General features: G+C 41.6%; 1 protein-coding gene across 1 annotated transcript; it reads right to left on the bottom strand.

The window, feature by feature from the left end:
• Window positions 1-1,962: 1,962 nt before the first annotated feature.
• Window positions 1,963-20,002, bottom strand: LOC132565767 (thrombospondin type-1 domain-containing protein 7B-like; the record flags this gene model as incomplete). Its single annotated transcript, XM_060230499.1, has 3 exons — window positions 19,173-20,002; window positions 14,691-14,945; window positions 1,963-2,129 (listed from the first exon to the last, which is right to left on the bottom strand). Coding segments are annotated over exons 1-3 (1,060 nt in total), but the record flags the coding sequence as incomplete, so codon positions are not given.
• Between the last annotated feature and the right edge of the window lie 41,738 nt (window positions 20,003-61,740).

Raw genomic sequence — 61,740 nt, 5'->3', positions numbered from 1 at the left:
TCCACTTAGCATACAGATGGTCCCAACTTCAGTTCTTAACATCCTTGGTTGACTATGTCAGACTGTGCTTCATTGAAGTTACTTTGCTTTATGATTGTATCTAATTCCTGCTTCCTAATACCATTACTGAATAAAATTCTATGCTACTAACACATGTGTCCTGCAAGGAAAAGAGGAGGGGTGGGAAGAGAAGTTGCCAAGACTCCAAAGGCCAGCAGGGCCTTTGAAGTGCAGAGCGCTCAGCTAGCCTCACTGGTGCCTCCCGAGCAAAGCAAGGACATCACCAGGGGGGGAATGTAACCATCACCGGTAAAAGATAAGCAGGCGTGTGAAAGTGTTACTTGCAGGAACAACTGTAGTTTTATTATGAGAAGTAGTTTAAAGCCCAAAGCCCTTGAAGTGTATTCATAAATGCCAATGGTTCAAGCTATCTGTTATCAGTTTCAATGAATCCATGTAGAGAGTAACATTGTTGTAATCAATAAATGAAACTTAGTTTTAACAAAGACAAGTCTGATCATTTTGAAACGTCAATGAACCCTTTGCTGACATTTCGAAAGCCTAAGGCCACCCCGAAGACCGGCTGCACAACAATCCCTAGATGAGCTCCACCACCTATTTTTCTACCAAATGACCCCTGCTTTTGTCCCAATATGCATCACTTTATGCTTACCAACTCTGAACTTCACTTGCCACATTATTGCCCACTCACCAAGTTTTTGGAGGTTTTTGCAGTCAGCCTTGGTTTTCACCATCTTGCATAGTTTTGTGTCACCTACAGACTTTGCCACTACACTGCTCACCCTTAGTTCCAGATCACTGATTAACTAGTATTGGCCCCAATAACAATCTTGGTGGGACTCCACTACTTGCTTCCCTCCATTGTGAGAAATGTCCTTTGCTTCCTTTCATTTAACCAGTTTTTAATCCAAAGAACCTGTTCTCTTACCCTATGATTGCTGAGTTTACTTAGCCTTTCAAGAGCCTTTTAAATATCCAGATATTCATGTCTAATAGGGCATAGTTATCATGCTTGCTCACACATCCAAAAGTTTGATGAGGCAGGACTTTTCTTTGCAAAAGCCATGCTGATTTTCTCTTAGCAGGCATTTTCCTCTGTGTTCCTTACAATTCTATCTTTGATTATAGTTTCTACTAATTTGCCCAGGGCAGATGTTAGGCTGCCTCTATTATCCTGTTTTTCCTCTGGATTCCTTTAAAAAAATCGGTGTAACATTTGCTGCTCTCCAGTCTTCTGGTAAAGTGGCTGAATTTAGTGATAGGTTGCCTTTGTAAACAAGAACATCTTTAGTTGTGATGTGTGTTCTTATTATCTTACATCTTGTACAAAGTCATATTTTGCAGGAGCAGAGGGTATAATGAATAAAATAGACAGATAAATTATTCATCAGGCATCTGTCTATCCACTTGCTTTTCTTCTGAATCCAGAAAATGATTCAATTCCTGGAGTTACCAGAAAACAAAACCCCTAGACTAAAAACCATGAATAATAATTTAAAAACCCTTTTCTCTGTTCTAGATTGAGTTGTAGCAGTTCAGTTTCCAACATTCTCCTTTAAAAAAACAAAAAACCCAGGGCATTCCTCATATGAGGAATGCCTGGGTTTTTTGTTTTTTTTAACTACAGGCACGAATCAGCTCTGGAAAATCCCTGCAACTGCTACAACCTCCAATTAGACAAGACAGAAAAAAGATTTTCAGAACAAGTAATCCTATCAGCATGAGAGGATAAATAATCAACTGGAATTCTTGAAGAAACTAAAGTGTAGCTCGTACCAACAAAATTTCAGATTAACATTAATCTATATACTGCAATGGCTGTGAAGCCCAGCACGGTGGTATCTCTTCCAGCATCCTACATATATTATTCCACTGCAAACAAACTTCCATTTAAATTTCACACCAATTATTTATCGGCAATCCATATTGTTTCTACCATACCTTCCTTTGATTTGTGGATTTCATCCAATGTGTCTTGAGCACAGTAGACTTCCCGAACTTGTACCCCACCTCCACAAAGGACTGCCTGCTTCTGCCGCTGAGGGCCGTGCTGCTCTAGCAGGAGATAAACATCACATTCTTTCCATTCTGATGTCTTCCATGCATATCTTGAGGGAAATAAGAAACAAAGGACAATTGTTCCAAAGCCTTCTGGATGGTCTCTCTTATTTCAGAAATGTGTTATAACCTTGTAGGTAAATCCAGGTGGGCAGCCACATTGGTCTGAAGCAACAGAACAACCTTGGAGCCCAGGAGCACCGTTAAGGCCAACAAAGCTTTATTCAGAATGTCAGCTTTCATGTGCATGCACACTTCAGCAGGGTACCCATTTCATCGTCTGAGGAAGTGTGCATGCACACAAAAACTTGCATTCTGAATAAAACTGTGTTGGTCTTAAAGGTGCCACTGGACTCCAACTTAGTTCTGTTATCACCTTGCTGACTCTTAGATCACGATGCAAACATCAAACTCCTAGTAGGGTAAAATCCACAATATCAACAGCTTATTTGTAGGACCAACACAAAAGTACACAACTTTTTAAATTTTTTACAACACAGCTTGAAAATCTGGGGAGAACACAAAAACAGACTATATTTGTGGCCAAGTAAATAACCATTACCAGTTCTGCCATGAGTTATAGACACAGAAAATGCTATTCTTCTCATGATGATACCCATAACATAATCAATTTCAAATAAGAGATTATTCTTGGCCATGGTCATGCAGCTGTGGTAACATACATTAGATCCTAATGAATGTTCCTTGACTTCACAGATGCTCCAGAATGCAGAGGAATCTACTACACTAATCACAACACAGAGATAGGACTCCCCTGCTTTTCAGAAATGTGCAAATCTTACAATTTTTGCTATGTCTCAGGAACACAGACCTAGCATATTATCTTCATCACTCTGAAATACCAACTGTGTTGTGAATATTGCCTGAACTCTGGGAAATATATGGGCATGTGCTTTTCACTTCCACCAGTCCTTTGAAATGTGGGTTAGGGTAGAATACAGAGACTGGGGGGGCGGGGGGGGGGACTAAACATCAGATGTTTGAGAGCCACAAGACATGAAAATCAGATATTTGAGAGCTGGGAGGGTGGGAGTGAAGACAGGCAGGCAAATTAGATGGGGGAAGGAGAGGTGAAAAGAATGCATTCTCCAAGCTGTCAGTTGACTTGGCTTGGAGGCTTGATTTCAAGAGACAAATGCCTTTTCCAAGCCAGCAGATGGGGTGGTGGAAGCTTCAAGAGCCACACAATGTGTGTTAAGGAGCCACATGTGGCTCCCAGGCCACAGTTTGGCCACCCCTGCTCTATCATGATTCTGTCTTCTACCGTATTTGCTACCCTCCCAATGCAGCATCATCTGCAAATTTAGTAAGCAATCTCTTCTTCAGTGCCACAAGTAATTGCCCTAGTGGTTAAGCAGTAAGAGTATGTGATAAATACTTCCAGTTTCCAATTTTATATGAACTTTTAAAGGTGCTTATTTTAAAAAAAAATGCTGGCAGGCTCACAATTATTTGCTAAAACTGAAATCTATCATTTTGGCTCCACTTAAATTACCAGCATAAAAATAATGCCTTAAGTCATATTTAATGTGGATACAAACTTTAATTCAAAATGATGATGAAACTATGGGCGTTTTCGCACTGACCTTAATCGGCAGCGACGTCCCTCTTCACCGTGCAGGATCTGCGCGGATTTCGCACCAATTGCTGCGGAGCACCCAGAAGAGCCGCAAAGTCCCGCAGCTTTTGCGGCGCAAATGGAAACTGGTTTTTGGCGGTTTCCATTTGCGCCACAAAAGCCGCGGGACTTTGCGGCTCTTCCGGGTGCTCCGCAGCAATTGGTGCGAAATCCGCGCAGATCCTGCGCGGTGAAGAGGGACATCGCTGCCGATTAAGGTCAGTGCGAAAATGCCCTATGTCTAGTTAAAAAAGTAAAATGTTGTAATACACAAGAAATATTTGTAGAAATATGTATTTAATTTTGATCTACAGGACCTTCAAATGAACTGTTACTTAAACCGCACAACATTTTGTGTATATTTGGAAATAACCGGCACAAGGGAAAAACATATAGGAACAGATTTCTCTAAACAATATCATAAATTTTAACATAATAAATACGAAACTGTCTTCCCACTACACACAAATTATAATAGATGGAACTTTCTTTCATAGATACAACTTTAAAAAAAACCCTCCCTCAATAACATGATGTATCACTGTTTCCCATAAAGAGAATCTCACTTCTGAAAGAGCTAGCTAAAGAGCAACAAGTTAAATGTACTGTGTTTCACTTCCAATCACATTAAGCTGTCAAATTCCCTGGGGCTAAATGGAAATCAGTTCACAATACCAAATACTTAAGGACAGGTAAGTACTCTTATTTGGTCATTAATGTTTCAAGCAAATGTGTGTTGACTTAAATCAGTGTTTAGGTGAATAAGTAAAGATCAAAAGTAACTAGATTTGAAAACTAGAAGCCTCTTGAAAATATTCAGACTTGCTGAACCACAGTCAGTCAAGTATGAGTACAAGATGTAGAGCACCTTTCAAACCTACCTGCAGTATTAAGAATTTTAGAATAAAGTTAAATCTATCTCTGTTGAAAGTTAGATAAAGCAAAGCAAAAGCTTCCTGTGACACATCACTCAAAGGAATCTATATTTGCTTCAACAGAATACTCACTTTACATCATGACAACCAGCTCTGGGGCATTTCACTGAGTAAAGTTCATAATATTAAAGAAACAGTGTACACACCAAGCACTCAGCTTGCCTTTGATCCTGAACAATCATTGCAGACAAGAGCTTTAAAGTAAAATGCTAGAAACTTCACAAAAGGCACCACTGTCCTTGCATGGGAATTTAGGAATTGAAAATCCTCAGTAACCATAATACACTGTGGAGTGTTCCTTAAAATCTAGCTATTGTCAACAGGATGCAGCATCATTTACCTATGGGAATGTAGGCTGTTGGGCAGAGCAATGCAACTGCATGGCTGGCATGTTAGGAGGAGCAAATGTACCTAACCATTCTTGAACTGGGAGGAAAAGGGGCCCCCCTTTTAGAAAACCTTGTGTTTGCTCCAAGTGACTGCTTATTGCTAAAAGAATTTAAGATGAAAGAAGTTCAATTTCATTCCTATGTAGGACCCTGCTTCTGGGTAGTTCCTGAGGTGATGTCTTCTGCTGCAGACCCTCCCTCCTAGCCTCTGTTTGCTGAAATCACCTGCTGGGGAGGAGGTTGTCTCCCACCATCTCTTTGGATTGAAGCTGATTTCTTCTGAAGCAAGCCCTCCTGCCCTCTGTTGGCTGAAATCATTTCCTAGTGAGAAGACTGGCCCTCAGAACATCTTTTTAGATTGGTGGCTGGTTCTGAGGAACTGTGGAGGTCATCCTGGCAATGCCAGATTCTTTACAAAAATAGCACTTCCAGGGCATTGGCTACAGGACCTCAGGAGTTACCATCTGCCAAACCAAACTTTGCTAGAGGACAGTCATTTCAAACCTCAGATAATTAGCTGAGAGCTGCACTCTTAATGAACCCTGAGTAAGGTTCAATTCGATAGGCCATCACTCAGACAATAGGAATGCAGTGCAAATATCACAATCCAGTATTTCAAATCTGTATCAATCATCATCTTTTTTCCATTCACCTGGAAGAAAAATATATTTTCTAAAAGATTACTAGCTGTAAGAAAACCACTTTCCCCTTGTAAATATTTTGGTGAAGACATCCCGAACAGGTAGTACATAAAACAAGTCATGTGTGACTATAGGTAGCTGCACCTCATCAGATACAGTAAACAAAACCTCAGCTTTAGACCACTGCTTAGGGCTCACAGATATAGTCCCTGTGATCCATTTTAAGAAAATAGCAGGAAGACGTTATGGATACAGGCGGTGTATTTCAATCACATGACCTTCAACTAAAACAACTCACTGAACGCAGAGAATAAAATCAGTCAGACAATCTGATCCTTTTGTCTGACTGATTGACATAAATTGGGATGGAAAAGCAAAAATCAGCATACAAGATTTTGTTCGTAAGATCTAATCAAGCAACACTTTTTAAAAGTGTCCTCTCTCCTACTGATAGTTAAATGCATAGAGATGATGGGCAGCTTGCTGATTTTGAATTAACATGATTGGATCATGCACACAGCACTTGTGACCTGCCCACTATTTCCCTCAGAAAGATTATGCAAGTATGCCATCCCCTCTTCTGGATTAGGCAATAACAGAAAGGAACATTCTGAAACATTTTAATAAACAGCACCAGCACATGTCACGGCTGGGGCCGGGTCAGGCAAAGTCCAGAGGCAGTCCGAGGTCTGTAGCCAGCAAGCAGGAGTGTCCGAGGTGCCAAATCCAAATCGCTGTGCAAGTATCGCAGGTCCGAGGTCCGAGGTCCAGAAGCCGAGGTCAGGGAGTCCAGAAGTCAAAAGCCAAAGTCAGGGATTCAGGAACCAAAGTCAAGCCGGAGTGGATGCTAGAACGTCAGGGAGATGACTAGTTGCTTCCACAAAGCCTCCTCCCAAAGCCCACAGCTATATAGCCCTCTGCTGGCTGTTGCCCATTTGGGCTAATTGCTGGCTCTGGGAGGGAGCCAGGATCCTGTTACAACTCAAGCATCCTTGCTCTTAGGAGGGCCAGAATCCTCTCAAAACTCAGGACTCAGGGAGCGTCTTGCTTGTGAGCGTGCCGCCCTCCTCTGATCCCTGAGGTCCTGACGGAGGCGGTCACGCACACGAGCCACCCGAGAGGGCGAGGCAGGGGGGCTGGGATCTTCTTCAGCAGGAGGCAGGGGTACTGGTGCAGGTGGCAGGGGTACAGTTTCCTTGGCAGACTCGTCTTCCTCTGCAGGGTCCCCAGCACCCATGACACTATCCCCCCCCCCCAGGGCCCCCCTCCGTCGAGGGACCTGGGAGGTCGGGGTGGTCGTTGTGGAACTGTTGCACCAAGTCCGGGGCATGAAGATTGTCCACGGGCTCCCAAGACCGGTCTCCTGGGCCATATCCCTCCCAGTCCACAAGGTACTGGAGGCCTCCGCGATGGTACCGGGAGTCCAGGATCTGGCGCACCTCGTATTCTTCCTCGTCATCCACCAACACCGGTGGTGGCGGCGGTGGGCAAGGAGGCCAAGCTGGGTCAGGGGGTGCAGCTGGAACAAGGAGGGAGCGATGGAACACAGGGTGAATGCGGAGGTGAGGTGGCAACTGGAGCCTGAAAGCGACGGGGTTTATTTGGTCCATGACGGGGTAGGGTCCGATGAACCGCGCATCCAGCTTGTGAGACCGACCAGGCCGGCGCAGGTAGCGAGTCGAGAGCCACACCTGATCCCCCGGCTGGACTGGGGGGCCTTCCTGCCTCTTCCGGTCCGCAGCCAGTTTATAGGCTTCCTTGGCCCGCTGTAGCTGCTCTCGGAGCAAGTCTTGGCTGGCGCGGAGTTCTTGCAGGTAGGCCTCGACGGCGGGGACATTCGTGGGTGGCAGGATCGCCGGGAAGAACCGAGGGTGGTAGTCGTAGGTTGCAGCAAACGGGGTCCTTTGGGTAGACGAGTGGACCGCGTTGTTGTATGCAAACTCCGCTAGAGGCAACAGAGTGGTCCAGTCGTCCTGCTGGTAGCAGGTGTAGCAGCGGAGATATTGCTCTAGCGTGGCATTGGTGCGCTCTGTCTGACCATCTGTCTGCGGGTGGTAGGCTGAGGACAGGTGCACTCGAGTACCCAGGCTGGAATGGAGGGCTTGCCAGAACCGAGAGGAGAACTGGGGCCCCCGGTCTGAGATCAGGTGGGCTGGGAGTCCGTGCAGACGAAAGATGTGTTGCAGGTAGAGCTGAGCTGTCTCCTGAGCTGTGGGAAGTTTCGGGCACGGAATGAAGTGGGACATCTTGGTAAATAGGTCGACGACCACCAAGATGCAAGTCTGACCTTTGGATCGTGGGAGTTCCGTGATGAAGTCCATCGAGATGGTATCCCAGGGTCCTGAGGGTGCGGGCAAGGGCTGTAACAACCCCGAGGGTTTGGCCGGGACATCTTTGGCCCGCCGACAGACGTCACAGGAGCTGACATAACGGGCAACATCAGAGCGAACTCGTGGCCACCAGAATTCTCGCGTCAGCAAGTGGGTGGTCTTATGCTGTCCGAAGTGCCCAGCGGGCAACGAGTCGTGGGTCAGGCGTAGCACTTCTGGGCCCGGGCGGCACATAGAGGCGTTCGCCCGGGCGGCACATAGAGGCGTTCGCGGTGTAGCAAGAGACCGCCTCGAGTCGTGAACTCGCCTGCCGAGTCATCTTGGAGGGCCTGGAGGTGTTGCTGGACCCAGGGATCGTTGGCCTGGCTAGCACGAATGTCCTCCACGAGTGTGGGTGTAGTGGAGGTGGCTGCAAACACTGAGGGCGGCAGGATGGGAGCAGCGGGCGCGGCCTCAGTTGAAGCAGGGGCATATTCCAGTTTCCGGGAGAGTGCATCTGCTTTCCGGTTCTGGGTATGGGGGATGTAGGAGATCTGGAAGTCAAAGCGAGAGAAGAATAGGGACCACCGGATCTGGCGCTGGTTGAGACGGCGGGTGGTCTGGAGGTGCTCTAAGTTCCGGTGGTCGGTGAGCACTTGAACAGGGTGGCGAGCCCCTTCGAGGTAATGCCTCCAAACCTCAAAAGCCGCCTTGATTGCGAGCAACTCTCTCTCCCAGATGGTGTAGTTCTTCTCCGCAGCGGTGAGCTGGCGCGAGTAATAGGCGCAGGGCTGGAGTGGCTGAGATGGCTTCTCGCGCTGGGACAGCACTGCTCCCAGGGCCACGTTGGATGCATCAGCTTCCACCGTAAAGGGAAGCTGGGGGTCAGGGTATCTCAGGAGTGGCCCGGTGGCAAAACGGGTCTTCAGAGTGGAGAAGGCGTTATCGGCCTCTGGGGACCAGTGGAAAGGTTCTTTGGGGCGGAGTAGTTGAGTCAGGGGCGTGGTCAGAGATGCATAGGCCGGGATGAATTGCCGATAATAGTTGGCGAAACCAAGGAACCGCTGCAGGTCTTTGCGATTCTGAGGGGCCTGCCAGGTCAGGACCGCTTCCACTTTTTTCGGGTCCATGAGGATTCCCTGTGGTGACACAATGTGACCAAGGAACTCGACGGAGCGCAGGTCAAAGTCGCACTTCTCCAGCTTGGCGTAGAGGCCATGGGCTCGTAGGCGCTGCAGGACCTGGCGGACGTGCTCGGCGTGCTGGGCAGGATTGCGGGAGTAGATTAGGATGTCATCCAGGTATATGATCGCGAAGCGGTCGAGCAGGTCCCGGAATACATCATTCATGAACCTCTGGAAGACAGCGGGGGCGTTGGTCAATCCGAAGGGCATCACCAGGTGCTCGTACTGCCCGTATCGGGTCCCAAACGCGGTCTTCCATTCGTCTCCGGGCCGTATGCGCACCAAATTGTATGCTCCGCGGAGGTCCAGCTTGGTGTAGATTTGGGCCCCCTTTAAACGATCCAAGAGTTCAGGGATCAGTGGCAGAGGGTACCGGTCGCGGATGGTGATCTTGTTCAGGGCCCGGTAGTCATTGCACAGCCGGAGCTCCCCACTTTTCTTCTTCACGAAGAGGACTGGAGCAGACAGGGGAGAAGTTGAGGGTCGGATGAATCCGCGTTTCAGGTTCTTGTCCAGGTAGTCTCGCAAAGCTGCCAACTCAGGCTCCGACATTGGGTACAGACGCCCCACCGGGAGTGGTGCCCCAGGTACCAAATCAATGGCACAGTCATAGGGTTGGTGAGGGGGAAGCTGATCTGCTCCTGTCTCCTCAAAGACATCGGCGAAATCCGCATACTTCTGAGGGAGCTGAGGACCACCACTCGGGATGCCGGCTGCTAGAGTGGTGGGAGGAGTCAGATGGGGGCATGGGTCTCGGAAGCGTAGTTCCTGCTGGGCCCAGTCCACAATGGGGTTGTGCAGCTTCAGCCAGGAAAGGCCTAGAATCAGCGGGAAGCGAGGCATGCAGGCGACATCAAACTGTAGCTGTTCTTGGTGCTGCTGGACGTGGAAGGTGATGGGACAGGTCTCCTGGGTGACGGGGCCAGAACGGAGGAGGCGCCCGTCAATAGCGTCCACCAGCGTTGGAGTCTCTTTTGGCTGCACTGGAATCTGGTGCTGCTTTACAAAGGCGGCATCTACGAAACAGTGGGCTGCTCCCGAGTCCAGCATGGCATACACAAACAGCCAGCGTCCATCGGGCAGACGGAGTTTGACTGGTAGCAGGAACGGGCCCGGGGTATCAGCCTGTTGTTCGGAGGACCCAGCTAGTCGCCCCAGGCTGGAGGGTCCACTTACGCCTGGGGCTGGCCTTTTGGCGGCGGTGGCAATGTAGGTCCGGGTATCCGATGTTTAGCAGGGCAGCCAGAGGCATAGTGGCCTGCCGTGCCGCAGTAGAGGCACAGGTTCTGCGTGCGACGTCTGGCCTTTTCTTCTGGAGTCAGGCGGGGTCAAGCAACTCCAAGCTGCATAGGCTCACCCTCGTCTCTGGTACTAGCTGGGGATGGGAGAGGAGCCAAGTGGCATGGCGCAGGGAGCTGGCGCCCTCGGGTCTTGGCTTGGCGGCGACTTTCCAGGCGGCCATCGATGCGGAGGCAGAGGGTGATAAGTTCCTGGAGCGTGGGGGGCCACTCCACCCTGGCCAGTTCGTCCAGGACTTCCTCTGCCAACCCCTCGGTAAACTGGTCCGTCTGAGCAGCCTCATTCCACGCCAAGTCTTGGGCCAGGAGCTTGAATTCGGTGGCATACTGAGCCACCGAGGACTGGCCTTGTTTCAGGGCCCTGATTTTCCGGTTGGCTGTGGCTGCTTGGACTGGGTTGGAGAAGGCAGCAGACAGGTGGGCCTCAAACCCCTGGTAATCAGTCAGTAGGGGAGAGGACCCAACCAGTAGGGGTGTGGCCCACTTGGCCACCTGCCCCTTTAACAGACTAATGATAAAACACACCTTCGTCTTGTCATTGGGGAAGTCCCGTGCTCTTAGTTCAAAGTACAGCTGACACTGTGCCAGGAAAGCAGGAAATTCTTCCACGGCACCCCCAAATCTGTCAGGTGGGGGAACTGGGCACTTGGCTGGAGCACTGGCCACAGGTTGTTGCTGCAAGTGCACTACTGCCTGTGTTAGCTGCTGTACCTGGGCTTGGAGCGCAGCCAGTAGTTCGGTGGTTTCACTTGCTTCAGCCTCCATCCTGTGGAGTGGGTGTTTGTCGGGTGGAAGCAATCTGTCACGGCTGGGGCCGGGTCAGGCAAAGTCCAGAGGCAGTCCGAGGTCTGTAGCCAGCAAGCAGGAGTGTCCGAGGTGCCAAATCCAAATCGCTGTGCAAGTATCGCAGGTCCGAGGTCCAGAAGCCGAGGTCAGGGAGTCCAGAAGTCAAAAGCCAAAGTCAGGGATTCAGGAACCAAAGTCAAGCCGGAGTGGATGCTAGAACATCAGGGAGATGACTAGTTGCTTCCACAAAGCCTCCTCCCAAAGCCCACAGCTATATAGCCCTCTGCTGGCTGTTGCCCATTTGGGCTAATTGCTGGCTCTGGGAGGGAGCCAGGATCCTGTTACAACTCAAGCATTCTTGCTCTTAGGAGGGCCAGAATCCTCTCAAAACTCAGGACTCAGGGAGCGTCTTGCTTGTGAGCGTGCCGCCCTCCTCCGATCCCTGAGGTCCTGACGGAGGCGGTCACGCACACGAGCCACCCGAGAGGGCGAGGCAGGGGGGCTGGGATCTTCTTCAGCAGGAGGCAGGGGTACTGGTGCAGGTGGCAGGGGTACAGTTTCCTTGGCAGACTCGTCTTCCTCTGCAGGGTCCCCAGCACCCATGACAGCACAGACATTCATGCAATCATTCAATCCATACTACTTTAAAACAACAACAACAACAACACCACTTGGTTACACCAACTACTGACAGTCACCAGGCTATAACATCAGCAACAGTGAGCTAATCAATTCTAAGGAGAGAGATCAGATAAAAGGACATAAACCTTTTCCATGACCATCAGCCACTGAACTGCTAACTAAGCATGTTCACAATAAAATTGTGGCTTGTGGTTTGATTAAAGCTCAGTTTGATTAAAGTTGTGACCTCTGAGTATAGACATTTGTTTGTTTAAAACTAGGATTTCAAACTGGAGTTTACATCCAATTTGTAATACTGAGGGGGCAGGAGAAAAGGAAACTAAAGAACCACCAAACCATGCATATCACCGAAATAAGTCCATTACTGAGTTGCCTTCATCAAGTCTACTGTGTGATTAGAATTATAGAGTTCAAAGAGACCTCCAGGATCATCTAAGCCAATCCTCTGCACAATGCAGAAAATTCACAAATACCTCCCCCCACACCCCCAGCAACCCCTGTTCCATGTCCAGAAGATGGCAAACAACACAAAACAAAAACCCCCTCAAGATTCCTGGCCAAAGTGGCTTCGAGAAAATTGTTTCCAGACCCCAAAGTGGTGATCAGCATTTCTCTGGGCATGGATCCTTCAAGCCTTTCCATAATAGGCCAAGTTAATGCTGGGTGGCACCGTGGGGGCAGACATTGTTCTCCCTGAGGTCTAACTGGTTGTCTTGTTGATTTGTAAACTGGTCTAATCTCTGCATGTAACTTCTTGATCTCCTATTAAGGTATGTATAGGCTTCCCAATCCCCAGGTCCCAGTGAGGGATCCCCCGGTTTTGCAGGCCCCTTCCCATTCCCAGTCAGCTGATTGGTGGGGGGAAGCCCCTCCCCAACAGCCATCATGTACCTTTCCACTTCAGAAGGCTAGAGGAAGCTTAGAAACGGCTTTCTTTTTAGAAGGTATGTGTGCTTTTAAATCTGTAGGATTTAGGCTGAATGGGGGTGGGGTGAGCCGCAGAACAACATAGCTGCTCCCAGTGAAACTGCCAGAAAGGAAGGGAAACCAGCACAACCAATGGAGAGTTTGTTGTACATTCCTTTCAGAAGTCATTTGCACAGTAAAATAGAAAGTAGAGTAAAATAGAAGCTTTGGTTTCCCTCTATTAGTCTGAAGAATTTGGTTGAATATACAGCAGATAGTTACACTCAACAATTGTGAGTAAATTGCCCCTGTAAGATCACAAAAGTGTGGGATTGTAAACTATTTTCACTGCTCTATGTGGAGGGGAGGGGGATGTTCAGCTGCAGGGAGAAGAGAAGATGAAGACTGTACTTAGGGGAACTGCACTGCTGTATTTGTATTATTTATTTTAGGGAATGTGAAAGTCTCCTGGCTCCACTCCCAAAGTCCCCAGATATTTTCTGAGTTAGACTTGGCAACCCTCCGTATGTAGGTATGATTTATATTCAGAGACTGAACTGAACCATTATAGGTTGTCAGTCTTTTCACTTTACCCATCTCATCTAGAAAGCTCTTATTAAGATCTGTGATATGTCACTAGACTTATCTACAGACAATGTATGAATAATACCCTTGCCCTTCAGTTTTAACTCAAATAGATTACTGTTTTATTTTTTCATCCCAAGTATATGCTTTTTCTGTCACACAGTCGACATTTCATCCAGACTTCAGCTAACCTACTGGGGCGCCAGGGCCCGCTCGCCCTCTCAGCAAAAAAGGCATTGCCTAGGGTGTCGGTGTGTGTGTGTGTGCTGAATTGGCTCCCCCCCCCCCTTTCCGGTACCCAAGACAAATGTCTAATTTTTCCTCACTACCGCCACCACTGTAGTCACCATTTGTCTGTTGGCTGGTGGTGGCGGCAGGTCACCTTCTGCACCCCCTGGCTCAATGGCATGCTCAGAGGAGTGCCACTAGCCTCAGCCCTACCAGCTTTGAAGTGGGCATCTCAGCATTCTCTCTTAAGAGAGCTCTGGATGAGGCTTCACTCCCCCTCACTTCCGGTTCCAGAAAGGAGGGGGAACGAAGCCTTGTCCAACACTCTCTTAAGAGTGAACGCTGAGATGTTCACGTTGAAGTGGGTAGGGCCAAGGCTAGTGGTGCTCTTCTGAGCACGCCAGGGGGCAGCGGAGTGTAGTGCCGTGCTGCAGCACTTTAGAAAAGAAGGGTAGGGAGGGGGGCGGCAGCCTGGCCTGGTATGTGTGTGCACACGCATGCCTAGGGCTCCCAGGGGCTTGGGCCAGTGAGGGGATGGGCAGTGAGTCTGTCTGGGGTGCCACGCACCCTAGGGCCAGTCCTGTGGGGCTTCTTCATGGATGGAAATTTTACATCAAAGAATGGATAATGTAAGAGGATAGAATATATCCTTAGCTCCTAACCCCACCAATTTACTTGCATGTAAAGGGCCTGACGGGACTTTGTCCATGGGGTCGCAGAAAGTCAGACTTGACTGTGCAACTGAACAACAAAGGTGTTTAATCTCCAAACTAACTACAGTGATGGAAATTTGTGTCTCAAGTGCTCTCTACAGTTTCTTTAATGTAGCTCTGAAAAATTCCAGGGTCCCTTATGCTACCACCTTGGCATTTGAAGCTTTTTTGAAGGGTAGTCTGAATTAATTAGATGAATATTAAAAAAAAAATATGTATCCCTCTCTCAAATATGCATCCATATATATTTTCACCCAACACGGTTCACCAGCCAAGTAAGTGGGCCCAGAATAACATAAACCATTTCTGGATCAAAATCTCTCCCACTCAGGAAAACCAAAAGGTATAAAGCATACCTTGGGCATGGATGAAGATGTCCTCCTCCTCCTCCAATGTTGCATGCTTCTCTTTCTTCTGTTTCAGGACATTCCTTCCCAGCCCCTATGGCAATATGCGTTATATTCCGAGTTCTGCTTCGGAATCCTGGTGACAGATCCCCTGAGTGACAAGCCTTTGAGCAAGTGCTCCATGAAGACCAATCTGATGTTTCACAGTCTTTAGGCATAACACAGGACTGAAAGGTCAAAAGGATGGTTTCTTGCACACAAAGGCTGTGATAAGAAAGTATTTGGTTAAAATAAAAACCTGAAGACCACAAATTCTAGCAAAATTGGCAGTCATATTTTTGGCAAGCCTTAATTTGTTCTCTTCTGGCTAACAAAAAGAAGGTAAGGAGAAAAGAAGCATGAATTTCTACTTCTTTGCAATGTGGTATAAGATCACAATACTGCAACAGAAGATTGTGGGTACACAAAAATAACCCTGGTGAGTCTGTCCCACAACTACAGGGCTGGCTGATGATAAAGCCTGGGCTAGGAAATTTCAACATATGTGAGAAAGGTATGGGAAAGCCAGGCATAGAATGCAACGTCCAGAAATAAGTTTATTCTTAACATAATAAAGATGTGAATGTACGTTTCTCCAAATGAAAGACAAGCTTAATAAACCCTTTCTTAATAATCTTGCATTACGTTACATTTTTATAACAGGATCACAGCATTTAATTACACATAATGGAAAGTTAATAACATTAAATGTAGCACAAAATTACAAAGGTACAAATGTGAACCCCAAACTAATTTCATTGATATATGCATTGGTATGTGCTAACTGAAACAGGATCCTGCAACCAAGTTATTTAGAAACCCTGGAAGATTTTATACAAATAATATTATAATAGTTACTGGGTAATTACAATTGTTAATTGCTAACATTCAAGGATGATCTGTTGATATTTCATAATTAGTCATTAAACAGTGGGAATGTTTAAAGGGCAAACTATGCAGGATCAGGTAGAACACCAGTCTTTTTTCTGTATATTAAATATACAAAGAGAGAAGTTTATCGCAGAGGTGGCCAAACTTGCTTAACGTAAGAGCCACACAGAATAAACATCAGATGTTTGAGAGCACGAAGAAAGGAAGGGAAATATATGGGGAGAGAGAAGGCAAGGAGAGGTGGAAAGAAAGCAACTTAACTTTAAATGCATTCTCCAAGCTGCCTGCCAGCTGGCTTGGCTTGGAGAAGCGATTTAAAGGGAGATATGCTTTCTCCAAGCTAGCTGAGAGGGCAGTGGGGGCTTCAAGAGCCACATAATATGTGTGAAAGAGCCACATGTGGCTCCCGAGCCGCAGTTTAGCCACCTCTGGTTTATCAGTATTTGCTTAAAAGCTGGATGTGTATGTATATTGTTCTATGGAAATCAAGCAGCATATTTCTAAATAAGCAGATATTTCAAAAAATGTCATGTCTCTTATTGCAAGGATATTTGACCTTTATGGCAAAAGTTGTTCTGGAAGAAGTGATATAAGACATTGGGTGAGAGCACACAAGAGATTTGGCCTGACCTAGCCATGTCTCCTGTCTGGATTTAATGTGTGTGATCACACAAACACACACATCTGCTCCCCAAGTCCCGCCTGTACTTACCTCATTTTAGAACGGGCTGGGACTGGATTAAATAGTTACCGGGAACTTGCCAGTAGCAAACCTCTAAAATACATACAGGGCACATTTCCCAGCTGCCTGAATGGCTGGGGTGTGCAATGCATCCACCCCACATGTGCAGGAGCAGTCTGAATGCTCCACTTGTGCATATGCAGCCCATGCCTCTCCCAGCAGCAGGGCGGGGCCTGTATGATTGCCACATCAAATTCTCAGTGTGTTCCCAGTCATTATCTTTAACAATTTTGTCTATGGGATGTGTGAAGTAGATGCTTTTATTCAGGGTCAATAGAGAATATAAATTTTGGGAGAAAGTGAAGCTGGTCTTTACTTCAGTGCTTCATGTTGCTCCTACAACAGTTTAGTGATCCTGAATGGGGAGGGTCGTAAAAGAGGCTTCCAGCTGGAGAAAGTCCTGATATTTTTTACAGCAAAAAAGAAACAAAAATATAAATCTTAGCGTGCATTCACACACACTAAATAACGCACTTTGCAACTGGATTTTTACTGTGTAATAGCAAAATCCACTTGCAAACAGTTGCCTTAGAGTGAGAAGCCATGGAGAACTGCATATTCCTTAACACACGCACTCACATATTCTTAACACCTTCTATAATTGGTACGCATTGCTGCAGGTAATGTAGACTTTTTCTGTTGTCAGTTTCAAAGAATCCATAGGTGGTAAAGCATTTCCTGTTTACCCAACAAAATATATTTATAGTATTATTGAGATAGTATATGCAAAATGTTTTGAATATTCAGTGATATATAAATGCAAGCTATCAAACACTCACAGAATTTGAAAACTGATGGAAAATGAAGGATAGGGGAAGACTTCAAGTATCACTCCTAGTAGGGCACTATCCAACAGGTGTTCATGAAATGTGCTGAAGGAAGCTGATCCATGAAGTGATCCCCGTTCCCTTACTGCCTATGGACCATGTTGTAATTTGTCAATTGTATATTGGATTTAATTACTGAAATTCTTGTTAAATTATGAGCATACAGGAACTGAAGTAAACATAATTAAAAGCAGGCTATATATTTAAAACCAAATCATGAGGGAGAAATCTCAGGATCCAGCATGACAATCTGAACTGTGCTGACCAATAAAATACTTTTTGCCTAACCACTCCACATCCACCAGCATCATAAACAAGAGTAAAGGGTATATTTGCAGCCAAGGAATTGTGTGAATATTTCTGCAATATTTTTTCATGAAAATTAGACACCCCGTATGCAGTGGACCCCTTCTCTTTTCCACATTAATTTAAATCAAATGTGCAATTGGAAGATGTCAGAAGAAGATATGGGCAGGATCTGGAGAATCACATGAACCCAAATTTCTTCAAAAATATATAAAGTAATTGAATTTTCCCCTAATCTAAACCCAGATATGAGTGATCAGATATTTTACATTTCATTCTTCCAGAAAATGAGAAAGTAGATATTTCAGTAAGTGCAATAGGAGTGTTAAAACGTATGGTGATCAGTGCTCCCGCTAAGCTGCGTTGGAGTGAGCTTTGGGGTCACAGTTTTTTAGCTTTGGGGTCACACTTTTTTTCTCTTAGCTCAGAAAAAATGGCCCCAGAGCAAACTGATTTATGGAGTAGCTCACAATTTTAATGCCAAAAGCTCACAAAGTAGAATTTTTGCTCACAAGCCTTCACAGCTTAGAGAGAACACTGAGGGTGACTGAAGGGACTTCATATCCAGAGGCAGCAAATCTCTGAATGCCAGTGCTAGGAGGTAGCAGTAAGGGAGGGCTTGGCTGCGTTGGCCAGTTAGTTTGGTCCTCTAAGGCAACTGTATGAAATAGTATGCTGAATTAGACAGCCCAGTGGCCTAATCAGTAGACTCTATTTATGCTCTTATATACCATTAGTCCATTATTCAGCACAACCCATACAAAAAGGGTAAATGACTTTGATAGAAAAAAAGTGCTAAGTTTCACTACCGTGTTTACATAAAGCTTTTATGGGTATCAGTATACTGATGTAAGTACAGCAGCAGCCCAGGTTGCCACTACACTGGCGGAAGAGAAGCCAGCAATTTCCACTAATGTCCACTCCCATTGTGGCCCCTGCATTGCCTCTGAATGTCCCTTGATCCCTCAGGAGGAGGATTTCAGGTGGTTCGGTAGACTGCATCAAGAGCCAGGAAGCAGGGAAGAACAATCCTGCCAACTTCACTTTCCTGGCAGAATGTAGCATCCAGTCCACAGAAAACGATTTTAGATGTTCACTGATGGATATATCCTTCCTTCGTATTCCCCACCCCGTCCAAGGATTTCATGACATTTGCTGGTAGCAAGAGAGATCATTATACCTATCCAAAGATCACTGATCTCCCTTCCCTATATCTATTAACTGAGCATGGCCATCTCTAAAAAACAGCGGAAGACATTTGCTGTGTTTTGGTGATTAGATTTAAGCAAGTTAGAGATTTCAGTCTATTTTAGCTTACTTCACTACACAGCAAACAGATTAACTTCTGGTTTTAATTATTTGTGCTGGTGCACGTAGTAGCAAGAATAGCTTAACATCTGTGCAACACTACTGGTGCTTTGCTCTGTAAAGCTTCGGTGACAAAGATACTGGCAGCTGTTGATCAGGAAAGAATGTGGCCTATTTAGAACAACAGAAATTCTGTAACGAATCAAAAGTTGGTTTGGGTCAGCTCTGTGGTTTACAAATTACTCTCACAATAATCTGACCAAGCAGTTATTCCCAATTTCAGCATGCCTCTAAAAGCATGTGTGTGTGTGTGTTGCTTCCCCACCATGATGTTAATAGGTTTTCAATGGTAGTTTAATATGAATAAAAGGGTCTTACCTCAACACAACATTTTTCCCATCGCTTCTTGTACACCTCACCTGCCTTGTTTGATAGCCAATCTCTACATCCAAAGATTTAGAACTGTGGTGTTTAAACCTGTGGAAATTTTGCATATTCTCAACCACATGAAGTTTGAAAGTGCTTTGTTCTGTAGAATCTGAACTGAAGTCCAACATAGTTCTCCCAATCACATTCATTTCTTTAAGGCGAGGCAGTCGACATTTACTCCAAGATCCAACTTTAAGACTGTAAGTATATTCCTCTTCCACATGAGAACAAGAGATAAAATCACTGCAAAACCTTGATTCAGTGAGGTTTGGACATTTGGCTCCACCATAGAGCGGAGGAGCAATAATGGAACGCGTTCTGTGCTGTAAACTCTTTCCACAGTGTCTCCTACATACAGACCAGGAGGAGAAATCTGACACCACACAATCCCGGGGACAGGGAATTAGGCAAGCTTGTTCCATAGGTGGCCGGGGGAGGAAATATTCACATATCTCATTTGCAACAACTGTTCTGTTCAGTTTTTGTACGCACTGTACACGTCTGTGTTGTGATCCATGCTGTGCAGTTACACACTCTGAAGTCCTTGTCTTGACTTCACCATGAGCAAAAGGAACTAGAACACACATGTGCCATTCTGAAACTTCCCACTCAAAGAGTTCAAGATGCCAGTCACATATTTTAAAGCAGGTCCTTTGGCTATCAGGTCTATCACTTTGTTCACAGTTCGAATGGTGGGTTGTCCAGCCTTCTGAATGGACACACCAAACTATACGGCTCTGAACACCACCTGAACCACAGTCACCTATGCATCGGCCCCAATGACCTAAAAAATAGAGAGAGATGGTCAATCATTTAAGTTGCCTGCACCCACTGCATTATCAAATAGAGATACACTCTGAATTCCTGTTTAGACATCTCACTTTCACTTTCATAATCATAATGAAACTAACTGATCTCAGAGGAGACAGGCAACTACAATTCTCCAAACACAAAAGTATAAGAAATAAGAACACAAGAACAAAAGAAGAGCCCTGCTGGATCAGAACAGTTGGTCTATCTAATCCAACATCCTGTCTCACACAGTGGCGACCAGTTCCTCTGGAGGCCAGCAACAAGGAATAGAGACCAAGTTCTTACCCTGATGTTGCCTCCTGGCTCTAGGAGGCTTCGTGCCTCTGAATGCAGCAGTTCCCCTCAGTCACCATGGCTAGTAGCCATTGATAGACTTATCCTCCATAAATCTATAAAACCCTCTTTTAAAGCTGTTTATTCCTGTGGTCATCATGACATCCTCTGGCAACAAATTCCACCTTTTAATCATTCTCTGTGTAAAGTAGTATTTTCTTTTGTCCATCCTGAACCTACTTCCCATCAGTTACACCGATATCCTTGAGTTCTAGTTTTTTGGGGGGAGGGAGAAAATATTATCTTTTGCCAACTCCCTCCACCCCATGCATAATTTTATAAATGTCTATCACACACACACACCCTTAGTTTTCTCCTTTTAAACTGAAAAGTTTCACACTCTTCAGCTTTTCCTCATAGGGAAGGTGCTCCAACCCCTTAATGATCTTTGTTGCCCTCCTCTGAACTTGATCCACCAAGAAAGGAACAATTAACATGCTTTCTATTACTCTGCCATCTCCTTCTGCCCTCCCACACAGGCTTCTCATAACACTTGAGCCCACAATGCGATACCCTCGGAAGCTTGGATGCCCACCAATACCTTTCCTGGAGCCCATCAAGAGATTATAGGAAGCGGATGGGTCTCTTGTCCTGCAGGGCTTTTGACTGCCTACTAGAAATCTAGCTGTGCAGATTTTTTTAAAAAAAATCCTTCAGCAAGAGCTGCCCTCGTAGCATAAGAACCTTCACTGAGTGGTAGAAGGTAAACTGTGTGTATGCAAAAAAATATTTTAAACAATATGTTAATTTTAAAAGGTAATTTCTTAAAGAGAGTTTTTTTTCTGAAATGCTGAAGAGTTACTATTAGATTTATGTATAACTTCACTACTTTACACTTGGTAAGTGACCTCTGCCTAAGGTTGCCAGCCTCCAGGCGGGGCCTGGAGATCCCCCACTTTTACAACTGATCTCCAGCTGGCAGAGATCAGCTCCCCTGGAGGAAATGGCTACTTTGAAGGGAGGACTCTATGGCATTGTACAATGCTGAGGCCCCTCCACTCTCCAAACCCCTTCCTCTTCCAGATTCAGCCCCAAAGCCTAAAGGTATTTTCCAACGTAGACCTGGGCAACCCTACCTCTTCCTCCTGTGGCAGCTATTTTGTGGTTGCACTTGCCACCCCGTATCAGAATTTGAAAAGTGTCACAGGCTCAAAAAGTTAGGTAGATGCATAAGCTCACAGTTCTAGAAAACCACACCGCTTTAGTCCTGTACTTAAACAATTTTTCAGTTTTTAATGAAAACAGGTAGTTTATAAATTATGTACTCATTTATAGTACATACCATTCAACAGATAAAGTAATAATATTTTCTTGTAATTTGTTTAGGAGTAAGTTCAACCCAACACATAGCAACTAAAAAACCTAATTTGTTTACCACAGTTTCTCCAGGTTGTTATTCAAGTTTGCCAAGCTGTGGAGTTTACCACAGTTTCTCCATGTTGTTATTCAAGTTTGCCATCTAAAAAGAAAGTTTTCTTTCAGAATAAATGGGACCAACTTTACCACTCGATAAAATCTAATGATAATAAGGCTTTCTGGAGAATCATTTCGGGTAATCTAAAAAACAATTCTGTTACTGACCCAAATATTTCTGCGCAAACATGTGTTGATTACTTCTCTAACATTTTTGCTGCTCCATGTGTATCCCCTCCTATCTTAGCAAACCTCCCAGTTACTGATATGCCGGTCTGGCTTCCAGTAACTCTAGAGGAAATCAGTGATTTATTGAAGGATTTAAAAGCGGGTAAAGCACCAGGCCCTGATGGCCTTCCCGCTGAGGTATTCACAAAGTTTGCCGATTGGTAGCTCTTGCCCCTTGCAAAATTGTTCTCTTTCATTGATCTGCATGGCTCCCTCCCAGACTCTTGGCTTGATTCTATAATTGTCCCAATTTACAAAAAGGGGGGATTGGAGTTACCAGAATATTTCCGGCCCATTAGTTTATTATCTGGACAAATCATATGCCAAACATTTAGAACTCCGATTAACTGACTGGATGAGCCTAGGCAACATCATAGCTCCTGAACAAATTGGCTTCTCCAAAGGCAAATCTGCTATGGACCATTGCTGCACTCTGGCCTTCCTTACTGAAAAATATATGCATACCGGGACAAAAAATTATATGCTGCCTTCATCGACTTGAAGGGCACATTTGATTCAGTAGATAGAGCCCAACTATGGATTAAACTAGGTTTCCTGGGAATGGAACCTCGTCTGCTGTTTCTCTTGAGGAAACTTCATTCTAATACTTTTTGCCAAGTGAAATTTTCTTCTAGTGGTTGACTTGACTAGCAAAATCCCAGTGTTAAAGGGGGTTAAACAAGGTTGCGTACTGGCCCCGCATCCTTTAAATTTATTTTTAACTGACCTGGTACAATTTTTGAACCCTATTAATGGCCATCCGCCTAAACTAGCAGGCCGAGCGGTCCCCTTATTATTTTTTGCTGATGACACTACCATCCTCTCTTGCACAAGTGTGGGCCTGCAAAGGTATCTGAATGCCTTCTATGACAACTGTAATTGTAATTCACTCTCTATCAATTATGCCAAATCTAAAGTAGTTGTCTTTGCACATTGCTGGCGCCGACAGAGATGGTTTATTGGCAACTCAACAGTTGAGCAAACAATTTTTTTTTAAATACTTGGGGATCACTTTTAATCACAAATTAAGCTAGGTTTCACATTATAACAACACCGTCAACTTGGCTAAATGCTCGGTTGCTCAGATTTTGCAAGGGGCAACCAATTAGTTCCGGCAGCAATTAAGGTGTTCAAAGCTAAAATGCTAGCCCAAATTCTCTATGCTATCCCTATATGGATCTCAGCATTTACCAGGAAAGTGGAGGGCATTCAAGCCTCATTCTTTAGACAAATTCTTGGTATGCTAAAATGTGTGTCCTACTTTGCTCTCTGCTCTGAAGTGGGTCAGTCTTTGGTGAAGACAAAAGCCTGGATTGCAGCGTTTGAATTCTGGCTCAAAATTCACTTTAGAACAGATCCTAACAGCCTTCTTGATTGTATGAAAAGAGACCCATATATTTCATCCTGGTCAGCAGTATTTATGTCCAAACTTAACCAGTTGGGGTTAGAGGTTGATGATGTTTTTTACTTCTGATGGGTCATATATCTTCAGATGTATTAAACGGAGACTGTTGGAGCTGGAGGAAACGAAACTACGTCCAGCAGACCCTTATATTTGCTCCCCAGCTTCCTTAGGTCTTTATGCTTTCTGCGGCAAAATGCCCCATTATCTATCAAACTTAACCATTCCAAGTCATCGCAGGGCATTTATGTTGGCTAGACTAAATGGGTTTCCCTCCAAAGTTTTACAAGGGAGATATCATCGAGTCCCTTTAGGCAACAGACTCTGTTCCTGTGGAGCAAATATTCTCAACTCAATTCAGCATATATTGCTTGATTGTTCCTTTTATCATAATCTCCGTAAAGATTTATTTTGCAAGCTTTCTTTCTCCCCAGATTTGTCTATTCTGCCACCCTATTATTTATTGAACAGATGAACGATTCTGAGGTGGAGGTTAGCGAGGCTGTGGCAAAAATTTTGGCTAACATCCTTAAATTTAAATTTGACCATGTATGAATGCATCTGTAAGCTCGGTTTCATTTTGATTTTATCTCCAATGTTTAAATATTTATGTTCTGTGTATTTTTATTTGCAACTGTTATCCCATTAAAGGTTTTGTATGGTATAGCCAAGCTGTACACAAAGGTATGGCTCCTGCTATAGCTAAGTTATCAATTTTGGTGAATAAGTTTCTGCAGCTTTTTTAAAGAGGTCAGATCTTGAGTGAAGGAATATGAAAGATATGCAGAATAGCTCCAAGCTGGGGTGTTTTTTTTAGCAAGAACATACAGGAACACAGTTCTGGCTGGCACCAGGGGGTGTGGCCTAATATGCAAATAAGTTCCTGCTAGGTTTTTTCCTACAAAAAAAAGTCCTGGCTGCATGTATATAGGAAGAGACTCTCTTCAAGAGATGGCCTATATATATATATATATATATATATATATATATATATATATATATATATATATATATATATATATATATATATTCCATCTTTCCCCTAAGACTTAAAATAGCAGTAGAATCATAGTCAAAAACACCTTTATACAGCTTTGTTGCCCTTCAAAGAAAGCTCTTTAAAGAAAGACAGTCTTGCAAGCTCTTTGCAAAGCCAGCATGATATAGTGGTTAGAATGTCAGTTTAATATCTGGGTGACCTAGGTCTGAATCTCCATTCTGCCGTGGAAGCTTGCTGGGTGACCTTTGACCACTCACTTATTCTCAGCCTAACCTATCTCATAGGGTCGTTGTGAGGATACCATTAGGAGAGGAGAACGATGTAAGCTGCATTGGCTCCCCAGTGGGGAAAAACTACTGGGTATAAATGAATTAAGTAAGTAAATAAGTACGCAAACAAACAGTGAAGGGTATCTCCATACCTGTTCTAACAGGTCATTCCACAATGTGAGCCCATTACCAACAAGAACATAAGAGAAGCCATGTTGGATCAGGCCAATGGCCCATCTGTCAAGCATGAGATTTCAAAATAACCAGTCCTTGAATATTGAAACAAAGTTTGGTTTATTGATAATCCATGTGGCTCATCCGAGCTGGAAAGAAATTGGAACTGATACTTTGTAACAGTAGAATACAGGCTTTAAGATGGCACATCAAAGGTTCTATAAACAATTCTACATTCACATGTGAAATTCACACGCTAGGTTCCTTATCTATCTTGCGGCTAGCACATCCTGGGTTCAGGCCTGGCTGAGCCTGAGAACATGTCCCAGGAGGTCTTATCTTCAAAGAGGACATTCCTGCATTTGTTAGTGAAAGCAAAAGAAGAAAGGTGGGGGTTGCTACTTTGATGTGCCTTAGCTTAATTCAGGGTTAGTAGCAATTCTATAATCTAGATACTATAACAAAAGATGAATATACAATGCTTGACACCATCCAGTCCAACACTCTGTCCGTGTAAGTCTGGATCTATTGAAACCATTTCACATATTCTCCTGTATTCTCCTTTTTATCTAAGTATTCGTGGTCGATTTTTGGATCCTATTCTTTTAAATAAGATGGGTCTGGCTGATCCAGATAAGGTCCAGTTTCTTTTGACAGATGTTACTCCTGACATAACTGTAAATACTGCCTTATTTCTGTACTGGGCCAAAAAGATTCATTAAGACAAGGAACAGTCTTGTTGTCCCATTTAACTGTGATCTTATGTAAATGTACTCTAATCCTGATGTCCAGTATTTTAACCTATTTTCTGTTTTTCAACCCATTGTTCTTTTAACCTGTTTTTACATGCCGTTAAAGGTTGATTGATTGATTGATTGAACACTCTGTGTCACACAGTGGCCAAAAAAAGGAGGTTCACAAGTGGGGCTAGAAGCCTTCCCCCCCCCCCCCCAAAGCACCAAGAATACAGAGCATTACTACCCCAGACAGTTCCAATAATATGCTGTGGCTAATAGCCACTGATGGACCTCTGCTCCATATTTTTATCCAACCCCCTCTTGAAGCTGGCTATGCTTGTAGCTGCCACCACATCCTATGGCAGTGAATTCCACATGTTAATCACCCTTTGGGTGAAGAAGTACTTCCTTTTATCTGTTCTAACCCGACTGCTCAGCAATTTCATTGAAAGCCCACGAGTTCTTGTATTGTGAGAAAGGGAGAAAAGTACTTCTTTCTCTACTTTCTCCATCCCATGCATAATCTTGTAAACCTCTATCATGTCACCCCACAGTCAACATTTCTCCAAGCTAAAGAGTCCATAGTTCTACCATACACACAGGACCGAATCTACATGTTTTTTGAGGGGGGGGGGGTAAAATGGTGCCCCCTTTTGGGCCATTCTGTGTTATGGTCCCATAGAATTCAATGTACTCCATACCCAATTTGGTGCCCCCCCATTGTTGGTGCCCGGGGCAAGCACCCCCCTCTGCCCCCCCCCAAGATCCAGCCCTGCATACACAAAACAAATTGCTCTAAAGGAGGCACAGCGATGAGATCACCCTAAGAACTCCATTAGTCCACTGTAGCGTATCAAGAGATTCATTCAATAGGTATTTTTCCTCAAAAAATATTTTTATTAGAAATAAAGTTAAGATACAACCATAAAAATATGAGTGTAAATGAAATGAAATGGCAATGAATAATTAATACAGAGATCAATAACAAGCCAAGAAAAATATCAAAAAAACATATTAGGCAGGAGGTCAAAATGAATAAATATGAGGGAAACTCAAAGCTTTTACATGCTAAAATGATTTATAAAGTAATACAGCAATTATGCACTCAGAACTGGGAGGAATATAATATATAGTAAGGAGAATGAGGGGAACTCTGACCAACAAGAGGAGTCCCAACAAAGAGACAGTAGAATCTTCAGAAGTATAGCCAAGAATGGTAACTCTAGTTGGAGAGAACATCTCTTTCAGACATATAGTTCAGTACTGGAGCCCATATGGAGACAAATTTCTTGTATACTTTTTCAGAGCATGAATGTGTGTGATCCACAATGCTCGAGATCTTGTGCATATTAAATTGGCCAAGATTTTATCTGGCCAAACCTTCAGTGTCTGAGGAGAAGAAGATTTACAGGTTGAAGCAATCATAAGTCACTCTGTTGTCAGAAGAATATAAATAAGATCCTTGTGCATTCTATCGTGATTTGCAAAATCCCAGAGGCTTAAGAGTAACAGTTGTGGGTTATCTGGTATTGATTGCAAAGTAATTGCATATCTGATCCAACACTTGCCAGAATTGTATAACTGGGCATTCCTACCAGCAATGCAAGTAAGTAACCATGAGGTCACAGTTCTTCCAACAAAATGGATTCAATTGAGGATTTATTTGGGGTAGTTTTCTTGAAGAGTAGTACCATCTAGCCATAGTACTGTTGTAACTGGATATTGAAAACTGTAGAGGTGTTGACAGGGGACTCCCAATTGCCAACCAGAGAGAGTGAGGAATATTCCTGTGCAAAACTTATCCCCATGCAATTTGATATTTCAGCTGGTGACTACTATCTGAAGCAATTATGATTTTGTAAATTTTAGCTAATAGGCCTTTCAATGATGTGGATGAAGTCAGTGAGATGAGTTAAAATCAGAATGTGATCTCTCAAAAGCTCCAGATCTAAGAATTCTATCATGCGATCTGAAGAGAAACCAGTTGTGTGCCAAACACTGCCATCAGGTTGGAATCTGGCGTCCCAAGCATCGAGACGTCTATGTGGTTAAACACCCTTTGTTACTTCTTGAAGGTTCTCTCAAAGCCAGGTGGCCTTCCCCATCTGATTTTTTTCGACTCTTTTGTGGGAACTTGGGAGAAAAGATGTTTAGATCATTTTAGACTCTGTGATCTCTCCCCTGAGTCCCTAGTAATGATGGAACTGAGGGATGCGAAAGAACTTCTGCGCCTGAGGTTGGTGGAGCTTGAACTGAGATCTGCTAGAGCTAGTCTTTCTGCACACATTTTCTTAGGGAAGCAAGCCGAAGTACTGTCCCAAGCCAGGTATCTTTTCAACATCACTATCCCAAAATATCGGATAGCTTTCTCAAAAGCACGACTCAATGCACTTTTCTCTTCGGTGCTTTTGGGACGTTACGCTGGGTACCCATATCTGGAAAGATTGTGCCCCTGCAATTGCAATGAGGTTGAAACAACTCTCCACATCGTTTTGCACTGCCCAAATTACAATGACTTGAGGGCAAGATTAATCTCTCCGATTCTTGGGTCCTTGGCGGGCAGGCAGGAGGATGAGCAAATTGCCTTCCTCCTGTCTGACGCTCATTCTGATGTTTCATCTAAGATTGCCCGTTTCTGTTATGCTGCTCAGTTGGAAAGGAGGGAAATTGAGAATGTTAATCTTGGTTATGAGTTTTAACAATATGTGTAATAGTAGGAGTCAGGAATTTTGTGTAAGAGGTGATGGGTTTGTTTTTATGATTTTGTTTTTGTTTGTATTAAGCTGGTCGGATGACCGTGAATAAAGAACTACTTGCACAGAATTCTATCATGCTCTTTAATTGTAGATACCAAAACCAAAGAGTTGTCTTCCCCTGAATTCTATCAAAATAACATTTTATAGCATCCTGTCATTGTCCACGAGATCCACCAGATGAGAAAAACTAGCCTCTATCCAATTGTCGAAGGCATCAGGTTCTGTGCCAGGTAGAAACCAAGGCTGGTTGGCAAATGTTGCAAATGGGGAAAGACCAGGAGTTAAAATTGATTTCTTGCAATCCCAGATTTATAACATAGTCCACAGACATGTATTCTCTCATAGAGTCTGTGGCCTGTGGGATATGGGTAGGCAAAATACTTTTTTTTCAATGAGGAGAAATATGAGCTTCTTCTAGCAACATCCAGTCTGTTAGAAAGTCCATTTGTAATATATGAATAATGGTCACAAGAATGGAAGCATGCAGGTAAGATTTCAAACAAGGTAGAGCAAAACCTCCCAGAGAGGCTGGTCTATGTAGTATCCAATGATTAAGACATTATTTTTAAATGGTCCAGATCAAGGTAGATAAAGTGCTTTGCCATTAATTGAAAGTTGCTTCCGGTATAAAAAATAGGAGAGCCTGAAATAGAAAAATGGAATCTGGGAAATATATATTTTTTAAAAAAGAGATAAAGATGGTCCGATAAAGATAGATGAAGTGAGTTCCAGTCTCTGAGACATATTAGGATGTCAGAATGTAGTGTGTCAAAACTGGTTTTCATTATGTCTTTCAGGTTTGTTGGAATTTGAACTCCAAGATGTCTCCAGGATCAACTACACCACTGGAAGGGAAATGATTGTTTGACAGATGTTGCCAGCTCAGAAGATAAAGATATCAGATATACTTTCGATTTTGAGGGACTAATACAGAGTCTAGAAATAGTACCAAATTTGTGTGTTTGTGTATATACACACACACATTTATTTTATGTTCTCTCCTCCCTAGCTGAATGCCAGAAAAGTTTTAATTCCACCCAAGCTCCTCAGCTAGAGGTTCAATGGCTAAGGCAAAAATTAGAGGTGAGAGGGGGCAGCCTTGTCTAGTGCCTCTCATTGGATGAAAGATGTAGGAGTTATGACCATTCACTCTCACTCTGGAGTTAGGCTCAGCATAGATAGACTGTAACACTCTGAGAAAGTTAGATTCAAAACCCATTTTCTGTAGCAGCTGCAGCATACAGGGCACCTCCAGAGAGTCAAACATCTTTTCAAAATCAAGCCCTAAAATTAACATATCTAATGAAGAGTGTTGGCTAGACTATATGTATGTAGTAGGGAGGATGTAGTCAGTGATGATGTGTTTCAATCTAGTGGCCAAAATGGGTGTGAAGGTTTTAGTATCATTGCTATAAGACACTGGATCTCTCGGGTCCTTGTTATTCTCTGGGATGGCCACAATAGACAATTCTTTTCAGGAGGTGCTTAGCATGCTAGATAGTAAAACATTACAAATGAGTAGGAGAGGTTCTGCCAGCACCAAGCTCAACACTTTGTAAAAATTCTGATGAAAGGCCATCTATACCTGACTATTTGTTATAGCTTTTTAAATTTTATTTATTACTTTAAATTTCTATCCCGCCCTTTCCGCAAGTGGACTCAGAGCAGCTAACAGTTCAAACATCTGTAATACAATTTAAAACCAATAAAATACATTTAAAAACATTTTGTGGTACTATACAACTTCAATACAGGCGTGATCTTTCTTTTTCTGTTAATGATCCTATAATGTTCGTAGCTCCTCAGCGGTGTAAGGTGGCAGTTCTCTCCTGGTTTGAGTGTTGAAGGCCTGTCGGAATAGTTCAGTTTTGCAGGCCCTGCGGAATTGAGAAAGATCCCGCAGGGTCCTTATGGCCTCCAGGAGGGCACTCCACATTTCTGGTGTTGCCACCGAGAAGGCCCTAGCCTGTGTAGAACACAGCCTGGCCTCCTTTGGTCCAGGGATGGACAGTAGGTTTTGTGTCCCTGAATGCAGTGCTCTCTGGCGGTCCCATAGAAAGGCAGGCCCCTGATCATAAAGGGCTTAAAGGTCAAAAACAACACCTGGAAATGGACTCAGAACACAATAGGCAGCCAGTGCAGCTCTTTCAGCACTGGCCAAATGTGCTCCATTTTTTATGGTAGCTTGCAATTCTTTCAAAGTGATAGGAGCATTCATAAGTGCCTTGTGAATGGGAGAGAGATGTTTGAGAGATGTTTGAGTTTAGATGTGCGTCATTTTCTCCTAAATCTGGATTACTAGAGTGATACAGGTTTTCACAGAATTTTGCAAAAGAATAACTTAGTGAAAACTGGAGGGTGCCATCCAGTCATTCTATCAAGTGCACTGTAGCTGAATTTTTCTTATCCTTGACTCTCCAAGCAAGCAGTCTAATTTTTTTTTCCTGATCTTTGCCAGAAATGCTGTTTCAAGAATAATAGATTTTTTTTCTGGATCTTTGAGATTTCTAGAGTTTCCAGTTCTGTCAATAATTGGGAATAAGTTTTTTTGTATCCATATGTTTATGATCTTTTTCAAGTGTGGCTAAACATGCTACTGTTTCAGTTCTAATTTTTTCTTTCTCTTTTTCAGTTGTGGTCAAAGATATCAACGAGCCTTGCAAAACCACCTTCATTGTATCCCAGATTACCAGAGGGCTGGTTCAGAAGAGTCATTTTCCTTAAATAAATTTTTAATATCAGAAGTCAGTTTGTCTTTAACTGTTTCATGCAATAGAATGATTTTATCCAGTAGACCAGTCTGTGTCTACTGGTGGCTGAGGAGAGATTTAAGCAGCAGTCTAGTCACACATGATCCATAAGGTGTCGAGGACCAATACTAGCTGAAGCTAGCAGTTTAAGGGTAGATTCTGACACTAAAAGGCAGTCAGTCCTCATAAAAATATTTTATCTATCTTAAAAGTATGTGTAGTCTCTCTCTGTCAGGTGTAGCTCTCTCCACACATCAAGCAGATGGTATTTGGTGAAGAGCCTCAAAAGTTTAGTTCTTGTAGGGACAGAGTGGGCATGTTTGGGGTTTATGAATGACTTATTTTTACATTGGATATGTAATTGAAGTTGCCCCAGCAATGAGTTCACTTTCTTGGAAGGATTGTAGTTGTCTAAGAACATTGTCCAGAAAAGATATTTAAACTTGGTTTGGGGCATAAATTGAAGCTAAAGTAAATTGTTTACCTTCAATTTTCCCTTTTTTCAAAAATATATGGTCCACAAGGGTCAATGTGTGTACCTCCTAGAACAAAGTCAATTTCCAATGCAATTAAAATAGCAACACCTCTGGCCTGGGATGTTCTAGGCACTTGGCATTGTAATGGATAGAGCAATGCTTTCAGAGCAGTTGAGGAACGGAAATGGGATTCAGGAAGAAATTGAATTTTTGGGTGAATCTGTTTTATATATTTGCAATACCCTTTTTTAAAAAGCAAGCTGTTGAGACCCCTAATGTTAACAGAGCTAATAGTCAAAGAACCTGGCATGTCTATAGACTATAGACAAACTACTGACAATGAGCGGTGTCTCTTTAAGGAGTAGAGAAATTCCCAGCCCCCCCACACACATGAACAACATAATAAAATCAGTTGCAAACATATTAAACATATTGATTTATGAACTGTAGAGTAATTAAGCGAAAATGCTATGAAGAAAAGCAGTCATAATTACTACAGATACAGAGGAAGCCTTCTATGGGCTAGAATGACAGGACGCATTATCCGCTTCTATTGAGGAAACCACAGATCTAACTGAAAGTTTTGAGAGTTTGTCTGGCGAAGACGGGGAGAATAGCCTCCGTTTCACAGAGTGACGGATATGTTCAGGGTCTTCATATCTATGTAGAACTTGCAGAATACCAAGGTCAATGTCTACATGTGAGGCAAGCAGTACATTGCCCTGATGCAAAACCTTCAGCTTTCCGGAGGGAAGCCATTTATAATGCACATTGTCAACTTACAGCTGGGAGGTGATGGGCTTTAGTATTTTCCTTGAGTGCTTCCTGAGATACATCAGGGAATACCAATAAATGAAAGTCTTGAAATAAAAGGTGACCCTTTTCTCTAGCTTCCTCCAGAATTTACATACTTGTTCCCCAGTTGCAAACTTCACTAGGAGATCCCTGGGTCCCTTTCTCCTTTGATTTACCCAGGGACCAATGCGGTAAGCTCTTAAAATGGCCAGTGCCACATTTAAAACAGAAGCCAAAGAATTCAATGAAAAACATATTAGATCTTGGGATTCCTCCACTCCCTCCTGGAGACCCCGAAATTTCAGGTTGAACTATTTAGACTGTGATTCCAGTAAAATAATGCAATCTCTTGATTGGGAGTCATAAGCCCATAACTTCTTCACTTCCTCCTGCAGATTTAAGTCCATAGAGAGGGCAGACTCTGCAGTTTGAGAAGATTTGGATAGGGAAAATTTAATAGCTTCTAATTGTTCTCTTACCAGTTGCATGACGGTCATAATTTGTGCATGAAAATGTTCTTCCATCCTCTCAAACAATGCCGGTAAGTCCTGTTTGTTTATAATTGCCTCCACAAGCTGTGACTGAGAAGCCTCGTCTGCCATTTCAATTGTCTTGGTGCTGACAGGCTTTGAGTCTACCCAAGAATCTCAGGGAGAAAAGAAGGCAGCCAATGATTTTGAATCCGATTTTTGGACAGCGGCAGAAGCTCCTTCGTTTTCACCCATAATCTAGACTGGGTGCAATGAGTCTACTCAGAAAGAAAGTACAGATTGTGGGAAGGGGAGAGGAGCAGGAAATTCAGACAACAGACATCTTGCCTGGCATTGCCAGGCCTCCCCAGTTCAATAGGTCTGATGATCTGAGTGCATTAGGGGTGTTAACACTCACAAACTGCACTTTGAAGTGGACCCAGAAGCCAACAGATAATTAATGCAGATAACACATTCCTGGAATTATATGTTCTGAGTGGCTAACCACAGATAAAAGTCAAACCACCACATTTGGACACACATACAAACACACACACACCCTGTCAATAAAAGCTTCTGAATGGTCTCCAAATGCATTCCCATACACAGCACATTACAGTGGCATAATCTGGAGGTTACAGTCATCTAGACCAGCATGGCCAACTTACTGCAATTTAGATAGGGGCCTAATTTATAAAAAGGAGTCCCATGGTGCAGAGTGGTAAAGCTGCAGTACTGCAGCCCAAGTTCTCTGCTCACAACCTGAGTTTGATCCTGGCTGAAGCTGGGTTCAAGTAGCCGGCTCAAGGTTGACTCAGCCTTCCATCCTTCCAAGGTCGGTAAACTGAGTACCCAGCTTGCTGGGGGGAAAGCGTAGATAACTGGGGAAGGCAATGGCAAACCACCCCATTAAAAAGTCTGTCGTGAAAACGTCATGATGCAACGTCACCCCAGAGTCGGAAACGACTGGTGCCTGCACAGGGGGCTACCTTTACCTAATTTATAAACAAAATACAGTAGAAAGAAGGCATGTGAAAGCAGGAAGAAAAAATAGAGTGTGTTGTCACTGAAAATAAGACTTCAGTTCTATTAAGTTTCAGTTGCAGGAAAAAGAATGCAGCTCAAGTTTAGGTAAACATAAAAAAACAACTCTACCTATGGGGCAGAGAATGTCTGTACATATTAAGTCTTAGTCTACATCTACACTGCACTTTGTCATAGTATTTCCCAGAGAGTTGCCAGCCTCCAGGTGGGAACTGGAGATCTCCTGCTTTTACATCTGGTCTCCAGCTAGCAAAGATCAGCTCCACAGGAGAAAATGGCTGTTTTGAAGGGTGGACTCTGGCGTTGTACTATGTTGAGTTCCCTCCCTTCCCCAAACCCTGCCCAATCCCCAAATCCATCCTCAACATTTCCAAGTATTTTCCAACACAGACCTGGCAACCCTATTCCCAAAGGATCCTAAAATGTACAGTTGGTGAGGTGTTAGAAATCTGGGTTCTGCCCTGCTATATGATGTGGATTATATGCTTGTTTAGTGGGGGGGAAATACAGCCCTTAGAGGTCAGTGGTTGAGGTATAGCTACTTTTAGTAACTAAGAAGTTCAAAGGTGTGAAATTGAAACTGCATATGCACAAGTTATAAAAGGTACCTCTAATTATCCTAATATCACAAAAAAGGGATTGCTTTTTAATACTTCCGAATACAAAAAAAGACAATTATACTAATCTTAGAGGATTTTACACATTTATCAGCTTTTTTCTCATTATCATATATACTCACCATATTCAATTAGAAACAAGGAAATTGCAGATGTATTCTAAAACTCATTTGAAAGCTAAAAAAGGCCTAAAGGAACATGAAAATTTAATATCCGCTTATACAAAAATATTATTGTAGAATGAATTTAAATATATATATATATATATATATAAAACAACAGTCTAAATGTAAAAAATAAGTCAAAACTGATTAAGAAAACAATTTGAAAATAGGAACAATAAATATAATGAAATGAATATAAAATATCAGAACCATTATCAGAATAATTTAAAATTTGTTAAATCAAAGGTGACTTTGTTTTGTCTTCTTAGCACAAACAAGAACCACAGCTACACAAGACACTGAAGGACAACACAACTATGAAAATCCATGCAGGGATCTTCAGTATGTTTTATTGTTAAATATCAGCTGGGGGGATATTCATACTGGTGCCACAGCCCAAAGATACCCTTTCTTCTTCATGTCAGTTTTAAACAACTAGGTGTCATCTTAATCCTGTCTTTAAACAATTTATGTGCATGTATCACCCATAGTTCCTCTTGAGGCCACTTTCAGTGTTCCACCTCCATTAAATGGTTGTTCTACTCAAAATTCATTCCATTACTTGGAATTGTAATATCTTTAAATTTGATGTCTCCACCTGTGTAATCACAAAGACTTGATTCTCTGTTGTTCTCCTTCTGACATTTGCTTTGTGAGAGAAGAAGAAGAAGAAGAAGAAGAAGAAGAAGAAGAAGAAGAAGAAGAAGAAGAAGAAGAAGAAGAAGAAGAAGAAGAAGAAGAAGAAGAAGAAGAAGAAGAAGAAGAAGAAGAAGAAGAAGAAGAAGAAATCATTACTTGCAGATATCCTGGCCTGCTTCCATATCAGGAGTATTGTCCCCATGTTTCTCTGAAGTCAAGTGCTTTCTGCTTATTCAAGACCAGTGTCTTGAAATGAGCAGAAAGTGGCTCACACTAGAAGAATGCACTCTACAATGTAGCACCACAACTGTAATAAAAGACAGCACCTCAGAAATGGAAGAAAGGGTTAGGATCTAAGTCACAATTCACCCAATTGAGACAAATGAACAGGTTGTTTCCCCCAATGAGCAAATAACAAGGGATCATCTGAGTTTCAAAAAGTAGCAGAGGAAAAAGGTTAGATCTTGTCTACAGATCCAACCTGCATTTACTCCATCTATGGTTATTTAATACTAAATACCACACTGCAGATGTGTTCATAGATCAAAGTGTCTTATCTAGTTTTACCCTCAATAAAAGACAAACCTTCTTTTGTTGTAATGTTTGTTTGCTTATAGAGCTGAAAATTATCACCCAAAATTATACCATTTTACATAAGCAGGATTGAGATTGGATCCAAAGATGGCCTTCACAGAAGAATACCCTGGAAGAATACTCCATGGACAAGATCCAACCCAACATCAGAGTAAAACTACTGTACATACATGCATACATTCAATGGGCACTGGAAAAGACAGGATTGCATCTGCTGGCACCAGTGACTTATCAACACCAGCAAGAATGTTGGCAAAACTTTTGCAAGTGTCTATGCATGTAGCTAATGTATACACAAGGGCTTAGTAAACACAGGAGATCTTGCTCTTTTCAGCATCCCCCACCACATGTGCAGTTCATTCACACATAGGCCAAATGACTATAGGGATCTCTACTGTTCTTCTCATCCAATGCACATGCTAACTATATAGATCCAGATGGGCAGCTGTGTTGGTCTGAAGCAGCAGAACAAAGCAAAAGTCAAGTATCACCTTTAAGACCAACAAAGTTTTATTCAGAATGTAAGCTTTCGTGTGCTCTAAGCACACTTCATCAGACAAGAAATCAGGTACAGTGCTTACTATACATTCTTATCATTATCACTGCAAAATGAACAAGAAACAATATGAGATAGACCCAGTGATCCATCATTGGAAGGACTGAAGTAATTTACCAGACTTCAGTTCTTCCCCGCAGCAAGCTACCCCTTGTACCTCACAGGGAAAACTGATACTTAAAGTTAGAGGATCCATGCAAACTAACAGCCATAGCCAAGAAAGGGGAGAAATGCCCCTCCTCTGTCTTCTGTTAGATGAGCTGAGCTTGTGGAAGAGGAGGGAGACTTTCATTGGCAGCTTTTCTCAATCCAGTTATTTATACAGTATATTTTCTTTTTAATACATTTTTCTCATGCGTGTATGCCTGGAAGTCATGGTTGACTTCTGGGGACCCCTACAAGGACCCAGCCTGGACTTTCAGAGAGGTGGCTTCTATTGTCCACCTCTGCATCCCAGCCCTGATTAGAAAATTCCACTATATAGCTGGACTTCCGGGGTTGGAAAATGGTGAGCTGAGTAGCTTTCCCTAACGGGGGCAGGCTGGCACTTCTGTTCAGGGTAGTAAAAGGCAAATTAATGCCTTCTGCCTACATTTCTCAGGTAGAGAATTGTCCAAGATATGCACAGATACTTTGAGGAGACTTACCTTGGCTGAAAGGGAGTCCCGGGGGGGGGGGGGCTCCTTTGAGGCTTTGAGGGATCTCCGAAGAGAAGTTGCATATTCATCATCTGCAGAAGTTTCCAGAGTCATCAATTTGGCATAAGCTCGGCAGGATCCAAACCTTCCTTTACAATTTTAAACATCTAATCTGCAAAGGAATGGTGTTGATTTGGATAAACTACGGAAAAAAGGTACTATCTACTATCTCTTCATTCCAGGACTAATTAAAGTTAAAAGGAATTTATTGTTTAGTCTATCTGTTTAGTCTATTTATTGTTTAGTCTATCTGTTTAGTCTATTTATTGTTTAGTCTATCATCACAGACCTGCAGTTCTCACAGTCAACACAGGAAATACATCAGATATCGTGAGATTTCTCCACCAGTGAAACGAGATTTGAAGGCAAGAAAAGCAGGAAGTATTGGAGCAAGAAGAAGGAAGTCAATGAAGCAAACAGCCTACTCTAGGATTATAATACCAGAGAGAAACATCGGTGGACATTGTTGTTGGGAGGACTAAGTTTTAATATTCTTTTTAAAGTGATTGGGACATTAAAAATTGGTGGAGTTAACAGATTTGGCAATTAAAAAATTACTACTGTTGGATAGTAGATAAGAAGATTTGAACTGGTAAAAGGAAAAAAAGGATTTTTTTAAAAAAGTTAAGCAAAAGTTGTGACTGCCATTTTGGGAGAATAAAAACTTTAAACATTAATATCTGAGCCTGGGAGGCTCAGAGGACAGAGAAATTGGGTGCATTGGAAAGGGCAAGCTTCACTTTATCAAACCTGATGGTTCAAATTTAATTTGGTGAGATTAAACTTTTTGATTTCTTTTATATGTCAGACCCGAAACAAACTTGTGCTAGGTCTGCTTCAATAGAGAAAATACAAGCCCAATTAGATGCAATGGAAGCTAGGATAATGAAGGGGGTTAAAGAAATGATAACTGCCTCTAAAAAAGAAATAAGAAAGGATATTGAGGACTCAAAGAAAGAATTTAAAAAAGAAATAGAGAATCTCAGAAATGACACTGTGGTAATAACAAAGAAAGTACAAGAAGTGGAAGAGACAGTGAAAACACATGACTCCACCTTGTTAAAATTACAAGAAAAAGTGGCAATTCATGACTGCAAGCTGATGGAAACTCAGATCCATCTGAGAGGTGTACCTGAAGATGAAGAATCAGACTTGAAAGAATACATAATAAAAATAATTGCAGAATTTTTGGACGAAGATCCTGAAGGGAATAGAAATATGTATGACTGTATGTATAGAGTAAATTCACTCTATGCAAAAAAGAATAATCTGCCAAGAGATGTGGTCATAAGATTTATGACAAAAGAAATGGTGGGGAAAATCATGAATAAAAACTTTGAAAAGTCATTGGCAGTGGGAGGTAGTAGAGTAAGAATTATGAAAGAACTGCCAAGACAAGTGTTAACTGACAGAAAGGCATATAAAAAATTGACAGAAAAACTACGTGACAATGGAATGAGGTATAGATGGATAATACCTGAAGGTTTGAGCTTTGAACTTCAAGGGAAAAGTATTACAATCACAAATACACAGGAACTGCGTAGATTTTATGAAGAAAATAAAGAATTTGCACCATGATGGATTACAAGAGCCAGTTTGGTTTAGTGGTGAAGTGCGTGGACTCTTATCTGGGAGAACCGGGTTTGATTCCCCGCTCCTCCACTTGCACCTGCTGGAATGGCCTTGGGTTAGCCATTAGCTCTGGCAGAGGTTGTCCTTGAAAGGGGTGCTGCTGTGAGAGCTCTCTCAGCCCCACCCACCTCACAAGATGTCTGTTGTGGGGGGAGAAGTTATAGGAGATTGTAAGCCGCTCGGAGTCTCTGATTCAGAGAGAAGGGCGGGGTATAAATCTACAATTCTTCTTTTTCTTCAAATTGATATCTTGGAATGTAAATGGATTAAATTCACCACAAAAAAGAAAGGCAACGTTTCATTGGATAAAAAAACAGAATTGTAATATAGTATGTTTGCAAAAAGTGCATATTAGACAAAAGGATTATAAATTTTTATGGAATAAACAATTGGGATTAGAATTTTTTACATTGGATGAACAGAAGAAGAGAGGAGTAGTCTCTTATATTAAACAAGAATTAGATCCGAACTTGGTATTTAAGAATAAGGATGGAAGACATATAGCAGTAGAAATTACTTTGAATGCCAAAAAAAAGTTGTTGTTGGGAATTTATGGTCCAAATAGTGCTAAAGACATTTTCTTTAAAAATATTACACAACATCTTGATGAAGTGACCTATGAGCAAATTATATTGATGGGGGACTTTGAAATTGAAGTAGCGATTAATGCAATGAACATTGGAAAGGCTCCTGGACCAGATGAATTTACGGCAAAAATTTTTAAAACGTTTAAAGAAGAATTAATACCGAAACTTCAAAAATTAATGAATGTGATAAGAATAAATGGGAAAATACCAAATACATGGAAGGAAGCAGTAATTTCGTTGGTTCCAAAGGAAGACAGAGATGTCACTAATGTAAAGAACTATAGACCAATCTCATTATTAAACAATGATTATAAGATATACACAAGAATCTTAGCAGAACGGCTTAAACAATATCTAATAAATTTTATAAAGAAAGACCAAGCGGGTTTTCTCCTTAAAAGGCAAATAAGAGACAATATTAGAACTGTTGTAAATATTGTAGACTACTATGAAAGACATCCAGAGAAGGAAGTTGCATTATTCTTTGCAGACGCAGAGAAAGATTTTGATAATTTGAATTGGGACTTTATGTTTGTAGTAATGGAGAAAATAAAGTTGGGGGAAAACTTTATAAGAATGATAAAAGCAATTTATACTGAACAACGTGCAAGGTTATGTATAAATGCAGATTTTACAAAAGAAATGATAATCAGCAAAGGTACAAGGTAAGCTTGTCCACTTTCACCATTGTTGTTTATAATGACTCTTGAAATCTTATTGATGCAAATACAAGATGATGAAGAAATTGAAGGAACGAGAAATAAAGGATTTTCCTATAAATATAGAGCATTTGCAGATGATATAATGTTTATAAATGAAAATCCTATGCAAGTAACACCTTTGTTGTTAGCCAAAATACAAGATTTTGGAGAATTGGCGGGACTTTATGTTAATAAAGAAAAGTCAAAAAAATTGTGTAAAAATATGCAAGTAAGTAAACAAAAGGAATTGCAGAGATTAACAGGATGTGAAGTTACCCCTAAAGTAAAATATTTGGGCGTGGAAATAACAATGAAGAATATTGATTTGTTTAAAAACAATTATGAAAAGTTATGGCGTAAAATGGACGAAGATATGATAAAATGGAACAAGCGTAATTCGTCACTGCTTGGTAGAATAGCTGCAATTAAGATGAACATTTTGCCGAGAATAATGTATTTGTTTCAAACTATTCCGATTGTGAAAGACAGTAAACAATTTAATAAATGGCAAAGAAAGATTTCAGAATTTGTATGGGCCGGGAAAAAACCAAGGATTAAAATGAAAGTTTTAACAGATGCTAAAGAAAAAGGAGGATTTCAACTACCAGATTTAAGATTATATCATGAAGCAGTTTGTCTAGTGTGGATAAAAGATTGGGTGACGCTGTTGAATAAAAAACTTTTAACGTTGGAAGGTCATAGAAATAAATTCGGCTGGCATGCTTATATGTACTATGGAAAGAAAAAGTCGGATGTTTTTTTTTTTTTTCTCACCATTATATAAGAAATAATCTACTAAATATTTGGATGAAGTATAAGAAATATGGCGATGAGAGAAAACCACTATGGATAGTGCCAGCAGAAGTAATAGGAATAACAGCTGAGACAAGAGAGGAAAAGGGGATGTCATATAATCAATTATTAAAAATACAAAGCGGCAAAATAGAATTGAAAACTGCTGAAGAGTTGAATAATAAGTATGATTGGTTTCAAATGCAACAGATAAAAAGTTTGGTGGAAAGCGATGTTAAAACTGAAGGAATAAGACGAGAACAAACAGAAATGGAAAAAGTTCTGCTTGGAGATAATGAAAAATTAATTCGAAAATCTATAAGTTACTTTTAAAATGGTCTACGGAAGATGAAGTAGTGAAATCTCAAATGATTAAGTGGGCAATTAATGTAAATAAAGAAATACAGATGGACACATGGGAATATTTGTGGAAGAACTCTATGGAACTCTCAACATGTCAGAGTATTAAAGAAAACTGTTTAAAGATGATGTACAGATGTTATATGACTCCTAAAAAGTTGGCAAAGATGAACAATAAGATGCCAGATAGATGTTGGAAATGTAAAAAACATGAAGGTTCTTTCTACCATATGTGGTGGACTTGTAGAAGAGCGAAAAAGTACCGTCAGATGATTCAACAAGAGATTTCTAAGATCTTGGGATATGAATTTAACAAAGTTGCAGAGACTTTTCTGTTGGGATTACAAATGGAAAAATTTCCAAAAGAAGATAGAACTTTAATTTGGTACTTGCTCTCAGCTGCTAGGACATTGTATGCGCAGTTGCGGAAGCAAGGAAAAATATCAGAGAAATGGGATTGGATTGTAAAAGTTATGACATGGAGTGAAATGGACAAGTTAACAAGGACCTTAAGAGACTATGATTTAGAAGTATTTAAGATGGAGTGGAAAAAGTTCAGAAGATACGTAGAAAAAGAGTGGAAAATAAAAGGACATTGGACAATTTTTGATAATGACTAAGTACAAGAGGGAGGAGGATATTAATTTTGGCTCTTATTAATTAAGGGTACCTTTAATATTAAGATTTTAAGTATATAACACCGGTGGGGGTCAAGTAACAGGAGAAGGGGTGGGTAGAAAGTAATATATGGGATAATTATTAATGAAGTAAGAAATTGAAATTTATTACCATATGTTACTAATAAAATTGTTTGAAATCAAGAAAATTCCACTATATAGTTCCACCTAGGCATGAATGTTTTCAATGGCCATGGAGTTCTTCACATAGAGATCCATTCTATGTGAAGAATGGATACTTGCCAGGATTGGCCCTGCTTGGCTTCTGAGATCTGACAAGATCTGCCTTGCCTGGGCTATCCGTGTCAGGGCTATACAGTGATGTGTTCATACCTATTTTGGATTGGCTTCATTCAATCTCCAAGGCTGGAGTGAAAAGTGCTATAACCTCACAGCCAACCTATGGTAATGCCGAAGTGTTTGCAAGGCAAAAGGCAAACATAGCTGGTTTGCAATTGGCTGCCTCTGCATAACAACCCTGGACTTTCTTAATGGTCTCCCACCCAAGTACGAACCAGGGCGACCCTGCTTAACTCCATAGATCTGGTGAGATCAGGCTAGGCTGGGCCATTGCAGAAGACAAATATGGTATCAGACTGGACTTCCAGGAGATTATACTTTTTGAGCACTTTTTAAGTAAAACTGGTAAAGTTGAATGCAGAGTCAATCCCTGCAGCCCTCATAATCTTTTCTAAGCAGGAAACACTTAATTTATTTAAATATTCATAGAGGGTTCAACTCAGGAAATATCTGGAGACTTCAGGGGTGGAGCCAGGAGCAAGGTTATGATGAGCATGACTGAGCTCTGAAGGGAGTCCTACTCATTGCATTTAAAGGAACAGTGTTCCTTTTCAATGCTTTCTCTCTATTAGAAATACTGGGGAATGGGAACACCTTCTTTTGGGGCTCATAGAATTGGACCCCCCCCCCCCCGTCCAATCTTTTTGAAACTAGGGGAGGGTTTTGTGGAGAGGCACCAGATGCTATGCTAAAAATTTGATGCTTCTACCTAAAAAAAAAAAAAGGTATACCCAGAGGCCCAGTATCCATGGATCAATTCTCCATTACACCCTATGGGGACCAGTCTCCATAGGATAAAATGGAGTGCTCAGTGGACATTCCCCCACTTTCTGATAACCCTGAAGTGGAGGGAGGGCCTCCAAATCAGGAGATCCCCTGTCCCCAACTGGATATTGGCAACCCTACATTCAGAACAAGCACAGAAAGCAAAAGATGTTAAAACATAAAGGTAGTCCCATGTGCAATCACCAGTTGTTTCTGACTATGGGGTGACATTGCCTTCCCCAGTCACTACACTTTCCCCCCCAGCAAGCTAGGTACTCTTTTTACCAACCTCGGAAGGATGGAAGGCTGAGTCAACCTTGAGCCGGCTTCTTGAACCCAGCTTCTGCCAGGATTGAACTCAGGTCGTGAGCAGAGGGCTTGGACTGCAGTACTGCAGCTTTACCACTCTGTGTCATGGGGCTCTTACCAGAAGATGTTACTGCATATTTAATTCCTCCCTTTCAAAAGGCTGTTTACGTGTACACTATTACAATGTAAGTGAGAACCTTGATTAGAAAATTCCACTATATAGTTCCACCTAGGCAAGAATGTTTTCAATGGCCATGGAGTTCTTCACATAGAGATCCATTTAAACAATCAGTTCTTGTTTACCTGTGCAGCCTGAAATGGTAAATTCCTGGCATACTGAGCATGTAAACCAGTCCAGCTCATCAGAGAAATTGGCAATGAGGGTACTGAGTCTCTTACAATTCTAATTAGCAGTACATATAAGATCATATATTTTTAATGTAGTATACTGAACTTACCAGGAGCAGAGTAGAGGAGGAAACATAGTAAACTCAAGGTTATATTCTGTCATATTATATCTATCTTGTATCTACAGCCTGGAAACAAATATAGTGCTGCCAAATAAGGAGAGTGATCAAAACAGCACCGTGCTTGAGTAGGCTTGCTCTAAGGACTGCACTCAAAGATTGCCAAGATCAGGGAACCATGCTTGTGTTTTCAGCTCATGCATACAAATGGGTTCAGACAATATGGCAAATTACAGGAATAAAATCCCTTTATCCCAATAAAATGGCTGCAGAATAACAAGAAACGGTAGGATTAGAATGGAACCAACACATACAATTCCCTTGGCCCCAAGCACTGTACAGCTAAGGCAACTTGACAGATGCCAGGCCAACATTCTTTTAAAGAGTGAGGGGGTTTCACAGTTCATCCAAGCCACTATGGAACAACTCTTACTCTTAAGAAGAGGGGTTTTGTTTCTCCCTAACATTTAATTGAACTGCAGTTTAATCATCACTTCTCAGCTGCTGCTCTTTGTAAAGGTTAGACTGAGATCCAGACATTCAACTCAAAAATTATTTGATTTGAAGGGAAGAGATACACTATTGTCTTGCATTTTTGTTCCTTTTGTCATGTACTCCACGATTTTCCTCATGTACTCCAGCAAGGAGGAGTGCAAGTTCTCAAGACAACCTGCGTCTTCTCACTGAGGACACAAGGATCTGCATTATATTGCACCTGTGATGGTGAAGCTTCCCATATGGATTTTCTGAGGGCTACGTCAAATGTACACTGGGAATTCCATGTCTGGAGCTAGGGCTGCCAAGCCCCCTCTTTGTCACGGCAGAGGGATTTGGGGGACATCCCCAACCTGATGATGTCACCTGGAAGTAACATCACTGCATTGGAGACATCAGAGGCAATGCTCTGGATTACGGACAAAACGCTATGGAGGTTTTGGCTTCAAAACTATAGAGTTTGCCCCAAAACCAGAGCATCACCCTGCAACATTCCCAGTACAGTGACAAAACCTGGAAATGACTCATCATGTTGAGGATGTCACATAACAACATCACTGTTTGGGGGTGGGGTTTTTCAAGCTGGCCAGTGGCAGGCTGAAGCCCCCTCCCATAGTGGGGGGAACCCCACTGGGATCTGGGGGCTGGCAGCTCTATCTGGAGTTCCCATTCCATGTTCTCTCTAAGCTGAGTTTGTGTGAGCTAGCTCACAGGGTTTTTTAGTCTCTGGCTCACTTTTTGTGTGTGTCTTAGCTCAGGAAGGAAGGCCCTGGAGCAAACTAATTTATGCAGTAGCCAAATTGCTCATTTTCAACTTTAATGCCAGTAGCTCACGAAGTAGAATTTTTGCTCACAAATTTCCACAGCTTAGAGGGAGCATTGCTTCCATGCATGTGTTAAATGCTGTCAAGATGCTTCTGACTTACAGAGACCCTATGAATTAATGATTCCAATTTTTTTTAAAAAGGTAAAGGTAGTCCCCTGTGCAAGCACCAGTCGTTTCCGACTCTGGGGTGACGTTGCTTTCACAACGTTTGCATGGCAGACTTTTTACAGGGTGGTTTGCCCTTGCCTTCCCCAGTCACCTACACTTCCCCCCAGCAAGCCGGGTACTCATTTTACCGACCTCGAAAGGATGGAAGGCTGAGTCAACCTGGAGCCGGCTACCTGAACCCATCTTCTACCAGGATCGAACTCAGGTCATGTGCAGGGAGCTCAGACTGCAGTACTGCAACTTTACCACTCTGCACCATACGGCTCTTGATTCCAAAATCCCCTATAGTTAAAAGCCTTGCTCAAGTCTTGCAAACTGAGTTCCGTGGCTTCCCTGACTGAATCAATCCATCTCATGCTGGGTCTTCTCTTTCCCTGCTGGCTTCAATATTTTCTAGCATTATTGTCTTTTCTAGTGATTTTGCCTTCTAATAATATGATCAAAGTATGATGCCCTTAGTTTAATCATTTTAGCTTGTAGAAAGAGTTCAGGCTTGATTTGATCTAGAACCCACTGACTTGGGGGTTTTGGCAGTCCACCACATTAAAAAAACCTGTCCTCCAACACCACATTTCAAATGAATCAACTTTCTTCCTGTCAACTGCCTTCATTGTCACACAGCAAGGGATGCCAACCTCCAGGTCGGATCTGAGGATCCCCTGGAATTACAGTTCATTTCCAGACTACAAAGATCAGTTCCTTTGGAGAAATGGATTCTTTGGAAGGACACTCTTTGGCACTGTTCTCCGCTGAGGTCCCTGTTCTCCCTCAGCTCCATCCCCACATCCCCAGGAGTTTCCTAACCTGGATCTGGCAGCCCTCCCCTCCCCTCCCCTCCCCAGATAATGATGATGATGAAGAAGAAGACGGCATTGGATATACTGAACCCCCCAGTAATGGTATTTTCCAATATTCCTGAATCCCAATACTGGTGGTATTCAGAATCAATAACTATTCAGGATTGAAATTTTTTTGTTCCATTATACTCTATGGTGACCATTTGAGTCAAAGGTCCCCCATAGGGTATAATGGGGACTCAATCAGGGGGTATCTGAGGCTCTTTGAAACCCAAGTTTCAAAAAGTTTGGACTAAGGGGTGCAATTCTATGGGCCCCAGAAAAAGTTTCCCCCATCCTCCATTGTTTCCAAAGGAGGGGGGAAAGGCATTTAAAAAGAACCTTTAAAAACCCCTAAATCTAATAACTCCCAGAGACTTTTAAAACTCAGTTTTCAGGAACTGAAAAACAGGATATGGGAAGTAAGTCTCCTTCGTTTCCCTGATTCTTCTGACTTGAACAGTGCTCTGTGTGCTACTCTTTACCTCACGGGGGTAAACCTATATGCACTGTAACTCTCAGAACATGTCTGATTTGGCCCTGAGCTGATATAATGTCACAAACATTCACCACCATTGCAACAGCAGGAGTTTTGAAGTCCACTTTCTGTGTGGGAAGGCGTCATCAGGGAGACGCTTCTGAAATCTCACACAGGCCAAAGGGACAAGAGAAGCTTTGTGTGGCAAGCTGAGAAACAGCTAGCTGTTTCAGAAGACATGAAACTATGGAGCTGCTCACAGACATGGTAGATGATATTAAGATACAAAATAAGCAGTTACTTAAGAAAGAAAAAACTTGGAATAAGTGTTTAGAGAAGAAATCTTGATAAAAAGGAAAAGGGAGCAGGAAACTAAGGCAAGGAAAGATTCTGCAGAAACCAAAGTATTGCATAAGAAAGGGACTGTATATTATTGGATGACGTATGGTAGCCAGCAGGCTACAGCACACAGCAAGCAATAGAAAGCCCTTTTTCAAAAGTCTTCCTCTTTTGGCTTTTAATCTGATTTTAAATGGCTGTTATGAGTTTGATTTTAATTAGTTGTAATTGGCTGCCAGGAGGTTGGTTAATTATGTCTGTTTTGCATTGAAATCTTAAATAGAATTAAACCTTTATAAGTCCAATGACATCAATGAGCTTAGAAGACTAACTTTTTAAAGGATTCTGCTGATAGCTGCTGCCGCCTGTTTATTCTCAGTTTGGGATTTTGTTGTTTGTAGAGTTTGCCAGTAGGGGCCCTTGGGGGGCATTCGGAGGGGGGCATTTTGGATCACTTCTGGTAAAACAGGAATTGGCCCCAAAACAGGAAGTGGGACACAGCCATAAAAGTGGTCCCTCAAATGAATGACAGCTATTTCACAGGCAGTTTTACTCCCTTCCCCCACTTCTGACCAGGGGAGAGGAGTGAAACTGCTCGCTGAAAAGGCTTGAAGCAGGTTTAGGCTGTTAGTCTAAACTTGCTGCAAGCCTTCTCAGTTATCAGGGTCACTGAAGGCTTGCAGCCATTTAAGTGATCCCTTTCACTCTTCCCTTAGCAAACTGGAACTTTTTCACTGGCACTTCTAGGGTTTTGGGGGGTGAAATTTTTCCAATTTTCCTAAATTGGGGGATCCCTCACTCAAACTTGGGGGCTGGGATCCCTAATGGCTCTGTCTTTGATATGTGATTTTATTTTATTTTTATTTACTTTAAACTTATATCCCACCTTCTCCACAAATAGACTCATGTGATATGAATTCTCTATGACTCGCCTTAACCACTTCAGAGAAGTAGTGGTAGAAAAATATTTAAATAAATAACTATTTCAAATAATTCTGACACACTGTTTACCCTAAAAATGGCATATTTTCAACTGAATTGGAAGGGAAGAAATCATAGGGGTACAATATGGAATGAAGAATGATGGATAAAGAAAGGGTTAAGCACTTCCCTCCTGCACTATATATATATATATATGGATGGGGTTAGGTGTTCTCAGGTATGTTTTTTTGTGTTAACCAAATTTATTAAATTTTTGCAATATATTGAACTGTATTTCAAATAAGAAAAAAGAAAAAAAGCAATATTTCAATCCTTATCAATACATTACACATTTTCTTTTTTTTTTCTCACTTCCCCCGCCTCTTTTCTTTGACCTCCGCCAGTGCTTCAAACTATTGAGAAAAAACTATTAAGGTACCATCCGTTTTAGAATCTTGCACTATAAAACTTACATAAAATCTAATAACATCTCTATATCTCTATTTATAATTCGATCTTCTAGCTTTCCTTCAGGACATTGTTAGCACATCCTGAACTTATTTATCTCAATATACTAAATCATATCACCTTAACCTTTTAGTTCACCCATAGCATTACACTTATCTTTCATCTATTATCACACCAGTTATAGCTATTTAATTCTTTTTAGGTATTACACTTATCTTTCATCGATCTATTATCACATCAATTATAACTGTTTGTTGTAATTATCACTATATTTTCTAACTGCTAATAAAAGGAGCTATCGTATATTGGTTCAAAAAATTCTTTCTAATCACCTGTCTCCCCCATTTTCCCCAATTAATACTTTCAAAAACCACCAAATGTCTCTTAACTCTCCATTGCTTTTCAATATAGTCCTGAAACTTCTTCCATTCATCTTAAAATTTTTCTGCATCACTGTCTTTCAAGATTCTAGTAAGTCTATCCATTTCACTCCAGTGTAAAGTTTTTAAAATCCAGGCCCATTTATCTGGTATTTCAGCTTGCTTCCACCTTTGTGCAAACAATGTTCTTGCAGCTGACAACATATACCACACCAAAGTCCTGTCTTGCTTCAGAAAACTTTCCATTTGTAAGCCTACCAGAAAGGTATCTGGTGCACTTTTAACTGCATATCCCCAAATCTTCGACATCTCTTATTGAACCATTTGCCAAAATTGTCTTGCTTTTTCATATGTCCACCACATATGGTAAAAAGAGCCTTCATGCTTTTTGCATTTCCAACACAGATCAGATGCCTGTTTGTTCATTTTTGCTAACTTCTGAGGTGTCATATACCACCGGTGTTGCATTTTCAAACAGTTTTCTTTTATATTATTACATGTCGATATTTTCATAGAGTTCTTCCATAGGTGTTCCCATGTCTCCATTGAAATTTCTTTATTCATATTTATTGCCCATTTAATCATTTGAGATTTTACTACTTCGTCTTCTGTAGACCATTTCAATAACAATTTATACATCTTTGCAATCAACTTTTCATCTTCCCCTAATAGCACTTTTTCCATTTCTGTCTGATCTTACCCTTATACCTATAGTCCTGATATCTTTATCCACTAAACTTTTAATTTGTAGCATCTGGAACCAATTAAATTTGCCTTGCAGTTCTTCCTCTGCTTTTAAATCTACTTTGCCACCCTTAATTTTTAGCAATTGTTTGTATGCAACCCATTTGTTTTCCTGTGAGTCAGAAATCCATTTTATAACTTCCATTGGTACAATCCACAGTGATTTCCTCTCATCACCATATTTAAAATATATTTTCCAAGTATTCAATAAACTTCTTCTTATAAAATGATGCCAAAAGAAACCATCCATCTTCTCCTTCCCATAATACAAATATGCATGCCAACCAAATAGATTTCCATGACCTTCTAATGCCAATAACTTCTGGTTGGATAAGGTTATCCAGTCCTTGAGCCATACTAAACATACTGCTTCATGATATAATTTAAGATCCGGCAGTTGAAAACCTCCTTTCGCATCAATTAGTATTTTCCTTTTGATTCTTGTTTTTTTTTCCTGCCCATACAAATTCAGAAATCTATTGAATTGTTTAACATCTTTCACAATTGGAATTATTTGGAAGAGGAACAACATTCTTGGTAAGACATTCATTTTCATGGCAGCTATCCTGCCCAAAAGAGACAAGTTCAGTTTATTCCATTTCAACATGTTGGCTTCAATTTTACGCCAAAGTTTAAAATAGTTATTTTTAAACAGATCTATATTTTTCATCGTGATCTCTACACCCAAATATCTTACTTTCCAGGTGACTTCATATCCAGTTGCATTTTGAAGTTCTTTTGCACAATAATAAATTTTTACTTAAAATTTGCGATTTTTCTTTATTTATGTAAAACCCAGCAAGGTCACCATATTCTCTAATTTATTCCAATAACAATGGTAATACTTGTATTGGATTTTCAGTAATAAACATCACATCATATGCAAAGGCTCTATATTTATGTCCATCCTTTCAATTTTAGCCCCTCTATTTCCTTATCTTCTGTTATTTGCAACAACAAAATCTCTAGAGTCATTATAAATAGCAATGGGGATAAAGGGCAACCTTGTCTTGTACCTTTGCTGATAACCATTTGCTCTGTTAAATCTGAATTAACACATATCTTAGCTCGCTGTTCAGTATATATCGCCTTCACCATTCTTATAAAGTCTTTTCCCAACTCTGCTTTTTCCATCACAGCAAACAAAAAGTCCCAATTAAGATTGTCAAAGGCTTTCTCCGCATCAGCAAAAAAGAGCGCCACTTCTTTTTTCGGATGTTCATAATACTCTACAATGTCCACCACTATTCTGATATTGTCTCTAATTTGCTTCTTCGGGAGAAAGCCTGCTTGCTCCTCACAAATAAACTTATGCAGATATTGTTTTAGCCTTTCCGCCAAAATTTCTGCAAAGATTTTAAGTCATTGTTAAGCAATGAAATCGGTCTATAATTTTTCACATTTGTAGCATCTCTGTCTTCTTTTGGTAACAATGAAATAACTGCTTCTTTCCAAGTATTTGGCACTTGCCCATCCAAACGGATATTATTCATCAATTTTTGGAGCATTGGAACTAATATATTTATAAGAACTTTGTAAAATTTTATTGAAAAGCCATCCGGTCCCGGTACTTTCCCTATTTTCACTGAACTGATTGCAGCTTCTATTTCACCTTTTTCAATTGGATCATTCAATGTTTCTTTCATCATTTCTGTTGTTGGATTTACATTCACATTTTGTAAATAAGCTTCTATTCTTTCTTTATCAACTCGCTGGCCTTTAAATAAGTTAGCATAGTACTTGTAGAATTCCCTTTTGATGCCCTCCTGGTCTACAATTTCTTTGCCACCGGTTTCAATCTTATTTATGTATTTATTTTCCCTTTTTTTCTTCATTTGCCATGCCAAATACTTTCCAGGTTTGTTTGCCCCTTCAAAAGATTTTTGTTGGTTCATTTATCATCTCTCTCACCCCTTTCATCATTCTGGCCTCCATTGCCTTCAATTGGTCCTGCATTTTTTCCAATGAAGTAGCCCTTGTATGGGGCTGCTTGTGTTCAGACATTTAAAAAAAACAGCAAAAATTTGGACCTCCCCAATTTCCAATTCAACTATCAGGTTCAAAAGAGTAGGACTTGCCCTTCACAACAAGCCCAATTTCGCCGTCCTCAGAGCTCCCAAAGTCAAGATATTTATTTTTAAAGATTTTAAATCTTCCAAAACGGCGGCCGCAACTTTTTACTGCTCCCTACAATTTTTTTTCCCTTTTAAAAACATCCAAGGCCCACACAAATAATATGACCAATAGTATTTATCTTCTTACCCTCTTCTCATTTAACTCCAACAATTTTTAATGTCCCGAATTCTATAAAAACATTGTTTTTATTTTGACCTCCCAGCAATGGCCGCCGATGTTTCTCAATGGTAGTAAATTCCTAGAGTAGGTTTTCCTTTCACTACTTCCTGCTTTTGTTGCCACGAAGTCCCATTCACACGGGTAAGGAGATCTCACGATACTTGATGTACTTCCTGTCTTGCTTAAATGTGCTGCAGGTCTGTGATGATGATGCTCTTTTTTCAAAACCGCAAGTAGACTAAACAAGAAATTCCTTTCCACTTTTTAGCTCTTTTTAACACTGTCCTTTATATTTATACAGTCCAAATTTCATCTCTTCCTCCCCTCTTCTTCCAGACTTTCTAGATTTTCCTTTCTCACCTTTTAAAATTATCCCATTAAGCTGTAAAAAGTTCCAGAATGAAAGATAGTAATTTGTACCTTCTCTTCCAATTATCCAAGTTCTCTCCAGTCTTTCAAAGCTTTAAATGTTTAGCAAAGTCCAAGAAAGTTAGGATCCTGTTGAGCTTATGTCAAATAAATGACTCTGAAAGCTTCTGCAAATGATGAAAATGCAACTCTTCCCAGAGACCCCTGAAAACCTCAAAGAAGGCCCCCCCTCCCCCCTGCCAGGACTCCCTTTTAGCCAAGGTAAATCTCCTCAAAGTTTCCTGTGCATATCTTGGACTAATCTCTAACTGAGAAAAGTAGGCAGTAGGCATTAAATTGCCTTCCACTACCCTGAACAGAAGCTCCAGCCTGCTCCCGTTATGAGAAGCAGCTCAGCTCGACATTTTCCTCCCCCAGAAGTCTTTTCAAATTCCACTCCACCTCTTTATTCGGTAAATGACTTAACTGACTCTGTAAAATTGTAATTTCTCACAAATTTTTCTTTCCCCCCGGTCTATTTCTCAATTCAATTTCTTCTTTACTAATTTCCTTTTGTATGTCCAGCAATTGCTTTTCATTTGCCCTTCTGTCATTATTCAATGTAATTAATGTTCCTCTCATCACAGCCTTATAGGCATCCCAAACAGTTTGAAATTGTACCTCTGGGTTGTCATTTATTTGGAAAAAAGCTTTAGTTTCTTTTTCTAGAGATGCCACTACCTCTACTTTCTGTAATAAGTCATCATTTATCCTCCAACTCCTCTCTTTTTTCCTCCCTTTAGCCAACCACATCAACAGGTTATGGTCTGCACCTATTTTCGGAAGAATCTCTACTTTTTTTGTGATCAGCCCCAGCTCTCATATAGCCCATAACATATCAATCCTAGAAAAGGTATTATGTCTGGCTGAAAGAAAAGTATAGTCTTGTACCCTGGGAATGAATTTTCTCCACACATCTTCTAAGCTATCTTATTTAATTAGTTCAAAAAATGCTTTAGGTAGTTTCCCATCTACATTTTTTCCCCAGATCTATCTAAGGAGTTCTGGATAGTTCCATTAAAGTCACCCATAAGCATTATCTGATCGTACGTTACTTGATCCAGTTGTTTCATAATATCATTTTAAAAAGTCACTCAGCCCTATTAGGAGCATAAAGTCCCAACAACAGCATCTTTTTGCCATACATCAAAACTTCTACTGCCAAATATATACCTTCATTATCTTTAAAAATCAGTTTTGGCTCCAGCTCCTTTATGTAAAAAATCACTCCCCTTTTAGTTTCTTTAGCCAATGAACCAAATTCTTCCCCTAAAAAATTGTTACGTAAAAATATGTAATCCGATTGTCTAATGTGTACTTCTTGTAGACAAATTATATTACATTTTTGTTTTGTAATCCAATGAAATGTTGCTCTTCGTTTCTGCGGCGAATTCAGGCCATTAACATTCCAAGAAATTAATTTGTAATCCATAATGATTCTTCAATTAAGCTGTGTCCCCAAAATCCTTATTGTCCTCCAAAAACCCTTCCATGCCTTGAATGTCTATTATGGAATACTTCAGCCCTTTATTCTCAAAAGTCCTGGAGGAAAAATTTAGGCTGCTAGGTGGGAGACTTAAGGCCAGGACCTCCAAGGTAGCCTTCTCGGAAGTCCTACCTGTTCCACGTGCAGGGCAGGAGAGACAGGGACAAATTAGAAGTCTCAATGTGTGGATGAGACGATGGTGTAAGGAGGAAGGGTTTAAGTTTGTTAGGCACTGGGATGCTTTCTGGAACAAGCGGGAGCTGTACAAAAGAGACGGTCTCCACTTGTCCCCGGATGGAACCAGGCTGCTGGCGCTTAAAATCAAAAAGGTGGCAGAGCAGTTTTTAAACTAAATCTTGGGGGAAAGCCGACAGGAGATGAAATATCTCTGGTTCGGGAGGACTTGTCTCAAAGAGATGAAGGGTTGGCTGCTATTTTTCTACCGGGTAATGGATCAGAGTTGTCCACTGTGATGGTGACAAGCAGTATGGACTGTCTGCCAGAGTCTTGAGGCGGCAGGAGGAAGGTGGCTGGCCTAGCTTGCCTGGGAAATTATAGATGTTTGTATGCAAATGTCAGAAGTGTTCGAAGTAAAATTGGTGAATTGGAATGCTTAGTGTTGGGAGAAAACATAGACATTGTGGGAATTTCAGAAACTTGGTGGAATGAGGAGAATCAGTGGGACACGGTGATTCCTGGATATAAGTTATATCGGAAGGATAGGGAGGGAAGGGTTGGAGGTGGGGTGGCTCTGTATGTCAGAGAGGATATACAATCCAGTAAGACTGAGGTCAGAGAATTAGATTCCCTTTTAGAAATGCTTTGGGTTGAAATAGAGGACCCAAAAGGAAATTTAACTATGGGAATTTGTTATCACCCCCAAATCAAAAGAGAGAGGACAATTATAATATGATGGAAGGCTTAAAGATAGCGGCTAAACGTAAAAACTGTGTTGTAATAGGTGATTTTAACTACCCACAGATTGATTGAGTCAATATGTGTTCTGGTCGAGAGAAAGAGATTGAGTTTCTTGATGCTCTCAATGACTGTGCTATGGAGCAGATTGTCTCAGAACCTACCAGGGGTGGGGCGATCCTGGATTTGGTCCTAAGTAATGCCCAAGACTTGGTGAGAGATGTAAAAGTGATTGTGCCACTTGGGAGCAGTGACCATAATGTTATTGATTTCACCGTTTGTATAAATAGGGGGTTGCCCAAAAAGACCGCCACAACCACGTTTAACTTTAAAAGGGGTAAATTCTCTGAGATGAGGAGGCATGTGAGGAGGAAACTGAAAGGAAAGGTGAATACGGTCAAAACCCTCGGGGAAGCTTGGAGACTATTTAAAACTATAATCCTAGAAGCTTAGATAAAATACATAGCACAAGTTAGGAAAGGCACAAACAGGCATAAGAAAAGGCCTGCATGGTTAACAAACAAAGTAATGGAAGCTGTAAAAGGTAAGTAGGACTCCTTTAAGCGGTGGAAAACCAGTCCAAGTGAGATTAGTAAAAGGGAACACAGGCTGTGGCAAATCAAATGCAAGACTGTGATCAGGCAGGCAAAAAGGGACTATGAGGAACATATGGCAAAAAACATAAAGACCAACAATAAAAATTTCTTCAGATATATTAGAAGCAGGAAACCAGCCAGGGATGCAGTGGGGCCCTTGGATGACCATGGGGTAAAAGGATTACTGAAGGAGGATAGGGAAATGGCTGAGAAGCTGAATGCATTTTTTGCCTCCGTCTTCACTGTGGAAGATGAGAACTTTTTGCCCGCCCCAGAACCACTAATTTTGGAAGGGGTATTGAAAGACCTGAGTCAGATTGAGGTGACAAAAGAGGAGGTCCTACAACTGTTAGACGAATTAAAAACTAATAAGTCACCGGGTCCGGATGGCATACATCCGAAAGTTCTGAAAGAACTCAAAGTTGAACTTGTGGATCTTCTAACAAAAATCTGTAATCTTTCATTTGAATCTGACTCTGTTCCTGAGGACTGGAAGGTAGCAAATGTCACCCCCATCTTTAAAAAGGGTTCCAGAGGAGATATGGGAAATTACAGGCCGGTCAGTTTGACTTCAATACTGGGAAAGTTGGTAGAAACCATTATCAAGGACAGAATGAGTAGGCACATTGATGAACACGGCTTATTGAGGAAGACTCAGAATGGGTTCTGTAAGGGAAGATCTTGCCTCACTAACCTGTTACATTTCTTTGAGGGGGTGAACAAACATGTGGACAAAGGAGACCCGATAGATGTTGTTTACCTTGACTTCCAGAAAGCTTTTGATAAAGTTCCTCATCAAAGGCTCCTTAGAAAGCTTGAGAGTCATGGAGTAAAAGGACAGGTCCTCTTGTGGATCAAAAACTGGCTGAGTAATAGGAAGCAGAGTGTGAGTATAAATGGGCAGTCTTCGCAATGGAGGACTGTAAGCAGTGGGGTGCTGCAGGGCTCGGTACTGGGTCCCATGCTCTTTAACTTGTTCATAAATGATTTAGAGTTGGGAGTGAGCAGTGAAGTGGCCAAGTTTGCAGATGACACTAAATTGTTCAGGGTGGTGAGAACCAGAGAGGCTTGTGAGGAACTCCAAAGGGACCTGTTGAGGCTGGGTGAGTGGGCGTCAATGTGGCAGATACAGTTCAGTGTGGCCAAGTGCAAAGTAATGCACATTGGGGCCAAAAATCCCAGCTACAAATACAAGTTGATGGGGTGTGAACTGGCAGAGACTGACCAAGAGAAAGATCTTGGGGTCGTGGTAGATAACTCACTGAAAATGTCAAGACAGTGTGCGTTTGCAATAAAAAAGGCCAACGCCGTGCTGGGAATTATTAGTAAGGGAATTGAAAACAAATCAGCCAGTATCATAATGCCCCTTTAAAAATCGATGGTGCGGTCTCATTTGGAGTACTGTTTGCAGTTATGGTCGCCGCACCTCAAAAAGGATATTATAGCATTGGAGAAAGTCCAGAAAAGGGCAACTAGAATGATTAAAGGGCTGGAACACTTTCCCTATGAAGAAAGGTTGAAGCGCTTGGGACTCTTTAGCTTGGAGAAACGTCGACTGCGGGGTGACATGATAGAGGTTTACAGGATAATGCATGGGATGGAGAAAGTAGAGAAAGAGGTACTTTTCTCCCTTTCTCACAATACAAGAACTCGTGGGCATTCGATGAAATTGCTGAGCAGACGGGTTAAAAAGGATAAAAGGAAGTACTTCTTCACCCAAAGGGTGATTAACATGTGGAATTCACTGCCACAGGAGGTGGTGGTGGCCACAAGCATATCCACCTTCAAGAGGGGTTTAGATAAAAATATGGAGCAGAGGTCTATCAGTGGCTATTAGCCACAGCGCCATAGAATGGTTTTAAAACTGAAATAAGTAAATTATGGTTTTATATGTTTTATTGGACTGATTGTATTTTATGATGTTGTGAGCCGCCCTGAGTCCGCTTGCGGAGAGGGCGGGATATAATAGCCACTTACCTAAGAACATAAGAGAAGCCATGTTGGATCAGGCCAATGGCCCATCCAGTCCAACACTCTGTGTCACACAGTAGCCAAAAATTTTATATATATATATAAATTTGCACTGTGTGACACAGAGTGTTGGACTGGATGGGCCATTGGCCTGATCCAACATGGCTTCTCTTATGTTCTTAAGTAAGTCTGGCTGGTAAAATCCATCTATATCTTGCACCTTTTGCCCTTAATTTATCCGTCAAAGGTTTAAATTGTCTTCTGTCACTGATGACCTTCCTTGGTAGTTCCTTCATTATTCTGTCTCTGCTCTCCTCCTCCACCAATTCTTTTGCAAATTGTTGGCTCGAGATCCTTCCCACTATATCTCTAGTGGCAAATTTAATTACTGTCTCTCTTGGCAATTTACACCATCTGGCGAACTCTGAATTGACCATGTACATGTAATCACATTGATCTTCACCCAAATATTCAGCAATAATAGTCATGATATATTTCTTTAAGTCCTGTTGATTGTTTTCTGGCACCCACCTCAGACATACAAAGTTCTCCATCAGCTTACAGTCTTGTAGTAAAACTTTTTCTTGAATCTTCTTTATTGTAACATCTTGATTTGTAACTCTATTTTCCACGTCTTGCATCTTCTGTGTTGTTGTTTGTGACTCCTTCCTCAGATCTTCAATTTCTTTCTTGATCTCTTTCTTTACAGCTTCAGCACTGGAATTTATTTCTTTTGATAGTTCCTTAGTTTGATAGTTCCTTGTTATTTCTTTAGTCTTGTTATTTCTTTAGTCTTAGTTCCTTGTTATTTCTTTAGTCTCTTTAGTCAACTGTTTCTCACTTGTAGTTATCAAATCTTTCATTGCCTTTGTTAATCTGGCCTCCATAGCATCCAGCTGTTCTTGGGCAATCTTAAACATTTTGCCCTCTACTGAGCCAGCTCTTCCATGCGTTCTTAGTTCGTATTTTGGATCGGACATCAGATGTCAGTCTTCCCATAGCATATAATAGACCCCAAGTTGACCTCACCAAACTACAAACCGATAACAGGGTTCAATAGATTAGAGCATGCCCTCTTCAGCAAACCCAAAATCGCCATCCTCAGAACTTCCTGGGCCAAGATATTAATATTTAAAGTTTTGTAAACATTCAAAATGGCAGCCGCAACTTTTTCAGGCCCCAACTCTATGATTTTTTTTTGGCTAGAGTAGGCCTGGAGGTCTAGGATGTGTCCCTCTTCTCCCAGCGCTGTTTCCTGACTCTCTGGAAATGAAGTCCCGTTCTCAATGGTTTCCACTATCGAGATATTTCGATCGTCACTTCCTGTTTCGCAATTGCAAGCCAAGGCTTTGTTATGACAGGGGATTTTTTTGCAGAAGCCACAAAGGTAAACAAATCTTGTTTTTTTGAGTTTTACAGTGCCTATTAAAGTCTGAAAGCCACGATTTCACCCCCAGCCTCTGTAACACAGCTTTACTTCTTTGCAAATAGTTCCAAATCTTTGTTTCTTTAGTTTAAAAACGTTCTTTTAATCTCAGAATGAAAGATAAGAATTGCACCTTATCAAGTGTCCAAAACTTCCTTACACTGATCGTTCCAAACTTCAGTAGTCTATAGTCATAGAAAGTTGGGGTTGGGTGAACTTATGTCAACTTAATGACTCCAAAAAGCCTTTGTAGACGTTATGCAATTTTTCACGGGAGATTCTTCAAAGCCAAAAAGGAGCCCCAGCGGGACTCCTCGCCAGCCAAAGTTAAACTCCTCAAAATCTTGCAAGCATGTCTTGGACTCTTCCCATAACTGGGAGGGTAGACAGCAGGTGATAAAAACACCTTTTATGTCCAGAACAAAGGTGTTGGTCCACTCCACAAAAGGGAGATGCGTCAGTTCCCCATCTTTCCAACTCCGGAAGTCTCTGTGTGCTCAGGTATATGTTGAGGGTTTTTTTTCTTTTAAATTTAAATGACAAACATTCCCCATCCCCCCAAAAAACTATTATCACCAATTGTGTTTGAAATTTCCCACAGTCTCAAAAATATTTACTCATCTAGCATAGAAGGATGCTATTTATTTTTTATTTTTTATTTTATTCGATTTATATCCCGCCCTTCCCACCGAGGCGGGCTCAGGGCGGCTTACAACAACAACAAAAAGCTAACAAAGATCAATTTAAATACGTTAATAATTATACAATAAAATACATAAAAACCTTAAAAATACATAAAACTCACATCGATGTACACTATGCTACGTTTCCTTGAATCAGTCTTTCAAATTTTCCAGTATTCAATAATCTGATGTTCGAGATTTAATATTCAGGCATTCCGATCACAATTAATTATATGCCAACCGGAAGAGGGTTGTTTTACAGGCCCTGCGGAACTGTTCAAGGCTCCGCAGGGCCCTCACCTCCTCCGGGAGCTGATTCCACCAACAGGGAGCTGCAATTGAGAAGGCCCTGTCCCTGGTCGCTTTCAGACGGGCCTCCTTTGGCCCAGGGATTGTAAGGAGGTTCTGAGACCCCGACCTCAGCACTCTCTGGGGAACATGTGGGGAGAGACGGTCCCTAAGGTAGGCAGGTCCCAGACCATTGCTATTTAAGAAACTATTTAAGGATGCTATTTAAGAAACAAAAATGTGAACAACTTTTAAGCATGCAGAATTATATGTTGGGGGTTGTGGTGGAACAAGGGTATCTGTTTGTATAAAAGAAAAAAGAGTAATGCCAGCTGGAATTATATAAAATAAAAAATTCTCATCCAATACTGTGAAATTCATTTATCGGAACTTTGATCTAAGAATAGCATTTATGTTTATTCCTAGCAAATTAAAAGAAGAGATAATGTCTTTCTTTTCCAGTCTATTTTGGAACCCTGCTTATGAAAGGAGAAACACACAAGCTCACACAATACAGAGAATAGGCCTGCAAGACGAAAGACAAAGAAAGAACAATTTGTTCAAAATGGAATTCAATTACCATAGATCAAGAACCTCACTGTTAACTATCATTTTGCATGTTAGAAACTTTCCAATATTCAGCAACAATTTGTGAAAGCATTTACAAATATAATGCTTCACTAAAAATCCACTGCAAGCAGTCCTATCATTACATAGTTATTTGGCAGTGGGATGCAACTGCAATCATAAATGCGATTACTACAGAAGTTCAAAATTATATTCTTAAAATTATAAAACCAGAATTACTAGAATCTTTCCTGCAATCAGAAACTGAAAGGAAGAAAAACAATAACTTAAAATTAAACTTTTTCCCCCTAATAAGAGAAAAGGACTTGATTCAGCTTGGACACAGTTGATCCTGTTTCTGTATTATTCACCCAACAGGCTTTCGATACTGCCTCAGATGAGTGGTTAGGCCAGTGGTACTTATTCAGACCCTCAGAGAGCAATATTCACAATTGCCATCAATTTGCAATTACCATCCAACAAAAGAACCACATGACTACTGAACACCTGGTATGCCCCCACCAAATATAACGATTCTATATATATATGTAGACTTTTAAATTACTTCTGTAGAATTATCTCTCTTCTTCTCCTACACATGCACACACACATACACACACACACACACACACACGAATCTTAGCCAACCCTTATATATCTGGACTGAAGATGATGAACAAGTTTTCAAGTTCTCCAGAAAATGTCATTAAGGCTGCATGTTAAACAACGTGTTTCCTTGTGTTAAAAATTCCCTTCAAGTTGAACTGTAGCATCACAGGCCATGGTGTATCCCATTCTACCACACACTCTCTCTAAGTTAAATTTCTTTGACTTGATGTACCCCAATCTATCACAGCATTCAGCTATATAACTTGATCTCAGCCTCCTGCACAGAAGCCCTGTGTCTCCACAACCTTTATGTAATCCACATCTCCCATGAAGATGCGAACAGTGTCATCCTATGCATTTTAACCCAAAAGTAAGTCCCAATTTGTTTACTTTAAGTAAGTGTACATAGGACTGAAAACTAAGCAATGCACCTGCAAGTGTATGGGAAGGATTAGAAGAAGTCTGAAGCTCACAGCACTACTGATCAGCTATGTGCTCAGCAGGCTGTGCAGAGGAAGGATGAATAAAGAACCTCTACACAGTCTGCTCATCTGGCCAGCAGCTACAGAAGCCTGCTTTGCCTTGTCCTGTGGAGGTAATAATGCTCAGGCTTCTCACAGCAGAAACCTCCTCCTTAAGTGAATGTCAGCGTAGGGACATTGAAGATTTCAATATGAAACAGGCTAGCTTTGTTGAAAACAAAGTTTCTGTTTATTGATTACAGCAGTGCATACCACAACGCAGAGTCGTTGATACTAATAACGAAAAGGGTGCAAGCATGAGTATATAAGGATACACATCAAAGGCTAGGGAGTTTAAATCATTTCCCACCATAAACCTGGGACTTCTTGGCTGAGAAGAGCCAGGGCAGTTATCTGTTATCTCCCACCAACATAGCCGCCTCTCCTCCGCCTCGACGGCCTTGCTTGTCTCTTCCAGGCACCTGGGAATGGCTAGATGTTTTACATTTCAAAGGCCTGTTGGAGTACTGGCCTCCCCCCCTCCTTCTCATTCATAGGAAAAGGAGCCCAAACCAGCTGCAATCTGAAAGAGGAATGGCAGCTAATGTTGTTGTAGTTCTGAAGTTTATGCATATGAGG

Source organism: Heteronotia binoei, unplaced genomic scaffold, assembly GCF_032191835.1.
Source record: "Heteronotia binoei isolate CCM8104 ecotype False Entrance Well unplaced genomic scaffold, APGP_CSIRO_Hbin_v1 ptg001572l, whole genome shotgun sequence".
NCBI lineage: Eukaryota > Metazoa > Chordata > Lepidosauria > Squamata > Gekkonidae > Heteronotia > Heteronotia binoei.
Note: the sequence above shows the minus strand (reverse complement) of the source record. Positions and strands in the feature narration are given on the sequence as shown.